This window comes from Citrus sinensis, chromosome 9, assembly GCF_022201045.2.
Source record: "Citrus sinensis cultivar Valencia sweet orange chromosome 9, DVS_A1.0, whole genome shotgun sequence".
NCBI lineage: Eukaryota > Viridiplantae > Streptophyta > Magnoliopsida > Sapindales > Rutaceae > Citrus > Citrus sinensis.
In genome coordinates, this window is record NC_068564.1 from 19,253,843 (window position 1) to 19,325,931 (window position 72,089).

General features: G+C 32.8%; 2 protein-coding genes, 2 long non-coding RNA genes and 1 other non-coding gene across 9 annotated transcripts; 3 read left to right on the forward strand and 2 right to left on the reverse strand.

Moving 5' to 3' along the window:
- Positions 1-15,753: 15,753 nt before the first annotated feature.
- Positions 15,754-18,849, reverse strand: LOC127899637 (uncharacterized). Its single transcript, XR_008051516.1, has 3 exons — positions 18,714-18,849; positions 18,520-18,611; positions 15,754-15,909 (listed from the first exon to the last, which is right to left on the reverse strand). It is a non-coding gene; the product is annotated as an uncharacterized LOC127899637 (long non-coding RNA).
- Positions 18,850-22,451: 3,602 nt separating this feature from the next.
- LOC112497002 (uncharacterized) lies at positions 22,452-24,941 on the forward strand. 2 transcript variants are annotated; one of them, XR_008051859.1, is made up of 6 exons: positions 22,452-22,633; positions 22,760-22,837; positions 23,007-23,064; positions 23,606-23,667; positions 23,769-23,848; positions 24,692-24,941. It is a non-coding gene; the product is annotated as an uncharacterized LOC112497002 (long non-coding RNA). The 2 variants fall into 2 exon arrangements; XR_008051858.1 differs by having other exon boundaries at positions 22,455-22,662.
- Positions 24,942-43,939: 18,998 nt separating this feature from the next.
- Positions 43,940-44,045, reverse strand: LOC112495683 (small nucleolar RNA R71). Its single transcript, XR_003062012.2, has one exon. It is a non-coding gene; the product is annotated as a small nucleolar RNA R71 (small nucleolar RNA).
- A 15,789-nt stretch (positions 44,046-59,834) lies between these two features.
- LOC127898637 (probable leucine-rich repeat receptor-like protein kinase At1g35710) lies at positions 59,835-62,774 on the forward strand. 4 transcript variants are annotated; one of them, XM_052433112.1, is made up of 2 exons: positions 59,835-60,806; positions 60,951-62,774. In XM_052433112.1, exons 1-2 carry the CDS (start codon positions 59,947-59,949, stop codon positions 62,770-62,772), a joined length of 2,682 nt encoding a protein of 893 aa, XP_052289072.1. In that variant the 5' UTR covers positions 59,835-59,946; the 3' UTR covers positions 62,773-62,774. The 4 variants fall into 4 exon arrangements, with proteins under 4 accessions (XP_052289072.1, XP_052289071.1, XP_052289073.1 ...); XM_052433111.1 differs by having other exon boundaries at positions 59,835-60,662; positions 60,807-62,774; XM_052433113.1 differs by having other exon boundaries at positions 59,835-60,662.
- On the forward strand, positions 62,774-64,135 carry LOC102627219 (MDIS1-interacting receptor like kinase 2-like). The gene is made up of 2 exons (XM_006489718.4): positions 62,774-63,574; positions 63,654-64,135. Exons 1-2 carry the CDS (start codon positions 62,998-63,000, stop codon positions 63,944-63,946), a joined length of 870 nt encoding a protein of 289 aa, XP_006489781.2. The 5' UTR covers positions 62,774-62,997; the 3' UTR covers positions 63,947-64,135.
- Positions 64,136-72,089: the final 7,954 nt, after the last annotated feature.

A 72,089-nucleotide genomic window follows, 5' to 3' on the forward strand; every position in this document is an offset into this window, starting at 1 on the left:
ATTGTCATCAAGTATTTGGAGAATTAAAGAAAGCCCTGATCACTGCTCCAGTAGTTATATCTCTAGACTGGACTTTACCATTTGAATTGATGTGTGATGCTAGTGATCATTCTGTGGGAGCAGTATTAGGGCAAAGAAAGGATAAGGTTTTTCACTCCATATACTATGCAAGTAAAACTCTTACTCAAACTCAAATCAATTACACTACTACAGAGAAAGAGTTGCTCGCAGTAGTATTTGCTTTTGACAAATTCAGAGCCTACTTGGTGGGTACTAAAGTGACTGTATATACAGACCATGCAGCCATCAAATACTTAATTTCTAAGAAGGATGCCAAGCCAAGATTAATCAGATGGATCTTATTGCTTTAAGAATTTGATCTGGAAATTAAAGATAGAAATGGGACTGAAAATTAAGTAGCAGACCACATGTCACGGCTGGAAGCAAACACAAGTACATTGACAAGGAAAGACATCACTGAAACTTTTCCTGATGAACAGCTGTTGGTAGTACAACAAGCACAGATGCTGCAGCCATTAGGATCTCCATGGTATGCAGATTTTGCTAACTATTTAGTAAGTGGGTTGCTACCACCTGAGCTGAAGTTTCAGGAGAAAAAGAAATTTCTTCATGACATTAGAAGTTATCAGTGGGATGACCCACATTTATATAAGCTATACTCATATCAAGTAATACGAAGATGTGCTGCAGAAGAAGAGATTCCCCACATACTGGAGTCATGTCATGCTACAGCATATGGAGGACATTTTTGTGGTCACAGAACAGCTGCTAAAGTTCTGCAATCAGGTTATTACTGGCCCACTATTTTTAAAGATGCTTATGAATTTGTTAAATATTGTGACAGGTGTCAAAGGACAGGGAACATAACTAGAAGACATGAAATGCCATTGACCAACATTCTGGAAGTGGAAGTTTTTTATGTCTGGGGAATAGGTTTCATGGGACCTTTTTCCCCATCCTTTGGGAACTTATATATCCTTGTTGTTGTGGATTATATCTCCAAGTGGGTAAAAGCTGCATCATTACCTACCAATGATGCTAAAGCAGTGGTGTCTTTTCTTCAGAAAAAACATCTTTTCCAGGTTTGGCACTCCTAGAGCCATTATTAGTGATGAGGGTACTCATTTTTGCTACAAAAATCTTTGCTGCAGCTATGGTAAAATATGGAGTCCGACACAAGGTAGCAACAACATATCACCCACAGTCCAATGGTCAAGCTGAAGTGTCCAACAGAGAAATTAAAAAGATCCTAGAAAAAGTGGTGAACCCAATAAGGAAGGATTAGTCTTTGCAGTTACATGACTCTCTATGGGCTTATAGAACAGCATACAAAACTCCACTTGGCATGTCTCCTTACCGAATTGTTTATGGGAAGGCTTGTCATTTGCCACTAGAGCTAGAGCATAAAGCACACTGGGCACTGAAGAAATTAAATTGGAACATTTATGCTATAGCAGAGCAAAGAAAGCTTCAACTTTGTGAGCTTGATGAATTACGGCTATTTTCATATGAAAATGCTAGAATCTATAAAGAAAGGACAAAACACTGGCACGACAAGCATATTCAACACAGGCAGTTCAGCCTTGGTCAACTAGTGCTGCTCCACAATACAAGACTAAGATTATTTTCAGGAAAGCTAAAATCACGATGGTCCGGACCTTTTAGGCTGTTAAAATGTTATCCTCATGGAACTGTTGATCTTTTAGATGAACAAACAGGTCACAGACTTAAAGTTAATGGACATAGGGTTAAGCATTACATACACCCAGTAGTAGATTCTTCAAAAGAGGTTTTACTCCTTAAAGAACCCAGCTATTAAGTAGTGAAAGAAGGTCAGTAAATCAAGCGCTCAATGGGAGGCAACCAATTGTGGTGATAGCCACTTCAAACCAAGTTTGATCATCTTTAGTTTTGTTGACGGTTCTCTCTCTCTTCCATTTTATTTAATCTTGATCTTCAATTCAAGTTACTTAGTTTTATCTTTTCATATTATTGTATTTCTTTTATGTTGCTATCATTTGATCTATTTATTTTTAATTATGTTTTTAGAATTGGTTTTAGTTTTTGTGGTAAGTATGAGTGGCATTAGATTTCCATTTTAGCTAGTGGGGTTGTATGGTGACAGAGTACAGAGGCAAACCACGTGTCATAGGGCATTGGAAGGAAGTATGTAACCGTTGCTAGAGCAAGCAAATGGGTGCTGCAGCACCCAATATTACCGTTATAGTAAATTAAAAATTGGAGCCTCTCACTTACCATTAGAGATAAATCATGACAGATGGCGGCATGGATTTGGATAGCAATTGCGAAAAAAAATCTCTGAAATTCATGCATTAATTTCGTTGGCCTATGTTTTAAGGATATACATATTAAATTCAAAATATTTTCTTCCCTTATTTATCTTTAGTTACCGGATTTATCTTCACTTAAAGTCCACTATAAAAAGGAGTCACTGTGCGTAGTGATCTACGACACTAGTCCCTATCTCTTTCGATTGTAAAAGTTGTGAAGATGGCATTCCATTTTTTCGGGGTCAATTTATCAAGCAACTTGGCATACTCACAATTAATTTCAACAGATAAATTATAAAAAGCATTTATAACGCGAGGGTCTAATGGAACAAGTGTGTTTCTTACCCAAATGTTGTGCTGATCAGGGCTTACCAAATTGGCGTAATATTCCTTGACTACTGGTAGCACAGGATCTCGAGGGTGGTTGCAAAATTCTAACCATCCACACTTTGTTGCAGCATTGTGTATTGTTTGCACAATTCCGGTGAGTCGTTCTGGAAATTGAAACCCTTTTTCTTCCAGAATCTTACGCGGCTCGATGAATTCTTCACATTTTTCTTCCGCGTGGTAACTCTGGAAGCGTGAAGGATCTTTGAGGCAGCTGGCTGTTTTCTTATACCTTGGCATTGCTATAGCAGTAGCAATTTGAGGCTAATTTCCCTGAGAGTAAAATGAGAAGAAAATGTTAAGAATTATGAGTGTTGTACTTGTGCGTGTAGTTAATAAGATAGATTTAAAACCTATTGCTAAGGTGTGGGTGAAATTTATGAAATCTAGGCTTATGCCAACCACTCACACTATTACGGTTTCACAAGAGAGGTTGGTCTTGTTATATGTCATTGTTCGAGGGCTTCCCATAGATGTGGGTAGCATCATCGAAAAAGAAATCAGGGACTGTGCAGTTAAGAATCACAAAACTACTACTTTACTATTTCCTTCGCTTATCACCAGCATTTGTGTAGTATCCGGTGTTTGTCTTGACGCGAGAGATGACCATGTAAAGAATGATGGTGCCTTTACGGCACGTACCATTGAGAGAGTTGCTGGTGAGAGTGCTGGAACAACACCTGAACCAGCTGCTGTAATAAGAGCAAGACGAGCTATTGGTTTAGAACAAACAACTCAGGCGTTCAGCACCAGTATAACTTAATGTGCTGAAGCTCAGTAGAGGGAAAACCATCGGTTTTGGAGTTATCTACAGCACCTGGATAGCCAACTACACTAATTTGCTCCGTACATGAAACACACTCACCCGAACTTCCCTGATTCATTGCTCCAGTAGTACAATTTTGACACCAGCACCACAGGTGCTCCAGCAGCAGCTAGTGAAGACGCCACTGCCACTGATAAACCAGAAGAAGAAGCTACAACCGAACCACAAGCAGAGGTAGAATCAGAAGATGCTGAAACATCTGATCAACCGGAGGAAGAAGGTGGCAAGTCTGCAACTGATAGCTCACCCACAGAGGTAGAGGACAACTCTGAGAAAGAACGTGAGGCACCTTCCATTCCAACTCATTCCAAAACTAGGAAAAGGCACATTATTCAAGAAGAGGAAGATGAAGACCCTGAAGATGAACCTTTTATTCAAGTCCTTGCGAGCAAAAGCAAGGGAAGGCCAAAATAGCAATACCTCCATCCTCTGAAGATGAAATGGAGCAAATCGATGCAGAGCTGGCTGTTGCAGCAACCAGAGTTACGGCTACACCTGCAGAAGCCAAGCAGCTACTTGATATCATTGCTGCCATCACAGCTGAGGGCCAGGCAGCTGATGCATCAACTCCAATTCCTCCACAGCAGGCTCCTAACCAACCTGTTCGTACCAGTCTGTGACAATCCAACAAAAGAAAAGGCAGTACGTCTAAAAGCACTACTACAACAGCCTCGCCTCAACCAAAACGGACCAGGTCAGTGTCAATTACGCAACCTACCCCAGCCGCAACTCCTCTCGCCAGCCCAGTGACGAAAAAGACAAAGACATTGCCAGCCACTTCCCCACAAGTTTCACCAAAGGATAAGCTGTGCAGGGCATCCAAGAAGTGCTGATATCATCCCGTCATTTACAGTAGTCCCAACCACAGGGGAGTATCCCTTGCCAGTTAATTTATTGTTCTAAAAAAAAATTTTCTTTCAATATGTTTTTCAAATTGTGTGGTATTTTCTAATGTCTTCTCTGTCCTTGTCCACTTGTATGCCTTTGTTATGTATGCTTGTGAGGACACAACAACTCTCAAGTTTGAGGGAGTTGTGTTTCCGAATGTTTGTGTTTATGTGTATGCTTGTGTTGTGTGTTGTGTGAAGCTCTGCTATCTAATATTTGTGTATGGAATTGAAAACCTAATAAAGATACATTGGGTGTTATTCAAGATTTATGAGAATGCTCAAGTTGCTGAATAATTAGATCTGAGTATGTACCCCCATATGCAGAATTGTGTTCAAAGGTAGCAAGAGTTATGAACAATGCTGTAGCATATATATAAATATATATATATATAATCCTCTGTCTAAGGCATTGAGTAGCCAGGACTGTTCATGAGCCTCATGTTCAGCCTTGAGTAAAATATATCTCTAGATAAGACTATATTACAGATATTGCTATAGCAACTCTGATTTGTGCATGGTTTGAGTAATTGAGTGTCATCATTACAATTGATTGACATTCACATGAAAAATAAATGTTGTAGTGAGGAGGTTGAATACTCTCCAGTTTTCCAATCTTAAAATCATCACAGTTTGAGTACGTGAAATTTATGCTACCCCATATATGAATGAAGTTTTATCATTGCTGAAATTCATGCAGTCTCTTGGTGATGTTATAGCATCTCTGGAATGTAATCAAAGTAGAACACACACACACAATGGACAGAAAGAAGCTTAAGTTTAGAACTGATTTACTATGGTCACGTTGTATGATTGGGATTGTGATCTGAAGGTGGAAGAATCCTTACAAATTTGATAAAAGAGCTAAAGTTATTTTGCATGATTGTTTGTGTGAAGTGTTAGTATGTTGTCATTACTTGAGGACAAGTAATAGTTTAAGTTTGGGGGTGTAATAACTCTAGGAAATGAGAGTTATTACATCAAGTTTAGACTTAAATCAAGATCACTTAGAGAACAAATAAGGTGTTTTTATTACATTTTTGTTACATTTTGCATAAACATTTATTTTAGTTGAGTGTTGATAAGTTTTGTTTGAATCAAAGTAATTGGTGCTAAAAACAGGTGTATAATTGTAGGTTTTCAGAAAGTCTTAATTCACGAGGGGATGGTGAGACAATGGATAAGCAAGAGGAGGAAAGAAGATAGCTGCAAAAGAAATAAAACACAATCGGGAATAGTGCAGTGTTGTAGCGGATGTTAGAGCAACCAGTGCTATAACAATCTGGGAGCAATGTGGGAGAAAATTTTGGCGCGGGTCAACTACAGAATTACGATTTGCATGTTTCCTAATTTAACTCATGCATGCCTATGGACTTTTGTTTTACCCTAGTTTGCAGTATAAAAGAGTGACGAGCACCACATAGAAAGGCGGCAAGGGAATTATCATAAAAATCATTAGAGAGAAAAAGAGAAAAAGATCGGAAGTGAAGAGTGGTGTTTCGGCAACATTGAAGAATCTTGCAGAATTATTCGGATTTGTCTTTCACTGTGCTCAACTTATATTTATCTTCTTCCTTTGACTGTTCTAATGGATCCCTTGAACAACATATCTATGTTTGTTTTTCTTATTCAGAATATGAACTAGATTTGCTTGTAGTTGAGTGACAAACAATCCAATGGGTTCTTGACTGTTCTTATGTGTTGTTTTGTCATTGTTGTAACATTATACTCTAGTAGTTATTATTAATATAATTGTTATTTCGGTTGACCACCCATTTAATAGTTCCAGTTAAGATAAAGTAGTAAAAGGGCATGTCTTAGTGGAAATTATTAGAGTATTACTTGATCTTAAGTTAAGTTTCCTGGATTAAGTTACCTTGAATCCCATAAGGGCAATACTTGAAGTTAAGATTTGTGACACATTAAACATAGGTGTTCACCTTGTAGGGTGGAGAGATAAAAAGGATCATAAAGTCATATCATGAGTAGATTAACAACTGGTCATTGCTAATGTATTCAAGGGTATGAGAGTTCCAATATGTGACAGCTGAGGATGCAGATTAATTTTGCCCAGTGCTGCAGCACTTGCCGTAATAATTGGAGTCAACTTGATGAAAAACAGTCAGCCCATAAGGAGAGTTTGATCATTCAACTACTATAGTCTCACTTGAATCTTAGACATATTTAGTTTAGTTTATTTCATTGCGGTTTTGCTTACTTTATTCTATCACAATCATTAATTACGATAGAACACATTCTATGTTTGTTAACTTCTTATTTAAATTAGTTTGCACTATTGTGATTGCTACAACATTTCAAGTAACATTAATCCTTGTGAAGATGATCTTGAATACTCATTTCTTTATTACTTGTTGTGTGCACTTGCACATTGACACAAAAATAACCAAACACCTCCACTCAATGGAGATAATTATAACACTTGGTGTAGGTCAATGTGTATAGCATAGGGCAAATAATAAATTGGGATTTGTTGATGGGACAATTCCAGCTCCTCCTTCAACTTCTCCGAATCATGAACAGTGGGTTTGAGCCAATGACATGGTTACCTCATGGCTTATTCGTTCAATAGTTCCAAAACTTGCATCAAGAATCATATATTCAGACATAGCTCAGACAATTTGGATGGACTTGGAAGAACATTTTTCCTAACCCAATAACACAAAAATCTATGAGGTAAAAAAGAAAATTTTAGATTGTAAACAAAGAGATCTTTCCATCACTACTTATTTTACTCATTTAAAAATTTTATGGGATGAATTGGCATCATATATAACCATTCCAAGTTGTTCATGTGGAGCTGCTAAGACAATGACACATTTGTTGCAACAAGATTGTGGAATGCAATTCTTGCAGGGTCTCAGTGATAACTACTTAGCCATTCGAAGTCAAATTTTGTTAAATGAGCCTTTGCCAAAAGTGAATAAAATTTATTCATTATTACTACAAGAAGAGAGATAGCGACTAATCTCTGTTTTGACACTTACCTCAAATGAAGGAGGGTAGTAGTTGTCTGGTGGAAGGAAACTAAATGAAGGAGGGTAGTAATTGTCTAGTGGTGTTGATGGCAATTATTATGTCTATTTTAAAAATCATCATTGCATGTCAAAAGTCATCATTACATGTCATCATTGCATTTTTTTCATGTGCTATGTAATTATTATGCTTGTCTACTGATAATGATAATAATGTCCAACCTTACCTAGAGATTTCTTTATCTTTGTCGCTTAGCCGACCAACCCGTAATCGACGTCCACCTGGATATCTAAATGATTACATTTGTAACATTACCATTCCAACAGATTGTCCATCTCCAACGTTTTCTTATGGTAGAGGTATATCTCATCCTTTAGTTAATATCATTTTTTATAATCATTTGTCTGACAAGCATAAAGTTTTTCTTACATCCATTGACTCAAAAGTAGATCCTACAATATTTTATCAAGCTTTTAAAGCTTTAGAATAGAGGGAAGTCATGTTTGCAGAAATATTGGCTCTTGAGAGGAATAACACTTGGACTGTCACTATTTTACCACATGGTAAACAACCTATCGGATGCAAATGGTTTATAAGATTAAGTATCAATAAGATGGAACCATTGAGCGATATAAAGCATGTCTAGTTGCTAAAGGATTCACAGAAATAAAGGGAATTGATTACAATGAAACATTTGCCCCAGTGGCAAAAAATATCACTGTTCGTTGTTTGTTTGCCATAGTAACTATCAAAGGTTGGTTAACTTGATGTCAATAATGCTTTTCCTCATGGTGAACTTGATGATGAGGTCTACATGTAAATACCACTAGGACATTGTCAACAAGGAGAGAAAGGAAAATATGTTTGTCGTCTTAATAAATCATTATATGGGCTTAAACAAGCAAGTCGCAATTGGTTTGCTAAATTAAGATATTTTTTAATCTCCCAAGGACACACTCAATCAAAGGCGGAATATACATTTTTTTTCTAAGCAAACAATAAATAGTTCTCTTTTTGTCTTGATTTATGTTGATGACATTCTGGTGGCAGGTGATGATTCAACTGAAATTGAAATTTTGAAGAAAATGCTTTATAATCACTTTAGTATCAAAGATCTTGGGCCACCTAAGTATTTTCTCGTGATTGAAGTTGCTTGATCATCAAGAGAAATCTTTTTCTATCAACGAAAACACTTTCTTGACAGCTTGGAAGATATGGGAATGTTAGATTGTCATACTTCTGCAATATCAATGGAGTAAAATGTTAAACTTCATGCTAAAGAAGGAAATTTATTGCCAGATCCATCAATTTACCGTCATCTCATAGGTCGTCTGCTCTATTTAACAATTACACGACTGGATATCATTTTTATTGTTAATCTTTTCAATCAATTTATACAGGCACTACAACAGTCTCACTTTGAAGTCTGCTTACGTGTTTTACGTTATTTAAAAGGAACTCATAGAAAGGCATCTTGATGGCATCTTCAAGTCCCCTCCAGTTGATTGTCTATGCAGACTCTAATTGGGCAAGTTGTCCTGATACTCGTTGATCTACAAGTGGCTTGTGCACTTTTCTTAGATATACTCTTATCTCTTGGAAGACCAAGAAACAAAGTGTTATCTCTCGTTCCACAATTGAAGTAGCGTATAGATCTATAGCCCAAGCTACTTGTAAATTACAATGGTTGTAATTCCTGTTTGCAGATTTTGGTCTCAATTTTTCTTCACCAGCTCTCTTATATTGTGATAATAAAGCGGCACTCCATATTGCAACAAATCATGTTTTTCATGAGTGGAACAAACATATTGAATTAGATTGTCATTTTATCCGAGAAAAAATTCAGGTTGGATTAATCAAAACTGCTCATGTGTCCACCATCTAACAAATTGCCGACATTTTCTTATATAGGAGACAAACCTTGACAATGTAGGATCTTAAAGAAGCCTTGACTTCTAAGATAGTGAGTGGTTGACAATCAGAGGAAGATCTGAGAAACAAGAAAGCTAGAAAGGTAAAAAGAATAAGAGATCAAAGTCCAAGAACAAAGTTTTGAAGTGTTTTCACTGCCACAAAGAGGATCACTTAAAAAAGGACTGCCTTGAGAGAAAGAATAAGCCTAAGGATGCCATGAACAGAAATGGAAATATTGTTGTTGTTTCTAAAGAATCAGATGAAGGGCATGACTCTGGTAGTGTTCTTGTAGCCTCTAATATCTAAACTGAAGGTAAATGGGTTCTTGACTCTGGCTGCACCTATCATATGTGTCCACATAGACATTTATTCATTAGCTATTAGCCATTTGATGGTGGTAAAGTCTTGATAGGTAATAATGCAACTTACAAGGTTACTGATATCGGCTCTGTGAGGTTGAAAATCTCTGATGGTTTAATTAGAGAATTAGACAGTGTAAGACATGTTCTAGAGCTTAAGAGAAATTTAATTTCTCTAAGCATGTTAGATAAGGCAGGTTGCAGCATTAGAGTTGAATCGAGTTCCTTAAAAGTCATTAAAAGGTCTATGGTGCTAATGAATGGTGAGATGCAAAATGGTCTATATATACTGCAAGGTACAACCATATCTAGAGATGCTAATGTTGTAGAAAATCAAGATCAAGACAAAACGTTATTGTGGCATTGCAGGTTGGGTCACATGAGTGAGAAGGGGCTGAAAGGACTTGAGAAATAGGGAGCTTTACGAGGTGATAAGATAAGTGTTGTGGGGTTCTGTGAGGACTATATCTGAGGGAAGTCCCCAAGAACCAGGTTTAAACCTGCAGTGCACAACACAAAGGGCACTTTGGATTATATTCACTCTGATCTGTGGGGACCATCATAGATAGAATCTTTAGGTGGAGTTTACTATTTCCTGTCTATGATTGACGACTTTTCTAAGATGGTTTGGGTGTATCATTTGAGAAGTAAAGAGCATTTTTTGGTAGATTTAAGGCTTGGAAAACACTGATTGAAACTCAAACTAGTAGAAAAAGTCAGAGGGCTTAAAACTGATAATGACCTAGAATTTTGTAATAAACAGTTTAATGATCTGTGTGAGAAGAATGGGATCCTTAGACATAAAATTGTGAAGCACACACCCTAAAAAAATGAATTGGCTAAGAGAATGAATATGACACTGATGGAGAGTGTTAGATGTGTGTTGTTTCATTCCAAATTGCCAGAAACATTATGGGCTGAAGCTTTGTGCACAGCCTGCTACCTAATAAACACGAACCCTTCAACTACACTAGATTTCAAAACACCTTATAAGATCTGGTCAGGAAGGTTGGCTGACTACTCAAAGTTGAGAGTATTCGGTTGCCATGCTTATGCTCATACTAAACAAAGAAAACTCGAGCCAAGAGCATTGAAATGTGCCTTTATCGGGTATCCAGATGGGACTAAAGGTTACAAGCTTTGGTGTACTGATCTTAAGCCTCTTAAGTGCATAATAAGCAGAGATGTGGTTTTCAATAAGTCAGAAATGTTAAAGGAGCAGGTTGCTGCACATGCTAAAATACAGAAAATACCAAGGGCTGGGGTATCTCATTTTGAGGTAGAGCTAATTAAGTCTGAGGATGAACAAAACATAAATTGCAATGAAGAAAATAAAGTTACAGATGAGGGCTTACAAGAGATAGACAAAAAAGACAGGTAAAGGCACCAAACAGATTAAGATATGTTGATTTAATAGCATACATTACTAGAAAAATGGTCTTTACTGACATTTGTCTTGTAACACTTTATTAATAAGTATCAATAATTACATGTGATTGGGGCATTTTTCGTATTTAACAGATAAGTATCACAAATTTTTAATACTATAGAGTCTGTAAATTAAGTATCAGAGATATGTGACATTAAAGTATCAGTAATTAAAAAAATAAAATTTTAATTTTGTCTCCAGTCGAACCGCAGACTTCTGAACTTTGTCTTAAACCACTAGACCACAAGTTGTATTTAATTTTTAAAAATTAAATTAAATTATCTAGAAACTATGTCTTAATGAGGTATACATGGAAGAGTCAACCTACCATGCAGCGCTGTTTCTGATACAGCGAATGCATGCAACCGGTACAACCGGTTTTTAACCGGATAATATAATGAAAAATACATTTTTATTTGTTTTAAGTGTGAAAAATTTATGAAAAATTTTGAAAAAAAAAGATAAAATTGTAATTAAATGAGGAAAAATATTGTAATAATTTTAAATTTAAAAATAGTATAAAAAATATAAATATATTATAAAATGGTTATATTCCTACTTATTTTGTCACATTCCAATATTTATAATGCATATTTCAAGTTTACTTTTCAAATTCCTATTTTTCGTGGTTATTTATCTAAATTTTGGTACGTTATTTCAACTCGTTTTCCCACTAGTTTTTGGTTTCATATATCCACTATTTTCATTAACTTCCAACTTTTTAGGGGTATATTTCAAGTTTATTTTTATATCTCTGTAATGTATTAAACTTTATCTATTTTTTGGTAAATTGTTCCAATTTATTTTTCTACCACTTTTTGGTTCTATATTCCTACTATTTTTATTAAATTTCAATATTTTGGGTAAATATATCGAGTTTAGTTTTTAGATCCTTACTTCTCATTTGAATTTATTAAATTCTTGGTAAATTATTTCAACTTTTGGGTTAATTTTTGTTGCTCTTGTTCCTACCACTTTTTAGTTCTATATTCTTACTCTTTTTATTGAATTCCAAAATTTTGTTTGGATATTTCAAGTTCAATTTCTAGATCCCTACTTTCCGTTGGAATTTATCAAATTTTTAGTAAGTTGTTTCAACTCATTTTTCCATCAGTTATTAGTTCTATATTTCCAGTTCCTTCATTAAATTTCCAATTTTCAAGTTTATTTTTTAATCTCAATATTCTATTAGACTTTATCTAATTATTGCTAAGTTGTTCCAACTTATTTTTCCACTACTTTTGGTTCAATATTCCTAATATTTTTATTGAATTTCAATATTTTGGGTAAATGTATCAAATTTGCTTTCTAGATCCCTACTTCGCATTTAAATTTATCAAATTATTGTTAAGTTATTTCAATTTTTGGGTTAACTTCTTCCACTCTTATTTTCACGACTTTTTGGTTCTATGTTCCAACTATTTTCATTGAATTCTAACATTTTGCTTGGATATTTCAAGTTCATTTTCTAGATCTCGACTACTTGTTAAACTTTATCAGATTCTTGTTAACTTCTTCAAACTTTTAGGTTATGCACTTCAACTCTTGTTTCCACTATTTTTTTGTTCTATATTTCTACTCTTTTTAGTTAATTCTAATATTTTTTGTGAATGTTTCGAATTTATTTTTTTATCCCTACTTGTTGTTGGATTTATCAGATTTTTGGTAATTCTTTCCGAGTTTAGGGTTAAGCTCTTCAACTCTTTTTTCCACCATTTTTTGGTTTTATATTCCTACTCTTTTCATTGAATTCCAATATTTTACATAGATGTTTCAAGTTCATTTTTTAAATCATATTTATTGTTGAAGTTTATCAAGTTATTGGTAAGTACTTACAACTTTTGGGTTAAACTCTTCAATTGTTGTTTCCACCATTTTTTTGTATTATATATATATTTTTTTATTGAATTCCAATATTTTAGGTAAATATATCAAGTTCAATTTTTAGATCTCCATTTTTCGTTAAAATTTATCAAATTCTTTGTAAGTTCTTCCAACCTTTGGTTAACCTCTTCAACTTTTATTTCCATCAAATTTTGGTTCGATATTTCTACTCTTTTTATTGAATTTCAACATCTGGGTGAATGTTTCAAGTTTATTTTTTAGATCTCTATTTTTCATTAGAATTTATCAAACTCTTGTTGAGTTGTTCCAACTTCTGGGTTATGTTTTTCCACTCCTTTTTCTCCATTTATTTGTTCTATATTCCTATTCTTTTTATTGAATTCCAACATTTGGGTAAATATATCAAGTTATGTTTTCAGATCCCTATTTTCTATTAAAATTTATCAAATTCTTTGTAAGTTGTTCTAATTTTTGGGCCAACGCTTTCAACTTATTTTCTTACCAAATTTTGGTCCTATATTTCTACTCTTTTTATTGAATTCTAATATTTGAGTAAATGTTTCAAGTTTATTTTTTAGTTCTCTACTTTTCATTAGAATTTATTAAATTCTTGTCAAGTTGTTTCAATTTCTGTGTTAAGCACTTCCACTCATTTCCTACAATATATTTGTTTTATATTCCTACTCTTTTAATTGAATTCCAACATTTAGGTGAATGTTTCAAGTTTATCTTTCAGATCTCTACTTTTCATTGGAATTTATCAAACTCTTATCAAGTTATTCCAACTTTTAAGTTATGCTCTTCCACTCATTTTTCCACCATTTTTTGGTTCTATATTTCCACTCTTTGTATTGAATTCCAATATTTTGATTAGATGTTTCAAGTTTAGTTTTTGTATTCCTACTTTCTTTTAATCAATTTCAACTTTATTTTCAAGATTTGTTGGTTACATATTCTTACTCTTTTAATTGTATTCCAATATTTTGGCTAATGATCCAAGTTTACTTCGTAAATTCATGCTTTCCGTTATAATTTTTCAACTTTTTAGTAAATTATTCCCACTTTTAGGTTAAGTTATTCATATTCTTTTACACCTTACAATGATTTTATGTCCCTATTATTTTCATTATATTCCAACACTATAGATACATGTTCCATATCCTTTTTTTCAACTAATAATAATATTACTTTTTTAAAATAACAACAATATCAGTAAGGCCAATTATATATAACCCCTTATTATTTTAACAAATATCAATTTACTATACAATACTGAAATTTTTTTATTGCAACCCTTTATCATTTTCAACGTTTTGGGTCCTTAATTTTAAGTCCTTTTTTTTAAATTTTCGTTACTTCATGAGTTCTTTTGAACTTGAATGTATATATACTTAAGATTTTAATCTTTATATATATTTATTATCATTTAATCATTTTAATTAATAGTATTTAGTTATATTTAAAAAAATTATGCATTTATTTCCATCTTTCTCTTTACTTTTCAAACTAAATGCTTTAATTTTTCATAACTCCAACGGTATATAAATAAACAACAATTGAGAATGATTGCAATTGTAAATGAAATTATTGTGCCTTATTAAGTTATCCGGTGCACTAAAAAGTTAACCAAATCAAAATTTTCATCCATTTGTTTATAAGAATTTTTTACAAGCTTCTGGGAAAATAATTTTTTTATCCATTCGTTTAAAATTTTTGTCATTCTATTTCTTTTCAAATAATTAATTTCTTCAACTTCAACCAAAATTCATTTTAACAGCTTTGCATGCAATTGTTATACTCCTCAAACATTTTATTTTTCAAATTGTTATGATCAAATAAATTATATATTTATTATACGATTATTCAATGAACCATGAAAATTAATATGTTATATCAAAGTTTCAAAGGTTGGAAAAAATGCTTTGTTTGTACTTGAAAGAGAAAAAAAGATTAAAAAATCGTTATTCATTATTTTGAGAGATTATTTTAATCATTAATTTGATTATCCATACTTGATCTTTTGACCTCTACATAAACATTTGTTCATTTATCATTTCTCATTTTCCTATGAAAAATTTATAATTTGAAAAATAAAATTCTATTTCAAATAAAAAATGTCTAAATTCAAGTTTTAGATCATGATAATTTTAAATAAAAAATTAGAAAATTCTAATTCTTTTGAACCACTTTCTCCATTTTAATTATTTACGTTTAAAATAACCTTATTAATTTATTTTCATCTTTCTCTTTACTTTTAAAAGAATTTCCTTAATTTGTTATAACTTAAACAATAATACCATTTAAGGATGCAGCCAATTGCTATGCTTCTCAAAAAATTTTATCTTTTAAAAAGTTAAGGCAAACGTAAGTTATAACTTTCAAAATATTTTAAATTAATAAAATTGATGCTAACTTATTTGTATTAAAACATCATTTTTTTCTATCATTTCAACTTGATTAGATTTCTTTTTTTTATTAACGTAATTTTGTTTATACTTACTTTTGATGTTTCGATATGTTACACCAAAGTATATTTTTTTATCTCAAAAATAAATTATATTAAGTCAATTATTCAATTACGGAATCAGTTCTTCAATTTTTCTGGCTTGACTAAAATCATTTTTAGAAGTTTTTTACAGCTTAATTTGGTACTAAGAGAATACCACTTTTTTTTGTAACATCACTTTAATTGTTGAATTTGGCATATCTTGATTGGAATGGTAGGTACTCTTGATTTGTTGCCATTCCTTTGCAAATAAAATAATAAATACCCTATTAATTGTTTGCGATGCACTAAAAATTTAGGTAAACTAAAACTTCCATTCATTTAAACAGATGTAATAAGACAATTAGAATTTTTCACACGCTTGTGACCAAATAGCTTTATAAAATTAAATTAATTTACAGCTTCCACAAACTAAGACTCCAGCTGCTGCTCATTTTAGATTTCAAGTATCTACACATAAAAAAAATAAAACAAAACAAATGACATTAGAAAACACAATGCAACCACAAAGTAAACAACAATATTTAGAATTTCAAAGGCATGATCCAAATTCTTAGGTAGGATCAAATAAATTTGGTTTTCAACAGAAAAACTCAGACTTTTAATCTAAAATAAACACAAAATATATTTTCATTGAACATATATTTTTTAAGGGATTTATTAACAGCAATATTCAATATAAAAAAATTACTCTCGACTTGCAAAATTGTTCGATGCAACTTTTATGTCTACTTTCATTTAACGACCAAGTGACCTTTGGAATAAAGATAAAGATAACAATACATCAAGAATTACCAAGATCAAAATTTCATTTACCCACAAATTCATTTTAACTAGTAACAAGTGATATAAAATTAAACAATATGGCATGTAGATATCATATAAAAAATAACAAGTAAATGTTTCTTTATTTTAAAATAACAACTCAAATCATATTGCATGTTACAACTATAATCCAAGGAATTAAGACAAGCAACAAAATCCAATAAACAATAAAGCAAATAAAATTAAATCTAACAATCTAACAACTACAATTTCAACTGAAACATTAGAGACTATGCAAGTTTTAGATCATTAAAATATCTCCTATAGCTAAAAGAAAAATGCTAATCAATTACATTGGCAAAAATACTCAATTAAAATTGAATCTTCTTCGCAATGCTGAAACACTAGTTGAAGTTCCCATTAGTAATATCACTGAAATATAATCAAAACTTTAGACATTACAGAATTAGTTAAAAATATACAAAAAAGGAGTAGATTACTTTACAATTCCTAAGATATTGTAATACCACAAATATAAAAAATCAAAATAACAAGAGTTCAATCTCTACTTTTCTACCATTTCCATTCATGCTATGAATTATTGTTTCATATCATATTTTTATTTACTTCTATGATTAAAGAAAACTATAATGAGCAAATCAAAATCCTCCACATGAAATATTAAAGATAGAAACTCAAGAAAAAAAATGGAAAAACAATGAAAAATGGGAGAGGCTGCAACAAATAACTGAACAGGGATAACATTCATATCAGGAAAAACAAATGTTTATGCAAAACAATTTAAGAAATATTAAGGAGCCACAAAACAAAGTCATCACAGCTAATTCAAATAATCGAAACCATATCTCAATCCATAAACAATGACACAAGAGGTTACATAAAATTAGAGGAAAAAAGACAGTGCTACCAGTTCAAGCACTAGAGAGTGGAGACTGAAATAGAAATTGAAATGCGGAGACGCAAATTAATTTGGCATCACTTCCAAATTATCCATCACCATGTAAGTCACCACGCATTAGCCATCCTCACTTTTTTGGTTTTTAAGAATCCTTACCAAGCTTTCACAGCTTGAGCAAATTGTCATTTTTTCATTCTAAGACAATAAATAAGATGAAGATAAAACCTTCTGCCTGCAACATTTTGTCCTTATTGAAAAGGGGCTTACTTGCTCCTCTAACCTACAATTTTTTCAAAGTAATAAGATTTTAGAAAATACCCATAAAAAATACAGAGCAATGACTCAAACACCTATACTTAATCGATCAAAATACAGATCAAGGATATACAAAAAGAAAAGATCAATGTGCCATAAAAAGATATTCCCAATATTTTGAATTAATTAGAGACTAAGAACTATGGACAACAAGCATAAACCTGGCAGTAATGACGTTTGATAAGCATGTCCAGGGCATTACCCAAGTGATATTAGCAAAAGTAAATCTTGATAAAACATTTCCAAAGACAAAGAGTCAAATACAATGGCAACCCTCACCACCCATGAATTCTTACATACAAATTAAAATTAAATCTCAGCTTTTTAATATTAGAAATTAGTAACCAGTCTCACCTGAATTCTATAGTATTTCCTACTTTAGATCAATTTGTAGTATGTTGTACGTTTATGCTTGGCCTTAATGATTATCATGGTCAGTAAAGAATAAGTGAAATAAAATAATTGAACTTAAAAGCACTTGTTAGAAAGAAATGGGTGCCAAATTACTAAATTACTAATACACACTTAAAGATCCATGATCATGCTTATTCTATATATATATATATATATAAAATCAAAATGTGTGTGTGTGTGTGTGTTTTTAATAACACATCATCATTGATAAAACAAACCTCAACAACCAAGTCTATAACACATCATCACTGATGAAAGAAGCCTCAACAATCAAGCCTACATAAACAAGAATTTATGAAGATATAAATAGTATAGAATTACAACTAAGCCTATATAACCCAAACAAATCACTTTTGACTATGTGGTTGATAAAATAAGAATTTAGGCATTAAATCATTTGTAAATTAAGATGCAAAATATCAAGTGCACAATCAATTTACTTCTTCTAATCATACTGCATAGGAATAAAACTTTGTATCATTTAGAGTACCAAAATTCCATCTTGAAGATGCAATTAAAGTGAACAACTCAAAACAAATTAAATGAAACTCTAAACTAATTAAACAAGCATTAAATCAATATCTAACCATGGTGTCAAAATCAAAGCGAAGAATTTTAATTCTTTAAGTGAGTAATAGAGGAAATACCTAAATTTCGAGAATCAAAGTCGATGAAAGCTGAAAGGCTTCTGTTTGTTCTTCATTCTTCAAGAATTAAAGACGAAATTAAAAAATGAGAGCTGTAAATTGAGAAGAAGTGCCGAATCACTAATTAGAAGTTATTATTAAAAGGAAATTGATGAGATCTTTGTTCTTTATTGTTAGAAAAGAAAGAAAGCAACCTTCACCCTTTGATTCAACTCGCTAGTCTAGGGTTTGTGTGCAGAGAGAGTTCATGGAGGAAAGTGACAAGACTGTGAGGGCTGGTGAGCTGGTGGCTGATATACAGGACGAGGATGGGGACGGGGACGGCGACGGAAACGGCGACTGCGATCTAGTGTCGTTGGAACGAAGACGGCGCGACTACTAGGATGGTTGCTGGTTTGTGATGCTTGAGCACGGTTGAGGCGAGGGGCTAGGGTTTTCAACAATATGAAGTACTAAAGTGTTTATATTTTCGGGGTAAAAAAGAAAAGCTATATAAGGTTTTCAATTTTATATAGGAAAAAATTTCAAAAAAATTAAAATTTAATAAATCATTCTTTCATATTGGCGGTAGTTTTACCGCCTAAATCAAACCTTATTACATTTCATTCTAAATGTTTATTATAGTAATACAAATAAAAAATATCAAAAAATTATTAATACAAATAAATTTAATAAATTATCCTTATACAATTGGATACATAATTTATATTCTATCTGATGACTTGTTTTTATGTTTATATTTCAATGATACTTGATTTTATAATCTACCAATATTGTAATAATTTTGTAACACTAATAAATGAATTGAACAACATTTAGTATACAAATAATATAACGAAATATAATATTGTACATTACTCAAATAATTTGATTTAATTTAAAAACGTTTCTAAATTATTCAATATTAGTAGTATTTAGATTGTAATTACCCAAGGTTATGACAAAAAGTATATTAATATCTCATAATTTAGTGAAACTGTTATATAAATCTTGTTTTGAATAATTATGTTCATATGGAATATCGGTGGGTCACTTTAGCTAAAGGACATAATTGTCCAAAAAGAGAAATATATGATTATTTTTTAAAATAATAAGGGTCTTCAAGACAATTTCACAAAACACGGGCTCGTTGTTATCTCTTTTTCTAATATTTACAATGCGATGTGAATAAGAATTGTAATTATAATTAACAATATTACTCAGCTCCAAGGGGACGGTTGGATGGTTTTTTCATTTATTGCTACCGAGTAAAACTCATGAGAGATTGTAAGAGTTAAAAAGTTATATTTGTCCTCTCCCAACCATACCCCTAAATTAATAATATTAAATTAAATATTACTAAAAAAAAATAATGTCATAACTGAATTTAGTTTAATTGAATTAATATTGACCAAGTGCTAGCCATGATAGTTATTAACAACTTTTTTTTAATACTGATTACACATCAAATTATCATAAATGAGGGATATCTCTACTCTACTTGCATTTCGCAAGAGAAAAAGACTTGCAAATAACTCCACATGATCATGTATAATATTTAATTGAGAGAGTTTGAGTCCACGAGAACTCAAATCCCTACCCTCACAATCCTGCTTAACTGTGAGGGTAGAGATTCACCGCTAGGCTAAAGGCCCATTGGAGTTATTAACAACATTAAAAAAGGAAAAGGCTTAGTGTATGAATTATGATATCATTAATCACAATAACACTAATAAAAATAGATTAAAAATTAACAATACGTACTTAATTGTCCATTACAAGTATTTGTAGAAATTATTGTGACTTAAAAATAGTGAATAAATAAAATCATAAAAGTAATACATAATATAATGAATAAAGTAATTAATTTCTCATTAATTTCTATGAATTAATTTACACAAGAGATTGTTTTTGAGTATTATTTAAAAATATCAAACATTAGATTTTTTATACTTGGCTAATATAGAAATATTATAGGTCTAAATATTTATACTACATTGTATTATCTAAAAATTGATAAAATATTATGATAATTTTTTTTATGTAAAACATTCTTAACTTTATAATGTAATATTAAAAATTAATTGATCAATTTATTAATTTATATTTAAATATTATTCTAATTAGTATAGAAGTCTCATATATTTTACGTGTTTTCATGTTATTCAGAGAAAAAAAAAAAGAAAGTAGTATATTTTCAAGTTCAATTGAGGGGTTCTTTGGTAGTGTTCTACTTTGAACTAATTATTTTGATATTTATTTGAAACGAGGGTAGCTGTATGATAATTACCTTTAATATTTACCTGTTTCATAATTGATATCGGTGGCCGGTTACATCCGCAATAATAAAAAAATAATAAAGGTAGCTGCATGACATACAGAGCTGTATTACAGGCCGACCCTACATGGAAACCTAAAATCTAAAAATTTTGACGAGCCAAAAATGTATCCCCACCGCCATTTTCTTCTTTGAGCCGAAGCTCTCTTCTCTCTCTCTCTCTTCCCCCCCCCCCCTCTCTCTCTACCTCTCTCTCTAATAACGATCTACCTCACAAGCCGCTGTTGTAAACCTTCAAAGCCACCATCCTTAAGCTAAAATACCCCTAGAAAGACGCCTAGAAAGTGTTGTGAAGAACTTGGCCAAAGTTAGGGTTCGAAAGTCAGATTAAAAAAATTAGGGCTTTTTTTGCTTGGGGTATTTTATTGTTTTTAATGTTGAGATCATAGAGAATGAGTTTGTCGCCGTCAACGAAACCAATATCAGTTATAGAATCCACAGAGGCTGATATACAAAGAACCTGTGACTTAGAAAAGGTTTTTTTTTATCTTTATCTATAATTACCTTTTTTTATATATATGAAACCCTGATTTTGATTTCCTTTGGGGTTGATGTTTTTGGTTGAAGCTGGGCTTTGTGAAAGCAAAGAAGAAGCAGCAAAGAAAGAAGAGGTTCTCGGTCGAATTAATCAGGCAAGAATTTTTTTTAAAAAAATTATGAGTGATTTTGAAACTAAGATGACTTCTTGTGATATGTTTGTTATCAGTTGGTTCATTCTTCATTTTGTAATTTGGTTATGAATTGAGCTTGTTTGAGTTGTATTGGTTATCTTTGAGATTTTATTTTGTTAGAGAATTTAGTGATTTTGTAATCAGGAAGTTTTGTGGGTGTGTTTGGATTTTGGTGTTCTAGGGTTTGCGAACTTGAATGAGGTTGTGATTTGGTGAAATTCAAATTGATGTCAATTTTGAGCTTGAACTATTGATTCTATTGATGGGTTTGTTCTATACTTGTCGAAATTATTCGTATTCTTTGAATGCATGAGTATGCCCTGTGGACAACCTTAAATTATTTGAAGGATTTCTCAATAGTTTATGTAATGATGATGGAGTTCAAAGACAATGATAATATCAAGTTTAAGTCACGATTCTCATTATGAGTATTTTTCCTTTTTATTCATTTTGTGGTTTATGTTAAATTATTTGTGTTCTAAGTGCCAACGTGTGTGTTGTGTACGGAGTTTAGGCACTGGTGATAAGCTCTGGAGCCTTCTGTTTATAGTAGAAGAAGTACTGCTGCTAAAAGGAAGAGTAAAGGCAAGGAAGTATCCATGTATGTGGCTAGCTCTCTTGCAGCTACTATCAAGACTGCTGGTGCCAGGTATGAATTGTGAAATTTTTTTCACTTTTTATTTTCCTAATCAACATTTGAATTTGCTTTTTGCACAAGTTTTGACGTACGTTAAGTTTTGACTAGCTAGGTTCGTATTAAGTTAATCCCATTATACAATTTTTTACTATACCCAACACAAATTAAAACACAAGTCAAACTTAAATGAAAGCAAAATCAAACAGATAAATTGTTAATTAGCTAAATAGCCAAGGAGCCGACCATAGCTTAGTAATTATATAAAGCAATTGGGTTTCTATCTTTTGATGAGTCACCTGGACGTTTCATATTCATGCAATAAATAGCCATAGTTTCTATAGATGTTAAAAAGCCTTTGCTGCAAGAAACCCCTTCAGCTTCAAGTTCCAGTCCCATTATTAGCCCTCTTTCCTTTCCTTTTTCCTATAAAAGTTCTTCTCTTTAAAGTTGCTTTTTGCACAAGTGCTTTTTCATTTGCTCTCATCAGAGGTGAGAAACTTTGTTTGCTCTCATCAGAGGTGAGAAACTTTGTAGATGATGCTTCAATGGGTCCAAGTTTCATTATGAAATTATTTCATTTCAGTTATTTATTTTCTTTACATTATGTCATCGCAGGCTGCTGGTCTAATAAATTAAAAATGAGAAATTCCCTTCTTTCTTCAGTGCCTTCCCAGCTTTACTACTTTGGCAATGGTACTTTCAATTATTTTTCTATGAAGCTTGAGGAGAGCCTAACACAAAATATTTATTTTTGCTTGGAGTTAATTTTTTACTGGGTTTTTAATTAATGGACGGACACATTGTGTGTTGATTTGATATTTAATTTTGTTCTTTTTTTGATTTTTTCTTTTTAAATTTTCAGGAAACAATGAAGTTTAGATGCCATATTTGGCCAATTCCATGCAAGTTGATAGCCTAGTGTATGCTTTCTTTCTATCCTTCAAACATTAATACACCATTTTAAGTACTTAAAATGAATACAAGATATTTATAGATGCTGCAACGTGCAGGCAAATGGCAAAAGCAAATTTTTTTTTTATTTTTGGGTGTTTATGGACTATGGTGTTTGCTGGAATAATCAAAAGCATTTTTTTTTTTCAAAGATCTGAGAAGTACTTGCTTGTTTGATCAAATTCAACCAGCCATTTATCAACATCAATATTTAAGAAGAAGGAAAAAAAAAATTATCGTGCCCTCTACTTTTGTCTTGGCTTTTTATCAAACATCACAGCATGTCCTGTTTGCGGTGGTCTTGGCCTGCATTGTATGTTCTTTTCTAACTTTATTGGTTGCCTCTTATGGACACGTGTGTAGTAGTGAGTGTGTGTGTGTGAGTGAGTGAATATGTGATCATCAATTTCAATAAAACATGCATGATATATGATAATTTTTCAGCTTATTGAATAATTATTTCGTAGTCTTGACTTCCTTTCCCTATTTTTTGTTCCTTTTTCTTCTCAGGAAAACATACACATTATCATAGATTCCTCTGCCATTTGCAGACTGAGACAGCCCAACACGAGGTTAAAGCATTAACTTGTGATTTTTATTTATGAATATAGTGATTTTTTTGTTAAAAAGGTATCAAGATTAATGATATAAGGCCTTTGTTTGTAAAGTCTAGGTTTGTGAATTCAAAAGGGGTGGAACTATATGAATTAAAGATTGCCTTAGAAAGATAGAGAATATGCAGAGCTTTAAAAGGTACATCTCTTAATTGCCTTGAACTCTATATTTATTGTGAATATTTTGGATTAGTAGCTCCATCAATATAATGGCTGAAATGTTTTATTATTCTAGTAGAGTAATTTGGAATGAGTTGACACTAATTGCATTATGCAGAAAGTGTGTAATTATCAAGAGTTTATTATTCTAGTAGAGTAATTTGTAATGAGTTGACACTAATTGCATTATGCGGAAATTGTGTAATTACAAGAGTTAAATGCTTTACTCTCACACTTAGGCTTGGTGGCTAAAAGACATAATTGCAAGCTTTTTTTATAAAAAAAAACATACTATGTTGTATTAGATATTAAATTTTATTATGAATTTTTTTTAGCTGGAAAAACATTGTTTTTTATATAATGAGAAATAAACACACTTTCTTGAAACTAGATGTTATACTGAAAATTTGAATGCTATAATTTGCTCTCCTACTCTCTCTTATTCATATATCTAAGAGAATGAATTCATCATCACCTTTTTTTTTTAATTTATATCTATAGTTAAATATATTCTACCTTATTTCTAATCAAATGAGCTACAACATTCTTATTCTCTAATTTTCCTTTAAGATAATTGAGTTTATCTGTTCATAGCTTATGAATATTTTTGTTTTCGAGCAAAATATGTTTATTTCTATTAACTTTTGTCTCTGTATTGCTTGTTAATTTATTTTGCAACTGTTGGAATTTGGCAACCAACTTCTTTTCATTTTTCTTTTATTTATTTGCATATATGATTAATATGTTTAAAGTGTTTCTTCTTCAACTTATATCCCTAACCCATCAAATTCATCGAATGAAGAAGCTGTCCGTGATAATGCAGGATCGCAGTACTTATGTTCATGGAGCGAAAAATAATAATCCTTCTAAATTTAGCTTTTAGATTTGGTAAATTTAGCCCTTAAATTCAGCTACGAGTAGAAGGAATTTGATTGGATAATAACAGTTAAGATTATTCAATTATAAGAATAAGATGTCTTCTAATAAGACGTCTTGTGTATTGAAGTATTTGGATTGTGTAATATCTATTGATAATTTTTATATGTTATGAAAGGTTTTGCAATATAAATTGATTTTTGTTCTTATTTCTCACAGCCTTTTAATTCTATCAACAAATCAAAGGCAACATGTCATTTTATATAATTATTATTTTTAAATAATAAATAAAGTAGTGATACTATAGTAACAGTAATCACAAATACTAATATAGTATTGTAATATTTTGATACCATGGTGTTATGATTTTAGTGATACGATAGTAATAGTAATTACTGACACCATTTACAAGTGTCACTATTTTTCTGACTGCCAAATTACTGACACAATTAACAAGTGTCACTAAAAGTACACAATTAGCAAGTGTCACTAAAAATAATTACTGACACTATTCTAATGTCAGTAAAACCCATTTTTCTAGTAGTGAGATGCTCTGATAGGAGCACAAGAAATTAATCAAGAGGAGCCTAAAACCTATAAGGAAGCTGTTGCAAGTAAATATTGAACACAATAGATCAAGGCTATGGAGGATGAAATGGAATCTCTTCACAAGATGGGTACTTGGGAATTAATTTAGAAACTAGAAGAGAGAAAGATTGTGGGCTGCAAATGGATTTTCAAGATAAAAAAATGAATCCCTGATGTTGAACCAAAGAGATTCAAAGAAAGATTAGTTGCAAAGGGTTTCACTCAAAGGGAAGGGGTTGATTACATAAAAATCTTCTCATCAGTAGTTAGACACACATCCATAAGAATCATACTGTCACTGGTAGCTGCATATGATATGCATCTTGAATAGTTAGATGTTAAAACAACCTTTCTATATGGTGAACTCTAAAAGGAGATTGTAATGTCATAGCCTGAGGGTTTTGTTGATGCTAATCATCGTGATTGGGTTTGTTTGTTGAAGAAATCTCTTTATGGTCTCAAGCAATTGCCTAGACAATAATATCCAAAATTTGACAGTTATATGCAGAAGCTAGACTTCAAAAAATGCAGCTATGATTGTTGTGTTTATTTCAGTAAAGCTAAAGGAGAGGAAGTGATATGTCTCATCCTATATGTTGATGATATGCTTATGGTATGTAAGGATATGAAGCGGATAGATCTATTAAAGCAATAGTTGAAGGGTAAATTTGTTATGAAAGATCTTGGTCTAGTTAAAAGGATTTTGGGGGTAAAACTGATAAGGAACAAAACAACAAAGACTTTGTTTCTTTCTCAAGAAAAATATGTCATTAAGGTCTTAGAGAAATTTGTGATGATAAATTACAAACCAGTAAGTACACCAATGGCAGCTCATTCAGATTATCATGTCAACAATGTCCCAGCACTGACTTAGAATAATCTGAAATGTCAAAAGTTCCATATACCAGCTCAGTAGACTGCCTAATGTATGCAATGGTGTTAACAAGACCTGATCTGTCATATGCTGTTAGAAGATCTCTTACTGGTTTTTTATTTACTCTAAATAATTGAACAATCAATTGGAAAGCCTCACTACAAAGTGTAGTAGCCTTATCAACAATAGAGGCCGAGTATACAGCTATTGCAGAGGCCTTCAAAGAAGCTATATGGTTAAAGGCATGATAAATGAATTGGGATATGAATAAGCTTCAATAACAGTTCTATGTGACAGTCAAAGTGCAATCAACCTGAAAAGACTAAGCACATAGATGTTAAGCTCTATTTGATTAGGCTAAAAGTCTCTAAGGGCACTGTCAAGCTTGTAAAGGTACATACTAGTGATAACTTTACTGATATGTTGACAAAACCAGTCCCCATTGCTAAGTTTGAGCACTGCTTAGACTTAGTTGGTATCTATAGAAGGTGAAGATACAAATACGTGAGAAGAAGAAGCTGTAGGGATGCAGAGATTCAGGTTCAAGGTGGAGATTGTTGAAATGTGAACCTGAATTGTAAATTCTAGAAGATACGACCATGTCGGTTATAAAATAGATTGAGAGATGACAAGTCCTCAGGGAAATTGTGCTGCTCATACGACATTAATCCTCTGTCATACAAGAAGCATAAGTAATGTACGTGACCATCACATGTAATTACGAATTCATGTTAACATTAAATGGTAGCTCCTAGTGTCTTTTTCAATTATATGGTTGTTAATGACAGTTACTTTCGGCGGCAATTTTCTGGGTTTGTTTCAACAAACCCAGAACATGAGCTGGCATGCAGCACCCCATTCTGGATTCTTCCAAAGCAATATATAAGGCACCTAAGGCTTAGCTTAGAAGGTTAAAGTTCTTTGTAACACTCTCTTTAAGCTTGTAATCTGTTGAGCATCAATAAGAAAACTATGGCTTCTGTTTCTCAAGAGGATGTAGGCTTTTAAGCCGAACCTCTATAATTCTTTGGCCTAGTATCTTTCTTTCTTCTTTACATCTGTCAAATCGCATTTTAGTTTGTTTTCTGTTTTGGTTTATAATACATTCTTGAATCAACAATATCAATATATGGAAATTTTCTTGGGGTCTAGAATTAGGATTAATCAATTCTAATTCACTACATTAATAGATGTAACACAAACTTACAATAACATATTCAAGTCAAGCTATAAATAAATCTTAAACAGTGTTAGTTATTGCACCCAAAACAACTTGCAATGAGAACATAGTAATAAAAAGTATCATGTAAATACTTCAAAAAAAAAAACGAAAGGCTGTTTTCAATCTAATTTTGTTATATTCTTGAAAAAATAAAAAGTTATCACACATTTTGTATTCATCTAAATATTGATTAAAATGTTAGAAATAAAAAATTTAAGTTTAAAAGCATGGGACTAATGTAGTATACAATGAGTGTTCTACGGGTGTTCAAAGTAATGATATAAAATTAATTATAACAAAATTTTCTTTAATAATAATTCATATAATGGGTACTCTTATGATAAAATTTTTACTATAATTAGAGTGTTTGGAGTGCAAATATTCCCACATATAATATTTTCAATTATTTAATTTGGAGTAGAGATATTTCCACCATTATTTATAATAATGCCCGAGCTTGAAATACATCCAATCAATGCCAAATTTACCCCTAGAATAAAGAATTTCTTCATTATTTGCATTATCATTTATTCATGCCCCGTTACGTTTTCTAAATTGGAAAAAGAAGCCACGCAGGACCATGTCACTCGAAACTAAGCTTTACAACTCAAATAATTATTTAGTAGCTCTAGTTCTAATCCTTGGACGATAAAATGTGCCTTTATGAAATTACTGCGACACAAAGAAATGATACCATAACATTTAAAGAACGAGCAAGAATTTGAGAGATGTACTTAAGAAAGAGTTGGACAAAATAAAATACCGCAATGGATGGTTAGAAATCGACTTCAAGAGCAAGACGACATCTTTAGACTCTGATTTTCAATATGAGTTGAAAATTATATTTAATTAAGGTCCCAAATAGATCTTGTTAGCAAAGGGCAATTACCCATTGCCATAGTGATAGGTCCCAGTCAGAGATAGCCAATGATCACGCGTAACACAAGTGATATTTTTCTGCTTATGGCGAGAAAGGACCAAATAATTGTTGTTTAGAATTCTCAATACTTCTATTCATATTCTGGAGCTTATTTATAATAACAAGATTTTGATTTTCAACCTACAACCACGGTTGAAATCAATAAAACAAATATTAAAATAATGACTTAACTAATATTTCGTAAAAGATAATCAAAAGCAACTTGATAAGGTTATCCCAAAAGCAACTTGATAAGGTCATCCCAAAATCACTGCTCCAGTACTCATCTTTACAATTTCCACACGTGAAACTGCACATGCATGTGTCATGCAGGGCTTGCATGGGAGTCAACTTATGCTCTCACGTAATATACTTATGGTTTGGCTTTGGGATTCTTCCAGATCTTCGTGGCTCATGCACTTGCTTTCTATCATTGCCTCCGCCACGAAGAATACCCTTGTCCTCAAGGGTCTGATGAGGGAATTGCTAGCGCGGCATTGTGGCATCCTCCCATGTTGCGTCTTCAGCCGGCATTTTTTTCCAACGGACTAGATTCTGCTCGATCACTTTACCTCCTCTCTTCGCCCAACGTGTGTCAAGGATAGCTTCATGGTCCATGATCACCAAGCCTTCATCATCCACAGGTGGTAAATCAACGCCGTGGCTAAGGAAATCACCCACGGCTTTCTTAAGCAAAGAGACGTGAAACACCAGGTGAATTCGAGCATTCTCTGGTAATTGTAGTTCGTAGGCAACGGCTCCAACTTTGCGAAGAACTAAATACGGCCCAAAGTACCTGCAAGCTAATTTCTGATGTGCCCTTCTGAACACTAAAGTCTGCCGATAAGGCTACAACTTTAATAACACCATATCTCCTTGTTTGAACTCAACGTCGCGGCGACCTTTGTCAGCTGTTTGCTTCATCCTATTAGCTGTTGTGGCTAAGTTTTTCTTTAATTGTAAGAGCAGTTCATCACGTGAATGTAAGGCTTGATCAACCTCATGCACCGGCGAGGAACCAAGTTGATACATGGGCACGGCTGGAGGTGGTCTTCCATACAAAGCTTGGAATGGAGTCATTCCGGTGGAGACGTGGAATGTGGTGTTGCACCAAAATTCTGCCCACAGCAAAAACGAATGCCACTTTCGCGGCCACTGGTGAACAAAACATCTCAAGTACTGCTCCAAGCATCGATTAATTACCTCCATTTGGTCGTCGGTTTGCGGGTGGTACGCCGAGCTCATTTTGAGTTTGGTGCCTGATAAATTAAAGAACTCTTGCCAAAATTTGCCGATGAATATGGGGTCACGATCGCTGATGATTGACTTGGGCATACAGTGCAGCTTCACTACTCCTTCACTTTTTTCTCGAACTGGCCGTGGTGAACCAATGGTTTCGTTGGTGCCGTGGCTAGTGGTGCCTTTGGATGCATTGAAAGCTTCTGCTAATTTGCTGATAGTGTCTTCTAATCGCTGAAGCTTGTCATTGATCCCAATCTCCATGCGTTTCATTCGGTTCTCTATGCTTTCCAGATCAGCTTCAATTCGCTCAATACGTTTTTTGTTGGTCATCATTGTTAACCCGCTCTAATAACAATTGATAGGTCCTAGTCAGAGACAGCCAATGATCACGCGTAACACAAGTGATATTTTTCTGCTTATGGCGAGAAAGGACCAAATAATTGTTGTTTAGAATTCTCAATACTTTTATTCATATTCTGGAGCTTATTTATAATAACAAGACTTTGATTTTCAACCTACAATCATTGCTGAAATCAATAAAACAAATATTAAAATAATGACTTAACTAATATTTCGTAAAAGATAATCAAAAGTAACTTGATAAGGTTATCCCAAAAGCAACTTGATAAGGTCATCCCAAAATCACGGCTCCAGTACTCATCTTTACAATTTCCACACGTGAAACTGCACATGCATGTGTCATACATGGCTTGCATGGGAGTCAACTTATGCTCTCACGTAATATACTTATGGTTTGGCTTTGGGATTCTTCCAGATCTTCGTGGCTCATGCACTAGCTTTCTATCACATAGCTTCACAATTTTCTTTAAGTTTCGATTTTTAAACAAATTTTTTTACTAAATAATTGACATTGTTGGACTCTATTGAACTCTATTTTAGCGAAAAATTCTTGTAGACTCGAATCTTAATTAAAGGTCAATTTGAGTTTGCGGTGGCTAACTAAATAAACTATTTATGTTGTGAATATAAAATTAATTGTTGATTAAAAACGTTCGGTAAACTATATTGTTGTAATTTTTGTGAATTTGAAAAAATAGAGTATATGTGTTTGATAAAATTTTATTACAAACATATTATTTTATTATATAATGATCAAAATATACATAAACCCAAATTGCCTTCTAATTTGTAAAGTTTAATATATTTTTTAACCTTGGTTATGAATTCTATTTCAAAAGCCATAGTTAGCTTTCACGTGAAAATTGTTTATAGTTTAAAAAAAATTTACGTAATCATATACAAGTTTTATTGATTCTTATGATAAATAATAAAAGTAAAATACAAAAATACGAACTTATTATATCAAAACTTTCATACCGATGCACACATTTAGACCATAAGGTATAGTAGTTCCAGTAACATGATATTTTAAGGTTATGATATATTTAATAGGATTTTTCTTTATAAAAAAGAACGTAATCATTTTTTTACTAAAACGTTGAGATTGTAATAAGAACTTAAAAAAACTGGAGTAGCTTATTTAATAAATTGTTTATAAAAAACAACCTCTAACTTGTTTTTAAAAATTGTTTGTCAAAATTAAAAAAAAAACTTTTTTAAAAATTTGCCAGGCATCATTTTTGTCAAAATTACGAAATAAATAATTTTTAATATTTTAATTTCAATCTCAAACAGAACCTAAGAATAAAACAATTTTTTGAGGTTAAAATTATTATAAGTACAACAATAAAAATAATAAGTGGGGTGTTATTACCAAAAAAAGAAAAAGTGATCACCCCTATTTTGGAGCAAAAATTCAAATAGCCCCTCCTTTCCTTTTACAACATGCAGAGCTCAGTTAATTATGACGGTGCCAGCAGAGAGATTAATTCAAATCGGCAATGTCGATAGAGAAGAGGATGGATGCCTACAGAGAGCAGAAGAAGAGACTGAGGTGTTAGGTTCAGAGGCGATGAATGTTCATTCTCATTAGGGGTTTTTTTTTTCCTTCTTTTCCTTTTTATTTTCAAAGGTAGGGCACAACAAACAAAAAAGAAAAAATAATAATATTAGAAATTTAATTGAAAAAGGGAGAGGAAATGAAGTTACAAATAGAGGGCTTCATTTCCCTCCTCTGCATCCAGTTTTTTAGAGAAGCATTTCCTGCATTTAGAGAGTTGAGAGTATTAAGAGTTTAATAAACCCTTGAGTGATTAGTGATTTGAGAGATTGAGTGTATTGGTGTTCTAAGTAGTGAGCCAAAATAATACAATACTTGTAATCCTCATTTTACTAGTGAAATATTTTTTTTATGTCTTCGCCTGTGGACGTAACCTACAAGCTGAACCACGTAATTTCTAGTGTCCTCTGTGATTCTATTGTCTCATTATTTTTCAATTTCACTTTAATTGCATGTCTGCTTCACCAATCAATTTTTCAATAGTAATATCAGAGCTATTGGTTGTATTTTTAGAGTTGGGTACTGTTTAAGTAAACGACACTAATCACGTATACGGTGCTGTTGGTGTGTGGATTCTAATGCTATGGGTATCAATGTGCAAGTGTACACAACAAGTAATTAAAAATTGAGTATTCAAAATCGTCTCCATAGGGATTGATGTTATCGAATTTGCTACAGCAATTCTGACAGTGCAATTTAGATTAAATTAAAATAAAATAATTAATAAAACTAATAAATTGACTAAATTAAAAATGCAACAAAGGAAATCTTAAATCAAATATGAAGATGCAATCAATAAGAAATGAGTAGTTGAATGATTAAATTCAATTAATGGTTTTGACTATTTTTCTAATTAAGAACCTGTTGCTACAACATTTACTACAACGCTAGGCAGAATCCCTCATTCATCCTCAACTGTCGCATTTTGGATATCTGATATCTATATGCAACTTAACAGTGATCAATTATTATGCTAACATTAGATATAGTATTATGTGTTCTAGCCTTGAAATTTAAGCTTCCCGATCACCTACAATTATACATACAATCTAAGCACACAATTTATTCTAAAACAATGCCATTTATTAAAAATAAACTAAAATGGATATTCATGCAAAATATAACTAAAATGCAATAAAAGCATGTCATTTATTCTCTAAATAATCTTGATTTAAGTCTCAAAGTATCATGATAACTTTCATTTCATAGAGTTATCAGCTATTCACGAGAAACAGTAAGAGCGATCTAAGAATTTTATGGCGCAAAACAGGGAATAGTGGTGTGAGTGGAGTAATCATGTGGTTTTGTACATGTCTAAGAAAATTATGTCACAAAGGCAATAAGAGCCTAAGGAGTTTGGGTTTTAAGTAGGACCGTTGTGACCTCTCCAGTCTTTCCTGGGAACTTTCCTTATGTGTATTTTCACGCATACTCACAACTATTCAAGGTGGTAAATTTGCTTGTGTGCGGTATTTATCAAAAAAATAGTGGTAAAGTATGAAATTGAGAAGTTCAACGGGAACAATTTCTCATTGCAGAAAATAAAGATGAAGGCTATATTGAGGAAAAATAATTGCTTAACAGCAATTGAAGAAAGGCCCATAGAGATAATTGATGATGACAAATGGAATGAGATGGACGGTAATGCCATTGCTGATCTACACTTGGCACTTGCAAATGGGGTGTTATCCAGTGCGGTGGAGAAAAAGACAATAAAGAAAATATGAGATAGTCTCACAAGAATGTACCAGGTCAAATCACTACACAATAAGATCTTCTAGAAGATGAGACTTTACACTCTTTGAATGACAGAAACCACATCGGCGACCGATTAGATCAACACTCTGAAAACTCTATTTTTACAACTTACGGGTTATAAAATAGTGGAAAATGAACATGCAGAACTTCTACTTCAAAGTCTACCAGATTCGTATGATCAACTCATCATCAATCTAATGACCAACAACCAAGCTGAAAGTCTGGTCTTTGACGATGTTGTAACCTCTATATTAAATAAAAAGAGCAAACAGAAAAATAAGAAAGATAGACAAGCAAGTTTGCAGCAAGCAGAAGCATTATTGGTGACAAGAGGAAGGTCGACGAAATGTGGCCCCAGTGGGAGTTACAACCATGGTTGATCAAAGTCAAGAAGTAAGAAGAATTACAAATACTACAACTGTGGCAAGAAAGGGCATGTCAAGAAAGAGTCTTGGAGTAACCAGAAGAGAAAAGAGGGTAAAGATCCAAAGTCATCAAATGCTCAGGGGTGTGTAGTAAATACCTCAGACAATGAGAAAATTCTCTACAGCAAGGCAACAACTATTACAGAAGGCAAAAAACAGTTATTTAATGTATGGCTTATAGACTTAAAAGCTACTTGGCACATGACCCCTCGGAGAGAATGGTTCTATAAATATGAACCTATCTCAAGAGGATCTGTATACATGGGTGATGATCATGCCTTGGAGATCGTTGGTATAGGTATTGTCAAAATAAAAATATTTGTTGGTATAATTCGTACAATTAAGGAGGTACGACATGTTAAAGGCCTGAAGAAGAAGCTGTTGTTTTTAAGACAAATAGATAGTCTTGGCTACAAAACTTATGTAGAAAATGAAATCATAAAGATAGTCAAATGTGAGCTTGTATTAATGAAGGCAAAAAAGATCGGTGCTAATCTATTCATGCTTAAAGGAAAAACGCTACAGAAAGCTGATGTGTGTGTCGATGTGGCATCAAATCTCTAAATGGTCTCAAACAAGTGCCAAGGTATTTGAGACCATATAGAGATAATAAACACCAGTAAGAGTTTAATAAACATCTCGGCGGTTGTTTGAGACTATAGAGAGATTTGTTCAACCTGCAAACCAAGTCCTCTTTGCCTGTTTTATCAAAACTTTCTGGTTGGAGTATATAAATCTCTTCTTCAAGTTTTCCATAAAGAAATACAGTTTTCATATCTAACTGTTCTAGATGTATGTCAAATGTAGCATACATCGCCAAGACCACTCTGACATATCGTAAGTCGAACCACTAAGGAAAATATCTCGTTGAAGTCAATACTTTCTTTCTGAGCATATCTTTTGACCACCAATCTTGCACAATACTGCTCCACTTGATTATCGCCATCACGTTCGATCTTATAGACCCATTTGTTTTCGATGATTTTTCTTTCGTGTGGTAGTAGTACAAGTTCCCATGTCTTGTTCTTGTATAGAACTTTAATTTCTTCTTGCATTGCTGGCATCTACAAAGCAACATCTGAGCTGTTTAAAGCTTCATGAGAAGTTTATGGCTCTTCATCTTCTGTTATAAGACATTATGCAACATTGATCTCCAGAATATGCTCTAAGTGCCACGCTGGCTGTCATCTCTCAAGAGTTGATTGACGAACTTTTAAGGCCTTGGACTTGACTGGTTTTTGTTCCTCATGCTCTGGTACTGTTTTAGAAGAATCTGAATCTTCTTTTCCTGAATTATTTTTCACATACACCGGTACAGTTTCTAACTTTTCTTTTAAAGTGCTATCGTCTATATTTTTCCTTTACAGTTGATCTTATACAAAGATAACATCCATGCTGATAACGATCTTGTGGGCAGTGGGGTCCCACAAATGATATCTTTTTACTCTATCAGCATACCCCAAGAAGATACACCTCCTGCATTGTGGATCCAGCTTTGATGGGCATTGTAAATCACGTACAAAAGACATCCAAATGCATGTATATGAGAGTAATCAACTGACTTTCCAGTCCACAACTCTATCAGAGTCTTCAACTTAATTGTTATAGATGGCGACCGATTTACTATATAACAAGCATTTTTTGCTGCTTCTGCCCAGAATAAATTGGGTAGACCAATCGTCCTTAACATACCTCTTATTCTTTCTGTAAAAGTTTTGATCATTTGCTTAGCCATTTCATTTTTTTGAAGAGTATATGCGACTGTGAATTGTCTATGAATACCTTCTTACTTATTGAAAGTAAAAAAACTCGCCATCTGTATACTCTCTACTTCTATCTGTCCTCAAGCACTTTATTCTCTTTCCAGATTCAAGTTCTACCCGTGCTTTGTACTATTTGAATATTGGAAACACATCTGCCTTTTTCTTGATTGGATACACCCAACATCTCCTAGAATAATCATTAATAGAACTCACTATGTACTTTACACCTCCCATGGATATGTCTGTTGATTCCCAAACATTAGAATGAAGCAAGTCTAGAATGCATTTACTTCTAGCAACAGATCTGTTAAACTTCAATCTATGCTGCTTACTTGTAACATAATGCTCGCAAAATAGTAAGTTTACTGATTTGAGCCCAGGAAGCAATATTCGCTCAGAGATAATTTTCAAACCTTGCTCTGACATGTGGCTAAGTTTGAGGTGCCACAACATCGCTGATTCTTCTCTATTAGACGTAACCCACATATCAGCTTCTTGTAGTGTTTCTCCTTTAAGCACAAACAGATTAGCACTGATTTTTTCTGTCTTCATCAGTACAAGAGAGCCTTTGATTATCTTCATAATCCCATTTGCAACATGAGTTTTGCACCCAAGATTATCTATTTGTCCTAAATACAATAGATTCTTCTTTAGACCTTTGAAATGTTGTACCTCCTCAATTGTGCAAACTGTACCATCAAACATTTTTATTTTAACAGCACCAATACTAGTAATCTCCAAGGCATGATCATCCCCCATGTATACAGATCCTCCTGAGATAGGTTCATATTTGTAGAATCATTCTCTCCGAGAGGTCATGTGCCAAGTAGCTCTTGCGTCTATAAGCCAGACGTTAAATAGTCATTTTCTGCCTTCTGAAAATGTTGTTGCCTCGCTGTAGAGAATTTCACCATCATCTGAGGTACTTGCTACACACCTCTAAGCATTTGATGACTCATGATCTTTACCCTCTCTTCTCTTCTGATTATTCCAACACTCTTTCTTAACGTGCCCTTTATTGCTACAATTGTAACATTTAACATTCTTCTTACTTCTTGACTTTGATCTACCATGGTTGTCACTCCTACTAGGGCCACGTTCCATTGATCTCCCTCTTGTTATTGATAGCACTTCTGCTTGCTGCGAACTTGCTTGTGTATCTTCCTTATTTTTCCGCCTGCTTTCGTCATTTAACATGGAGGTTGCAACATCGTTGAAAACTAGATTGTCCACTGGGTTGTTATTTGTCAGATTGATGATAAGTTGATCATACGAATCTGGTAAACTTTAAAGTAGAAGCTCCACACGTTCATTTTCCTCTATTTTATAACCCAACATTGTGAATTGTGAAAATAAAGTCTTCAAGGTGTTGATGTGGTTGGTCATCAATGTAGATTCTGCTATTCGAAGTGTATAGAGTCTCCTCTTTAAGAAGATTTTGTTTTGCAGTGACTTGGCCTAGTACAATTTTGTGAGAGTATACCATAGTTCCTTAGTTGTCTTTTTCTCCGCCACACTAGATAACACTCCATCTGCAAGTGCTAAGTATAGATCAGTAATTGTGTTGCCGTCCATCTCATTCCACTTGTCACCATCAGTCATCTCTAAGGGCTTTTCTCCAATTGTTGCCAAGTAATTATTTTTACTAGTGATGTGAAGTATACAAGTATTGCATTATTTTGTCTCACTACCCAAAAACTCAATACGCCCAATACTCTCACTCACTAGACTCACAAGAATTTTATATTTTTAAGTTCTCTAAATAACTCAAGCTCTCTGCTTTCTCTCTCACAAATTTTGGATTGCTTCTCTCATATCTTAGATGTAGAAACCTAAATGGGGAGCTTCCTTTAAATAGCCAAAATTGGCTATTATTTTAATATTTTTTTTATTCTTCTCGTGGCTTCTTCAAAGCCGTGTTCCATCCTTTTTTTTTCCTTCCATTTTGGCGTGCCAACCACCATTTGTCAAGATCAACTTCTGCATCATCTTCTTCATTCTTCTTTCTTCTTTTCTTCCTTGGCGGCACCATTCCCATCAACATTTGCCGCTTCAACTCTTCTAGATGTGGCTTCTAGATGTTGCAACCACTTATTTTGACACCTCTAAGTGTTTTTCAAAATTAATTATTTCATGCTCAAGTTTCAAAACTCATCAAAATTCTCCAGTCAGTAATGTAAACTATCAACTTTTTTTTCCCTTTTTTTTTGAATCAATTGCTCGCTCCTCCCATAGAGAGGCCTTTCTTTTTCTATTTTAGCCCAAGAAATATTTTAGTGATTGATAATAAAATTGAGACCTAATAAGAGTTTGACATTTTTTTTCATATGTTCTCTCTTCAGTATCACCATCACCCTCACTGCCTATCTTCATCACCGTCGCCTATCTTCATCACCGTCGCCGCCACCACCACCTATTGTCATCAACATCAATCTATCACCACAACACATCATGGGTTTTGTTTCAGGCTTTTGTAAAATTTTGTGAATAAGTTGTTGGTTTTGTAATTGTTGATTCTATTGATTTTGATTTTATTTGATGATCCAAGATTTTGACAAACTCAATTTTTGGATTTATTTTATGAGTTAATATTTAATTCAGATTTTAAATCATTTCAAGGAAGTGATGGAGATGTGAGAGAAAAACAAAATAAAAAATTTATGTTTAATTATTAAGGATACTTTTGAAAAGAAATAGAATTAACGAAAAAATGAGGCTAGTCATAATTTGGGTTGGAAAATTTGCTCGTGCCTATGGTCGGTATAGACCTATTGAGATTAAAGATCAGTTGGTGCGTTTGGCAGGGATGTAGATTGAAAATTTGTTGCTGCAATCAATCATTACAATTCCAATTCTTAGTCAATCCTCTTCACAATTATATTATATTATATTATTATATACTAATAAATTTTTACTGATTACCGTGTCGTTCCAAGGTTTTGTGTTTTGGAACTGATCTATAATGGTTTCATTGTCAATACAAGAATATATAATATTTTCATGCATATAACTAAAAAGAAACGGAGGAAGATAACAAGGAAAAAAAATAGAAAAACTTATTCTTTTTATAGTTTCAGTTTTTTTAATTATTATCTTGTTTTTGTTAAATTTCTTGTCTTTATTTATGTATGGTTAATTCATGTTTATAGAATCAAAATGACTAATAAATTTATTTTTTTAAAAAAAAATTGAAACTCTTCAAAATTATCTAAATAATTTTAATAATTTTAATATTGAACTGAGGCACTATCACAAATTCAAACCAGTTATGAACTAATGTCCTACCTGGTCCTACACTGGCTCTGCAGTGCATGGAAGCTGTTATGATTTTATCAAAGTGAATATTATGACTAAATAGTATTGTAGTTGCTTTGATACGGAAGGTCTATTTTTCTATTTACTAAATGGACATAATCTATCGAGAGGCAAATGCCCTGTAAACAAGTTGGCCAGCCATGGTCCTAAAATTTCAGAGAGCAATTTTCCCATTAATTTTGATCACAAAATTAATTCTGTGTATGTCGTCGGATGATCTTTTAAGCTCTTTTGGAAAGACATATACAAATCTTTGTGGAAAAAGAGAAAATTAAGATTTTTTTACTTTATGAGCAGCCGAGCTATTTCTCACACTTCTCAGTCAACCATGGCTGAACTTCTTTTCTTCCTTGTCTTTCCAATCTTGTTTGTCGCCATATAAAAACTATTCTGTACAATATCGACATAAAAATTTTACGTCCCATTAATTATCGACTAACATGAATTCACCGGCAAGATCTTAAAAATGAAAAAAATAAAGAAAATTTGAAAGGAGAAATAATGGGCAGAAAAGAATTTATTGGATAGAAAAAGTTGAAATATGGAAGAACTAAATGCGCAGAAAAGAATTTATTGGATAGAAAAAGTTGAAATATGGAAAACAGGGCTGTTAAAAGGAAAAGTTTAATAGTTATTATAATATTTGGAAAACTCAATTTTAACCACTCATGCTTACTTTGGCCGGATGTTATTAGATTCTTAAATGCCAATGATACACAAAAAGAGAGAAAATAAGAAGAGGATACAAAATCTGTACGTGTGATGCGTTGCTAGACATTAAAAATATAAAATTGTTATCTTTAAAATACAATTTATAAGGAGTAATATTCTAGGATATAACGCTGTAAATTAATAAGGCCTCAATTGACGGATGATTAACCAACAAATAAATGAACCTATTATCTTTTCCTAGCAGCAAGTCCACTTTAGAGGTGTTAAGACGCATTGACTTGTTGACGTCGCGTTGATTCTAAGTTTCTAACTCGTTTGCTCTTGTGTGTAGTTATTATAAATTTGGCTTTCCGTCCGTTTCTTTGTACATCATTCTTAGATGTTTATTTCTACCTGCCTTGTCCATCTAATCTTTAATAATTCTTGTTGTTCTCATCTTTACTTGTTCTGTACTGTTTCTACAATTATCAAGTCTCAGCTGATTTCCATTACGGGTTGGTGTCACCAAAGTTGAAAAATAATTCAGTAATTTTCTCACTCGTTTTTCTGATTCTATTTCCTATTTTAGATTTTCCACTCATTGTTTCTTGCGATTCTACGGAAGAAGCCCATGCTCTTTTCAAATGGAAAACCAGCCTTCAAAATCAAAATGGTTCTCTCCTGCCTTCATGAACTCTTAATAATCCCACCAAAATAAGCCCATGTGCTTGGTTTGGGATTCATTGCAACCAAAATAAGCCCATGCTCTTTTCAAATGGAAAACCCGCCTTCAAAATCAAAATGGTTCTCTCCTGCCTTCATGAACTCTTAATAATCCCACCAAAATAAGCCTATGTGCTTGGTTTGGAAGAGTCAATAGTATTAACCTTACAAGTGCAGGTTTAAAAGGTACGCTTCATGATTTCTCGTTCTCATTGTGTCCTCATCTTGCGTACCTTAGGATTAATCAATTCTTTAGAATCATCCCTCCTCAAATTGGTAACCTTTCTATGCTCAAGTTCCTTGGTTTATCCTTTAATCAGTTTTATGGAAGAATACCATAAAAAATTGGCCACCTAACTCATCTTAAGTTGCTTTCCTTTTCCAAGAATCAACTAAGTGGCTTGATTCCTCATGAAATAGGTAGATTAAGTTCTTTTAATGGACTTAGTTTATACTCAAACTTTTTGAAAGGTTCAATCCCTCCCTCTTTGGGTAACTTGACCAGCTTAAGCTACATTGGTATTAGTAACAATTTACTTTCTGGTTCAATTCCAAATGAAGTGGAAAGCTTGAAATCTCTTTCCGATCTACGATTGTACAACAATACACTCAAAGGTTCAATCCCTTCTTCTTTGGGTAACTTAACCAACTTGGTGAACTTGCATCTACATATAAATGCCCTTTCTGGTTTAATTCCAGATGAAATAAGAAACTTGGAATTTCTTTCCGATCTAATCTACAAGTATCCTACAATACACTTAGTGGCACAATTCTTTTTTCTTTGGGTAACTTGACTAACTTAGTTACCTTATATATTGGATAAATGCACTTTCTGATTTGATTCCTAATGAAATAGGAAACTTGAAATCTCTTTCAGATCTACGATTGGACTACAATACACTTAGCGGCTCAATTCCTTATTCTTTTGGTAACTTGACCAAGTTGGTGACCTTGTATCTAGATACGAATGCCCTTTCTGGTTCAATTCCGGATGAAATAAGAAACTTGAAATCTCTTTTTAATCTTCAATTGGACAATAATACACTCAGTGGCTCAATTCCTCTTTCTTTGGGTAACTTGACAAACTTGACTACCTTATATTTCTCGATGAATGCACTTTCTGGTTCAATTCCAAATGAAATAACAAACTTAAGATCTCTTTCCGATCTACAATTGTCAGAGAATACACTCAATGGCTCAATTCCTCTCGCTTTGGGTAATTTAACTAAGTTGGTTGTCTTATATTTGAGCATTAATAAACTCAGCGGCTCAATCTCTCTTTCTTATGCTAGCTTGACCAGCTTGACTAACTTATATCTTTATGAAAATTCACTTTGTGATTCAATTCAAAAGGAAATAGGAGACATGAAGTCTCTTTCTATTCTAGATTTAAGCTCAAATAAACTCAATGGCTCAATTCTTCTTTCCTTGGCTAACTTAACCAACTCATTAAAAGTTCTTTATCTTTCTTCTAATCATATTGTTGGTGAGATTCCACTAGGACATGGCAAGTTTAGTTCTCTGATCCAACTAATTTTGACCAATAATGAACTTTCTGGACAATTATCTCCAGAACTTGGATCTCTTATTCAACTTGAGTACTGATAACTTTATGAAATGAGAGTTATTATAGCAATTCCAGACGTAAATCAAGCTCACTTAGAGAGTAAATGATGTGTTTTTATTGCATTTTTGTTACGTTTTGCATAAACATTCATTTTAGTTTAGTCTTAATAAGTTTTGCTTGATTTAAAGTAATTTGTGCTCAAATCATGTGCATAATTATAGGTTTCCAAAAGCCTATAATTCATGAAAGGGATGCTGAGGCAATACGCTTGGAAAAAGAAGGAAGAATATGGCCACAAAAGAAGTGAAACAAAATCTGGAGCAGTGTTGTGCTGTAGTCGTTGCTAGAGCAAGCATTGCTGTAGCAATCCTGGAACAGCGATAGAGAAAACTTAGTGTAGGATATCTACAGAATTGCGATCTGCAATTTCCTAATCTGACTCATATGCGCCCTACGCTTTTGTTTGCCCTAGTTTTCAGTTATAAAAAGGGGGCACGCATCACATAAAACGGCGGCAAGGAATTTAACATAAGAGAATTTGAGAGGAAAAATAGGGAAGAATCATAATTCAAAGGAAACGAGTCTGCACTATTGAAGAATTCAGCAGAATCACTTGGATTCAATTTGTTATCTTCTCTTACTTGTTCCCTTCCTTACTCTTTAACTGAACCGATGTATTTCATGATCAATATTTTTCTGTTTGTTTCTCTTTTTCAAAGTATGAACTAAATTCATTTGTAATTGAGTGACGAACAATCTTAATGGGTTTTTGACTGTTCTTATAAGTTGCTGCATGATTGCTATAAAATTTTACTTTAATAGCTCGTATTATAATCATTATTTCGATTGATCATCCATTTAATGGTTCAAGTTAAGAGAGAGCCGCAAAAGGGCATGTCTTAATGGATATTATTAGAGTAATACTTGATCTTAATTTAAGTTTCCTGAATTAAGTTTTCTTGAATTCAAAAGGGCCATACTTGACTGAGGATTTGTGAATAACTAGACGTAAGAATTCACCTTGTAGGGTAGAGAGAGTGGATGTTCATAATATCATACTTTAGGTAGAATAGCAACTGGTCATTGTTATGATACTTAAGGGTATGAGAAGTCCAACAAGCAACAGTGAGGATGCTAATTAATTATGCCCAGTGTTGTAGGAATTGATGTAGCAACTGGTGTTAATTCGATAGAAAATAATCAACCCATAAAGAGAGTTTGATCACTCACCTACCTTATTCTCATTAGATTTTTTTAGACAATTTGTCTAATCTACTTCTTTACTGCATTTACTTGTTTATTGTTTTACCATTATTAATTTTAGTAGCAATCAACTTCGACTAGGTTTCTTTTAAAATAAAAATAATCTGCACTATCGCAATTGCTGTAGCATTTCTAGTAACATTAGTCCATGTGAAGATGATCTTGAATATTCATCACTTTATTACTTGTTGTGTACACTTGCACATTGACATCAATAGCAATTGAGTAAAAATCAACCAACAAGTTTTTGGCGCCGTTGTCGGGGACTGATTGTTTATTTTCGAAGTGTGAAGTCAATCTTAACAGTGCCAACTTGATCTAATTTATTCTATTTATTGACAGATCAACACTTGCATGCGCAAAAACATATCTGTTGTATTTCAATTTGATCCTGAAATTGAAAGGACTGTAAGGAGATTGCGAAGAGAACAAAGAAATTCAAAAACTATTTCAGACATGGATAATCTACAGGATGTGGGAAACTTAGATCCTCATAGGCCACTACAACCTGACAACATTCAAGAGAGGCAAAACGAGCATGTTAATCAGAGACAGCCAGGCAACAACAATATCATTTACAAGGCAGATGATAGAGATAGGGCTATCAGAGATTATGTTGTGTTAACTCCTCAAGTTGTACATCCTGGAATAGTCAGACCTGAAGTGGAAGCTGCAAACTTTGAACTTAAACCAGTGATGTTTCAAATGTTGCAAACAGTGGGTCAATTAAATGGACTACCAACTGAAGATCCTCACTTCCATCTTAAATTGTTTTTGGAAGTGAGTGATGCTTTTAAAATTCCTGGAGCAACACAGGATGCTTTAAGACTAAGGCTTTTTCCTTATTCCTTAAGAGATCGAGCTAGAGCATGGTTGAACTCATTACCCTCTGATTCCATAATTACATGGAATGACTTAGCTGATAAATTCTTAATGAAATATTTTTCACCAACCAAGAATGCAAAATTGCAGAATAAGATCACTTCTTTTTATCAACTTGAAGATGAGAGTTTGTATGAGGCTTGAGAGAGATTTAAAGAGTTGCTAACAATGTGTCCTCATCATGGAATTCCATATTGCATACAGTTGGAAACCTTCTACAATGAGTTGAATCCCAGTACGAGATTGATGGTTGATGCTTCAGCAAATGGATCACTATTATTTAAATCTTATACTGAAGCCTATGAAATTTTAGAGAGAATTGCCAACAATAATTATCAGTGGCCATAAACGAGATAAACAGCAGCAAAAGGAGCAGCGAGAGTACATAATATAGATGCAATTACAGCATTATCAGCACAAGTAACTTCATTGACTAACATAATGAAATGACTTCTACTCCAGCAGCAGTAAAGCAAGTTGCTGAACTATCTTGCATGTATTATGGTGAAGAGCATGTATTTGACAACTGTCCTGGAAATCCAACATCAATAAACTATGTGGGTAATTTCAACCGACAGTCTTAAAACAACCCATACTCAAATACTTATAAATCTAGATGGAAGCAACACCCAAATTTCTCATGGAGCAATCAAAATCGAAATACTCTAGCATTGAGTGGACAGAACAGAATTATTCAACCACCTGGTTTTCATCAACAGAATCAAGGGCAAAAACACACCAGCCATGATCCACTTACTTAATTGGAAATATTGATTAAGGAATACATTGCAAAGAACGAAGCAATCGTGCAAAGTCAAGTTGTATCTCTGAGAAACCTGGAAAACCAAATGAGTCAGTTTGCCACAACAATGAGTAGCAGATCTCAGGGAAGCTTGCCCAACAACACAGAAGATCCAAGAAGAGAGAGAAAGGAACACTGCAAGGTAATCAACTTAAGGTCTGGAAAGAATGTTGATATCCTTGTTGATGTGACTAAAAAAATGTTGGAACTTAATTCCTCACAAGAACCACCTCAAGATGAGAGCATGTTATAGCAACCCAGCCATCAAGATACTGGCATTAGCGGTCAAGCTGTAGCAACTTTGGAAGGGAATCAACCAATAGACGCTGAAGAAGAAATTGCAACACCAATGGTAACAACTTACAATAAATAAAATGAGCAGAGATTGGTACCACTTGAGGCTACCCAGTAATTTAGGCATCCGCCTCATTTCCCGCAGAGATTCCAGAAAAAATACAAGACAAGCAGTTTAGTAAATTCTTAGAAGTGCTGAAGCAATTACACATCAACATACCTTTTGTGGAAGCATTAGAGCAAATGGCTAATTATGTGAAATTTCTAAAAGACATCTTGGCAAGAAAAAGAAAGTTAGGAGAATTTGAAAATGTTGCTTTAACACAGGAAAGCAGTCATATGCTCCAAAGTAAGATCCCTCAAAAATTGAAGGATCCAAGAAGCTCCACAATACCATGTTCCATCGGAACTAGGTACAATGGCAAATCACTTTGTGATTTGGGAGCTAGTATTAATCTTATGCCATTATCTGTATTTAAGCAGTTGGGAGTAGGAAAATGCAGGCTAACAACAGCCACTCTGCAATTAACTGACAGATCACATGCATATCCTGAAGGAAAAATTGAGGATGTACTGGTGAAGGTTGACAAATTTATCTTTCCAGTAGACGTCATTATATTAGACTTTGAGGCTGATAAAGAGGTACCCATTATACTTGGAAGACCTTTCATAGCAACCGGGAAGACTCTGATAGATGTGTAAAAAGGAGAGCTAACAATGAAGATGAATAACTAACAAGTCACATTCAATGTATTAAAGGCCATGAAGAACCCTAATGTGGCAAAAGATTGCAATTTTTCGAGTGTTGTGGATTTTGTTGTAGCAGACAGAGTCGATAGATGTTGCAGTAATGAGGTCATCAGAGTTTCCATTTTAGAGAGCTTTGAAGAAGAAGATATTGCAGCAAACCAGATAGATTGAATGGGAGGAAGGCAATCTAACAGATATAGCAGATTTGTTGAACATCTAAATCTTTCAGACAGAGAAGTAAAGAAAACTTTACCATCTATTGAATCACCTTCTACTCTTTAATTAAAATTTTTGCCCTCACATTTGAAGTATGCTTATCTTAGTCAAAATAACACACTCTCTGTAATCATTTCATCTACTTTGGATACAGGTCAAGAACAGAGCCTGGTAAATGTGCTTGGGAAATACAGAAAAGCAATTGGATGGACTATGGCAGACATTAAAGAGATCGGCCCATCCATATGCATGCATAAAATTCTTTTAAAAGATTGCTACAGCAACTCAGTAGAGCAACAGAGAAGGTTAAACTCTATTATGAAGGAAGTTGTAAAGAAAGAAATCATCAAATGATTGGATGTTGGGATCATATACCCGATATCAGACAGTTCATGGGTGAGCCCAGTTCAATGTGTTCCAAAGAAGGGAGGAATAACAGTGATAGCAAATGAGAAGAACGAGCTTATTCCTACAAGAACAGTGACTGGATGAAGGGTATGCATGAATTACATGAAGCCTAACAAAGCCACTCGGAAGGATCACTTCCCACTTCCATTCATAAATCAAATGTTAGACATACTTGCTAGAAAACAATACTATTGTTTCTGATATGGGTATTCAGGTTACAACCAAATTGCTATAGCCCTAGAGAACCAGGAAAAGATTACATTTACCTGTCCTTATGGAACTTTTGCCTTCAGATGGATGCCCTTTAGTTTGTGCAATGTTCCAGTAACGTTTCAGAGATGTTTGATGTTAATTTTTTTAGATATGGTGGAGCAAACATTAGAAGTCTTTATGGATGATTTCTCAGTCTTTGGAGAGATATATACTGATTGTTTACACAACTTGAAAGAAGTTCTTAAAAGATGTGAGATGACTAACTTAGTACTCAATTGGGAAAAATGCCACTTCATGGTGCAAGAAGGCATAGTGTTGGGTCATAAGGTGTCCAAGAATGGCATAGAGGTAGATAAAGCAAAGATAGAAGTGATAGATAAATTGCCATCTCCCACTTTAATCAAGGGGAGTAGAATTTTTTTGGGTTATGCTGGATTTTACAGAAGATCCATAAAAGACTTTTCCAAAGTAGCTAAACCACTATACTTACTGCTAGAACATGACAAGCCTTTTCATTTTGATAAAGACTATTTTCAAGCCTTTGGAGAATTAAAGAAAGCTTTGATCACTGCACTAGTGTTTATATCACCATATTGGACTCTACCATTTGAATTGATGTGTGATGCCAGTGACCATTATATTGGGACAATGTTGGGGCAGAGGAATGATAAGATTTTCCACTCTATATATTATGCCAGCAAAACTCTTACCCAACCTCAGATTAATTACACCATTTTAGAGAAAGAGTTGCTAGCAGTAGTATTTACTTTTGATAAGTTTAGGCTTACTTGGTGGGTACTAAAGTGACAGTGTACACAAATCATGCAGCCATCAAGTACCTAATCTCAAAGAAAGATACTAAACCGAGATTAATAAGATGGATCTTATTGCTTCAGGAGTTTGATTTGGAAATTAAAGATAGAAAGGGGACTGAAGATCAAATAGTAGACCATTTGTCTAGGCTAGAAGCAAACACAAGCACATTGACAAAAAAAGACATCATTGAAACATTTCCTGATGAACAACTGCTAGTAATACAGCAGACACAGATGCTGCAGCAATCAGGATCACCATGGTATGCAGATTTTTCTAACTACTTAGTAAGTGGATTTCTATAACCTAAATTGAAGTTTCAGTAGAAAAAGAAATTTCTTCATGATGTTAGAAGTTACTAGTGGGATGAGCCACATTTGTATAAGTTATGCTCAGATCAAGTAATACGAAGACATGCTTCAGAGAAAGAAATTCCTCATATACTAGAATACTATCATGCTGCAGCATATGAAAGACATTTTGGTGGTCATAGAACAATTGCTAAGGTTTTGCAATCAAGTTATTACTGGCCTTCTATTTTTAAAGATACTTATGAGTTTGCTAAATGTTGTGACAGGTGTCAAAGGACAGGAAACATAACTCAAAGATATGAAATGCCATTGATGAACATTCTGGAAGTGGAAATTTTTTATGTATGGGGAATAAACTTCATGGGTCCCTTTCCACCATCCTTTGGGAATTTATATATCCTGATTGTTGTGGATTATGTCTCCAAATGGGTAGAAGCTGCAACATCACCTATCAACGATGCTAAAGCAGTAGTGAACTTCCTTCAGAAAAGCATCTTTTCCAAGTTTGGCACTCCACAAGCAATTATTAGTGATGAGGGTACTCATTTTTGCAACAAAGTATTTGCTGCATCTATGGTAAAATATGGAGTTATGCATAAAGTAGCAACATCATATCACCCACAATCCAATGGCAAGACATAAGTGTCTAATAGAGAGATTTAGAAGATTTTAGAAAAAGTAGTGAACCCATCAAGAAAGGATTGGTCATTGCGCCTACATGACTCCCTATGGGCTTACAGAACATACAAGACACCATTAGGCATGTCTCCTTATCGAATTGTGTATGTAAAAGCTTGCCACTTGCCACTCGAGCTAGAGTACAAAGCATACTGGACACTAAAGCAATTAAACTGGGATATACATTATGCAGCAGAGCAAAGGAAACTTTAACTATGTGAGCTTGATGAATTACGGCTATTCTCATATGAAAATGCAAGAATCTATAAAGAGAGAACAAAACACTGGCATGACAAACATATCCAACACAGAAAATTAAGCCCTGGTCAACTAGTGTTGCTCTATAATACGAGGTTAAGAATATTTTCAAGAAAACTGAAATCTCGATGGTCTGGACCCTCAAAACTGCTCAGAATTTACCCTTATGGGGCTGTTGATCTCTCAGATGAAAAGATAGGCCAAGAATTCAAAGTCAATGGGCACAGAATTAAGCATTACATGCATTCAGCTACAGATTGTTCAAAGGAGGTCTTACTCCTTAAAGAACTAGGTTTATAAGCACTCAAGTAAGGTCAGGCTGACGGACCTTAAAACAAGCACTCAATAGAAGGCAACGCATTGCGGAGGCAGTCATTTCAAATGAGATGAATCCTCCTTGGTTCTGTTAAATACTTTCCATTTTACTTTATTTATTTTATTTTATTATTATTATTATTTACTGTTATTTATTTTTATTTCCCTTATTTAGGATTGTTTAATTTTTATTTTCTTTTATATTGTTTTTTTTAAAGGGAAGAAATGTGTGTGACAGATGGATTCAATACTAACAATTGGAGCTGTAATGTTAACATATTGCAGAGGCAAGCTACGTGTTAGCAGCTATTTGATGAGAGTTTGTAACCATTGCTAGAGCATACAATTGGGTGTTGCAGCAATCAATATTACTGTTACAGTAACTTCATCACAGAGCCTTCCACTTTACCGTTGGAGAAAATATAGGACAGATGGTTGGATGGATTTGGATAGAAATTGAAGAAGAATATCTCTTAATTTAATGCATTAATTTCTCTTACCTATTTTTATGGGATATGTTTAATAAATTTAAAAATTCTTCCCTAATTTATCTCTTTTACTGGATTTGTTTTCATTTAATCCCACCTATATAAAGGAGTCACTGTGCATATTGACCTCTAACACTATTTACTTTCCCCTTCGCAGTTAAGACTCTAGTCCTCCATAACCTTTTCTTCTCGTTTTACTCTTGGGCATATTACCATCGAATTCTTACTGCTATAGCAATGCCAAGGTACAAAAGGACAGCCACGCAAAAGAAAAGGGTGCATCTTGGGCTAATGAAGAAGGGTGTGTGATTAATATGATAGATTTGACACCCATTGTTAAGGTGGGGGTGAAATTTTTAAGCTTCTAGACCAACCATGCAGAAAGTGTCTCAATTGTTAAAGATTTAGTCCGGCATAGGAATTGTTTATTTTTCTTTCCAAGTAATAGTCAATCCCATATTTTTCATTTCCCAACTTTTGTCCATATGAGGAGGGACAAGGTTTCTAAACTTCATGTATCTTTTTCATTTTATGAATAAAGTCATCCTCATCTCATACAATTGTGGTTTAATTATTATCATATTAAAGTGGTTACAATGTAGAATTATCTATAAAGTACAAAATCTTTGAATGGCGCCTTATGTATTCATGATTAATTGGCAGAAGAACATTCTCTGCTAATTTAAACTCTTACAATTATAAATACGAATATATCATTATTAGTTAATGAACAATAATAATAAAGAAAAAGGATTTTGTCTTACGTGAACTAGAATGTACATGATTAATTGGCAGAAGAACATTCTCTGCTAATTTAAACTCTTACAATTATAAATACGAATATATCATTATTAGTTAATGAACAATAATAATAAAGAAAAAGGATTTTGTCTTACGTGAACTAGAATGTACACGTACTAAAATATTCTTCAATAAATTCTGAAGTTCACAATTACCAATAGAGGATCCAAGCTTAACGTTTGTATTTCTGAAGGAATCAGGCCAAATTTATTCAATCAAACCCCAAGATCAGTTGATCATTGGCCAATGTATCAAACCTAATCAAGATCACTAGCAAACGAGTCTAAAGAATCAGAAGAAAGTAAAGCAAGTTCAAAGCATTTTTTTTTTTTAATTAGATGAAACATGCCAAAGCAAGGGATTTTACTAAGAAAGAAAAGAATGTTGGGAAAATATGCTCTTTAAAAGTATATGTGTTTATTTAATTGTAATAAATAATTTTTCTGATTAATAAAATAAATGAGGTATTTTATTCAAATATCTTAATTGCATTAATATTTTGATTAAAGTTCATTTAATCATATCATATGTATTTATGTGATCGCCATGTGGATTCACAGAAGACATAAATACAAGTTATATTATGATTAAATAAACTTAGTTCACAGTTGATAAATAAAGTTGGACACTTTATTTAGGTATAGATTGTAATGAATTCATTGAATGATTTGTTTTAATCATGTATGAATTTATTGATGTAGTACGACTACATTGAACATGATCACATATGAGATTTAATTAACTTTATAATAACTGTCAGACTTATTAAATCTCATAGGCATTGATTTTACTGTAATCTTAATCTTGAGTTAATTATGATTTCATGATTATAATTGTTATTTCATTTGAGTTACCAATGGGCACGACACATACTTGTAGTCAAGATTACCCGATATCTTGATATGAGCAATTATGAGTATTGGAGTTATAGATTAACAATATAGAATTTGTACAACACATCTCTTGATGGGTTTTCGGCACTTGATCATAGAATTTTCTGGTCAGAGTGTGTCAATATATTTAGTATATTGAAAATGATCATTAGAGAAAACCAGTGAATATCAAGGAATAAGATGTAATTAAATTGATTGGACAGTTGAGATGTTGTATACTTATATTTAATTGTTCAGTTTAATACTTCAATTTAATTTTAATATTTTCTTTGAATACCATTGTTTGATTGGCAAAACAAAAAAAAAAATGAAAACAATAAAGTAACAATAGAAACGCCAAGATATAAATTCAACTAATAGTCATCGGCACTAAAAAATGTATCAGAAAGTAACAATTGCATTGTGTCATAATACTAGTGATACTATAGCAATACTAATTACTGACAATAAAGTATTAGTATCAATTCATTCTATCATGTCATATTCGTGGTGTAAAACAAACTATTGACATGTAATTATTATTAGTAAACACTATCGCTATAGTGTCATAATATTTGTAATATTATAGTGAGACGAGCCACTAACACGCAATAATTATTAGTAACTATTAATAGCATAGTGTCATAAAACTTGTAATACAGTAGTAATAGTAATCATTGACACCACTAAAAAGTGTCACTATTTTTTTGTCTTCTAGATTCCTAACACAATTAACAAGTGTCACTAAAAGTAATTACTAATACTATTTTAATGTCAATAAAGACCATTTTTCTAGTAATGGCTTCAATATATTTTGAAGTCACATTTCTTTAGTTATATGTTTGGTAGTCTTTAACAAAACCAGGCCTTTGGCCACTCAACATATGCTAATCAAGATGAGTCAGAGGATTGTCAAGGGCTTGAAACAAATCATCAGCCACCCTTCCCTTCCATAAAGGTAGATTATTTGGAGTATGATTAGCATCTAAAAAATTGTCCATCACAACCTCTTGCACTATTGGTTGTATCCACCAGACTATACAAAGAATCATCCTCTTTAGATGAATTAGAATTTTAAGCTTGGGAGCATGTAATTGAAAGTAGATCCACAATATAATAACTTTGAATTTAGGATATTGCCCCCCTCCAACAAGCGTATATTCATGACTATCTATTATGAACTTCCTTAATCTTGTAAATTTGAGGTAAATTAAATGAGAAAATGAACAAAATTCTCCTATTATTTGTTGAAATTATATAACATTTTCTCCCTTATGTTTCGAAATCCATTAAAATTATTTTGCCGTTAAAAAGTCATTAATTTAGAACAATAAATTATTTTGGCGAAAACCATCACCTATAATGCAGGAGCATTTACATTATATGACTAAGAATCAATAACAGAAGATGTAGAAGTGTACCTAAATCCATAACACTTAATTGCGTTTTAGGGATGTGTGGATCGTCTTCATATCAATACATTATCCCAAAGAACCCTTTTAATTTTCCCTCTCTACTCTCTCTGATGATGGGATGTCGTAAGAGAATATGATTGTTTCATGTGACTTGGGGACCATAACCATTTATATAGATAATGTTTCATGCTACCTTTAGGTATTTTTATTTTTGCCCATCATAGAAATATAAATTATCCTAAGTATTTATATGTTAAAGGCCTATATCTTATTAGATACATTAAAGCTCAGATTACTAAAAACCTTAGCAGATTACTTTTAATTGGGCTTAACCTTACATGACAGTCCGCAACACATAATTATTTACTATAAGCCCAACATTAGATTAAGGATCTAACAACATTGGATTAAAGATCCAACAGTTAATTTTCTATAAAATGCATGCATGCTTAACTCAACCCAAAAGTTAACTCAAGAGTTTAAGGGCTGTTTAAGTCCTATATACTTAAGTGACGTATAGCCTATAATTATCTTTTGAAGCATAAGCATAGAGTATATGTTAAACACTGGCTTACAAAAATTATTGCAATTAAATTTATTTCAAAAAATATTTTCAATTTGCCTGCTTAGATGAGAATCCACAATCTAGACCAATGGTGCAAAGAATATTAGCCAATTATTATGAATATAATTTTGCGAACTCTAGTTCATTAAGAGTTTGTTTTTATTCTTTTACAATCTTTTCTTTTGCTTTAAATCAATAAATTATTATCTACCGAAAATAATGAAAATGGTATTAACATTTTACTCATTTTATTAGTTGCATTTTTTTTTTCATTTTCTAGTTATGAAATTTTGATACTTATTTTAAAAGTTTAACTTTTAATTTAGTCTAGTGTACTTTAAGATCCTGAGTTCCCCTTTGACTGTATATCTCAATTTAATTAGATCCAAAGTTTGTTAAATGTTTACTATTTATATATTTATCATCTTCATCAAAGTTATCACTATAACAATTTGGTCATGTTTGGGAGTTAGGATTAAGTATGGGATTATATTAATTTTAGGATTAAATATTTTATCATATGTTTGGCTACTTTGCTTGGATTGGATTAGGGAGGATTAAATTTAAATATAGCTCTTAAATCATGGGATTAACAATCCCAATTTATAAGTGAGTTTAGATGGGATTAGAATCGGAGAAAAAAATTTATACATATTTCTTTCATATATAACATTATTTTTTATTTGTAACCTAAAATTTAATTAATTAATTAATTCATGATTTACTTGAATTTATTTTTGTTTTACTTTTATAGTCTAATTAAATTGGTAATTTACTCCAATAAAATTAACTATTTAATAATTTGTTACAATAATTGATTGTATTAAATTTAATGATCACTAATTTAATATTATAAATAATCATGGAAATTAATAATACAAGTAAATAATTGATTTTATATATACATTATTTGCTAACTTTTTGATAAAATAAAATATATCTAAAAAATCTTATAAAAATTAATTAAATAATTTATTAGTTTTATTAATTTATAATTATTTATTATAATTATAACTACCCAATAACTAATTTACTACATATTTAATGCTCTTGTTAATTACCTTTAAATTAATTTTAATTATTAGTCTTTAATATTCATAAATATTTTTTATTTAAATATGATTTAACATTATCCAATCCGATATTGTACTAAACATAATACAAAATATAATATAATACATCTTAATCTAGTCCAATCTTAATAATCAGATCAATCCAATTATGTGCCAAACGTAACCAAAGGGTATAGGAAGGTACTTAACTGTTGCTCTGATTTTTCTATTTACTAACACAGAGAAACAAGTGCCCAGCAAACAATTTTGTTAGTCAGGAGTCAGGACCCAGAAAAGCAGAGGTCAATTTTGCCCATTAATCTTTGTGGAAAAACTGAGACTTGCCTCTTTTGACCTCCTTAACTGATCAAAGACGCCATCCTTTTTTCATTTTTTCCTTCGTCAATCGTCGTGCATTACATTTTTAGGATTGATATGTTGGCATTTTGTAATATCGTGATGGTTCATATTCTTTGTAGATTTCCGTTGAAGCTAAACGAAGCATATAAATTCGATTGCTGATTTGACAAAACAATACTATTGCCACCCTCTTCATCAAGGTGCACATTATTATGACAAATGGGTATTGAAAAGCACAGTTTGTTGCTTTGATTTGGAATTGATCGACTTTTCTATTTGCTGACACCGACATTATCTTCGGAGAGATAATGCCCAGTAAACAAGTTGGTTAGTCGCTCAAGATCCAAAAAGCGAAAGGTCAATTTTGTCCATTAATCTTTGTGAAAAAGCTTTTGAGTGTTGCCTCTTTTGACCTCCTTAACTGATTAAAGATGCCATCCTTTTTTTCTTTTTTTCCTTCGTCAATCGGCGTGCATTACGCTTTTAGGATTGATATGTTGGCATTTCTAATATCGTGACGGTTCATATTCTTTGTAGATTTCCATTGAAGCTAAACGAAGCATATAAATTCAATTGCTGATTTGACAAAACAATACTATTGCCACCCTCTTCATCAAGGTGCACATTATTATGACATATGGGTATTGAAAAGCACAGTTTGTTGCTTTGATTTGGAATTTATCGACTTTTCTATTTGCTGACACCGGCATTATCTTTGGAGAGATAATGCCCAGTAAACAAATTGGTTAGTCGCTCAAGATCCAAAAAGTCAAAGGTCAATTTTGTTGATTAATCTTTGTGGTAAAACTTTTGAGTGTTGACTTCATTGACCTCCTTAACTGATGGGTAGAACTACAAAATCCACCATTTTCATTTTCTGGATAATTGATTGAAGACGCAATCTCTAATTGTGGTTTTGGTTTCTCAAAATTAAGGTTAAACGTAACAAAAATATGTCATTGATTTATAATTTTTTAATCCAACTATGAAAAGAAATACATTGATTCACCAACCAATTTTTTAAATAACAAACAAATTAAAAAAATTGAATAAGAAAATAAGTACTGTTTTATCTTTTTTTAATAATTTTTAGATTTATTTTACAGTATGCAAATCTTTTTCATTATTTATAATTTTTCGATACAAATATATAGTCTGTCAAGGTTTATGTAATTTACGTCACAAGTTTGTTTGTTGTTTTATGTGCATAACTTGTCAATCAGTTAATCTTTACATAACCTAAATTGGAGTTATTATCTAATAAGAGATCTTTTAAGTTAGGGATGGCAAAAAAATCGGGGTCTAACCCGCATCCACAAATATTCGAAAGATCCAGATCCGAATTTGAAAAAATATGTATCTGTATTTTAAAAAATGCAAATGCAGAACCTCAAATCTAAGATCCGTTTGGATCTGGATGCAAGTGAATCCAGAAGATCGGATATCCAAATCTGCATTATTTTTAATTAGATTTCAATTAAAAAATATATATGTTAAATTATTTATTTAATATGTATAAGCATAATTAACTCTATAATTTTCCTTGACTTTCAAAAATATGTTAAGAAACTACTAATACGACTAATAATAATAATAATAATAATAGAATATTGTAATGAATTGGTTTGCCTTACATTTTTTTTCTATGTTTGATTTATATTGTGAAATTTTTATTTGTGGATTTATAGTATTGTTGTATGTTATTTATGTTGAATTGATATTAAATTGTTGATTATTGGATTATAATTGGATCTTGTTTGATATTATTAAGTAAATTGTTGAATTTAAAATTATATTTGAATTTACTACTATGCAGATTTGGAAATCCGAAAAATCTGCCCGCAATCCATGCAGATTTATCTGCATCTGAATCCATATATTTTTTTGCTTATCTAAATATCAAAACTTCAATACAGATCCGGATCTGGATTTTACCATCCCTACTTTAAGTTATTAAGTTAAGAGATAAAATAAAAAATAAGTAAAATACACACTCTAATTCAGTGTATTTTGTCACTGCATAAACCTGTTATGGCTTATGTATTTTACGTCATAAGTTTGTTTGTTGTTTTATGTTCATAACTTGACAGTCACTTAATTTTTCACAAAATCTAAATTAGAGTCATTATCTAATAAGAGATTCTTTAAATTATTAAGTTAAGAGATAAACTAAAAGATACGTAAAACACACACTCTAATGCAGTATATTTTATCATTCGAGTTTTTTTTTCCTCATATTTTACCTTAGCTTAATAACTTACTCTTTGTGATGGAAAAATTAATTTATTTTGCTCTTTCCATGAAGGATAATTTTGTTCTTAAAGTTTGAGATATTTTTTCAGTTAGTCCATAAGAATATTTTACTCATTTTGTTTGGTGCTTTTTTTGTTCTAGTTATGAAATTTCATAGCCATTTTAAAAGTTTAACTTTTAATTTAGTCTGGTGTACTTTAAGATCATGAGTTTGCCTTTGACAATATATCTCAATTTAATTAGATCCAAAGTTTTCTAAATATTTACTATTTATATATTTATCATCTTCATCAAAGTGCATATTAATTATTATAACGAAAGGGTATAGGAAGGCACAGTGTGTTGCTTTAATTTTTCTATTTACTAACAGACATATCTTATGAGAAACAAATAAATGCCCAGCAAACAATTTCGCTTGTCAGGATCCATCCAAAAAATCAGAGGTCAATTTTACCCATTAACCTTTGTGGAAAAACCATTCAGAGTCGACTCTATTGACCTTCTTAACTGATTGAAGACGCAATCCTTTCTTTTCTTTCTTTCTTTTTTTCCCCCCTTTGTCAATTGTCGTGCATTAAATTTTCATAATTGATATGTTGGCATTTTGTAACACCTTGACGGTTCATATTATCTATTGTATTATCGTATTATATACACATGCTGCCATGCAAATTGATTTTTTTAACCTCATGGTGGATAAGTAGTTTGCATATGCGGCTTCCATTAATCTCGCTTTACTTCATGCGTTCACTAATTAATTGATTTCATTTTTTTTAATTTATGAAATTTCATACTCAGTTTAAAAGCCAAATTTTTAATTTAGTCTGTTGTAATACAATATAAGATCATGGGTTGGCCTCGAACTATCTCAATTTGGATCCAAATTTATATATTTATTATATCGAAGCAGTTGTATGTTTATCAAAGTGCATATTATTATGACAAATAGGTATTGAAAGGCACAGTGTTGTTTTGATCTGGAATTTATAGACTTTTCTACTTACTAACACAGACATAATCTTTGGAGAGATAATGCCCGGTTAACAAGTTGGTTAGTCGCTCTGGATCGAAAAAGCTGAAGGTCAATTTTGTCCATTAATTTTTCTGGAAAAAATTTTTGGCGGTTGACTTCGTTGATCTCCTTAAGCGATGGGGAGAATTACAAAATCCAACCATTTCATTTTCTGGATAACTGATTTAAGACGAAGTTTCTCATTGTGGATTTGATTTCACAAAATTAAGCTTAAGCGGAACAAAACTTGTCCGTTGTAAGTGAGATAAATATTTCCATCCTTGTTACATCCCCAACCATCGTACATCATTGACTTTTCCAAAAGAATAAGCTATAAAGTAATGGTTACTTGACTTTTCAGATTCTTGAGCCCCATCAGCAAGAGCAAGAAGTTATTGAGCCTCATCTAACATGCAGAGTAACTTTCCCTTTATTTAGAACAGAAATTGAATTGAACATAGAGTAAAGATTTAACAATAAAATCAGCTACTAATTACCCATGAGTAAATTCAAAATCAGGTACTTAAACTAACTGGTCTGTCTGAACAGCTGAACCAGCTTCAAATAAAAATCTAACAAATTAAAATATATTCTTATGAACATTACACCGAAAATTTTAGATTAATAAATATAAGAGGATCATGTGCTGTGATCATACAATTTGAACATTAAGCTTTCCGAATCCGCAAAGCAAAAATTTTAAACTTGAATTAGGAAAAAAAAATTTAAAAATTATGCAATAATAAAACCAAAAAAGAAAGATTAAGAGATTTGATGTTTTACCTTCTTTCAACTGTATGAGAAAGGAGTAGAGACAAATTGTCAATGTAATTATTATTGGCGACGTCATTGACCGATACGTCGTCGGATAGAATTCTTATAAGTAAGTTAATTGATTTGTACCTTCAAACCTTACCAAGATTTTTTTTTCCTTAAATATCACGTAGTTTGAATCGTATAGAGAAGCTTGCCGATTCAACCATGCCTCTGAACTCGATGAGATATCCAAGTTTTAGGGTTCAAACACTTCATGTTGTGGCCTGGATGGATAAACTCAATGCCTCAATCCCACTTTCTTTAACTAATGTGACCAACTTAACTATCTGACATTTTGTTAAAAATTCACTTTTTGATTCAATTTTTTATGAAATAGAATTTTTTTTCAGTAATAATGGATATTCTAAATTTCATCTTAAATGATATGTCATTCTTTAAGTGGATGATAAATACGACATCATTTTAGATAAATTTTTAAAATAAAACTCTCTTTTTTTTTCTTTCACATGTCGCTCACTTGTTGGAATAGAATTAATTTTAACATAACTAGTATTTAATTTCTTTGTCAATCTTAGTGCATTGCTATTTTACATAAACTAATGTTGACATCTTGGTAGATTGGACAGAAATGTACTATTTAGTCTCCATTAATTAGTTCGGATACATAAAGTGTAAATGGCAACACATATGGACCAACCAATGTAGCTAGCCTACTTTAGAGGTCTTAACACAGAGAAATTCTAGAATACATTTGATGTACTACAACCAATTGATGCATGCATGACATGTGTAATTGAATTTAATACAACCACCATTTACATGATAGATTTTCAAAATAAATACACACATGTCATAACATCATTTGCTTGTTGTATAGTTGACATGGTACCTTTGATGTATTCTAGAATTTCTCCTTAACACATGCTGCCATGCATTGACTTTTCGACTTCCCCGTGGATAACTCATTCGTCGTGCATTATAGAAGAAGCATACATACATACATACATACATACATACATACATACATACGTACATACATATATATACATAAATTTTTTAATTCATGTGTTTAAAATTCGGGGAAAATCTAGAAAAAATTAAAAGCATGAGTTTTAAAGATTTTTCGGAATTTTCTAAACTTTAAAATCCCCTACAAAAAAACTAACATATATACATACACACAAAGATTTAATAAGGCCTCAATTGACACATGACTAACAAAATTAATGAAAACCATTTTTTTCCCTAACAACAACTAGTCTACCTTAGAGTGGTTGACTCATTAATTTGTTGCCTCACGTCATTGATTCTATAAATTTGCCTTTCAGTGTGTTTCTTTATACATCCATCATTCCTAGATGTTTATTTCTATCTGCCTTGTCTAGCTAATCTTAGTTTCTTGTTGTTCTCATCTTTCACTTTTCTCTATTGTTTCTATGATTATCGAGCCTCGGTTGATCTTCCATTACGCAATGATGTCACCAAACTTGAAAAATAATTTAGTAATTTTCTCACTCATTTTTTTTATCCTATTTTGTGCTTCAAATTTTCCACCGGTTGTTTCTTTTTATTATATGGAAGAAGCCCACGCACTTCTCAAATGGAAAACTAGCCTTCAAAATCATAATAATGGATCTCTCCTATCTTCATGGACTCTTAACAATGTCACCAAAACAAGCCCATGTGCTTGGGTTGGAATTCATTGCAACCGTGGTGGAAGAGTCAATAGTATTAACCTCACAAGTATAGGTTTAAAAGGTATGCTTCATGATTTCTCATTCTCATCATTTCCTCATATGGCGTATCTTGATCTTTGGCGCAATCAACTCTATGGAAACATCCCACCTCAAATTGGTAACATTTCAAGACTTAAGTACCTTGATTTATCATATAATTCGTTTTCTGGTACCATACCACCACAAATTGGCCACCTAAGTTATCTCAAGACCCTTCACTTGTTCGAGAATAAATTAAATGGCTCAATTCCTTATGAAGTAGGTAGGTTATGTTCTCTAAACTACCTTGCTTTGTACTCAAATTATTTAGAAGATTTAATCCCTCCATCTTTGGGAAATTTGAGCAACTTAGCTACCTTTTATCTTTATGACAATTCACTTTCTGGCTCAATTCCAGGTGAAATAGGAAACTTGAGGTCTCTTTCCGATCTAGAATTGAGCAATAATAAACTCAGTGGCTCAATCCCTCCATCTTTGGGCAATTTGAGCAACTTAGCTACCTTGTATCTTTATGAAAATTCACTTTCTGGCTCAATTCCATGTGAAATAGGAAACTTGAGGTCTCTTTCCGATCTAGAATTGAGCAATAATAAACTCAGTGGCTCAATCCCTCCATCTTTGGGCAATTTGAGCAACTTAGCTACCTTGTATCTTTATGACAATTCACTTTCTGGCTCAATTCCAAGTGAAATAGGAAACTTGAGGTCTCTTTCTAATCTAGCATTGAACAATAATAAACTCAGTGGCTCAATCCCTCCATCTTTGGGCAATTTGAGCAATTTAGCTACCTTGTATCTTTATAACAATTCACTTTCTGGCTCAATTCCAGGTGAAATAGGAAACTTGAGCTCTCTTTCTAATCTAGCATTGAACAATAATAAACTCAGTGGCTCAATCCCTCCATCTTTGGACAATTTGAGCAACTTAGCTACCTTGTATCTTTATAACAATTCACTTTCTGGCTCAATTCCAAGTGAATTTGGAAACTTGAGGTCTCTTTCCAAACTTAGTTTAGGGTACAATAAACTCAGTGGCTCAATCCCTCCATCTTTGGGCAATTTGAGCAACTTAGCTACCTTGTATCTTTATGAAAATTCACTTTCTGGCTCAATTCTAGGTGAAATTGGAAACTTGAGGTCTCTTTCCGATCTAGAATTGAGCAATAATAAACTCAGTGGCTCAATCCCTCCATCTTTGGGCAATTTGAGCAACTTAGCTACCTTGTATCTTCATGAAAATTCACTTTTTGGCTCAATTCCATGTGAAATAGGAAACTTGAGGTCTCTTTCCGATCTAGAATTGAGCAATAATAAACTCAGTGGCTCAATCCCTCCATCTTTGGGCAATTTGAGCAACTTAGCTACCTTGTATCTTTATGACAATTCACTTTCTGGCTCAATTCCAAGTGAAATAGGAAACTTGAGGTCTCTTTCTAATCTAGCATTGTACAATAATAAACTCAGTGGCTCAATCCCTCCATCTTTGGGCAATTTGAGCAACTTAGCTGCCTTGTATCTTTATGAAAATTCACTTTCTGGCTCAATTCCAAGTGAATTTGGAAACTTAAGGTCTCTTTCCACACTTACTTTAGGGTACAATAAACTCAGTGGCATAATCCCTCATTCTTTAGGTAACCTAACCAAATTGGCTACATTGTATATTCATAACAATTTACTTTCTGGCTCAATTCCAAGTGAAATAGGAAACTTGAGGTCTCTTTTCAATTTAGAATTAAACAATAATACACTCCGTGGCTCAATCCCTCTATCTTTCAGAAATTTGACAAGCCTAATAAGATTACGTCTCGATAGAAACTATCTAAGCAGCAATATATCTGAATCTTTTTATATTTATCCAAACTTAACTTTCATAGACCTTAGCCACAATAACTTTTATGGTGAAATCTCATCTGATTGGGGAAGATGTCCAAAGTTAGGCACTTTAGATTTTTCTGTAAATAATATTACTGGCAATATACCTCCTGAAATTGGACACTCATCTCAATTAGGAGTTCTTGATCTTTCATCAAATCATATTGTTGGCGAGATTCCAACAGAACTTGGCAAGTTTAATTTTTTGATCAAGCTCATTTTGGCTCAGAATCAGCTTTCTGGACAGCTATCTCCAAAACTTGGGTCACTCGCTCAACTCGAGCACCTTGACTTGTCTTCCAATAGATTAAACAATTCGATCCCAAAAAGTTTTGGCAACTTGGTCAAATTGCATTACTTAAATTTGAGCAATAATCAGTTCTGTCGGGGAATTCCAATTAAATTGGAGGAGTTAATTCATCTTTCAGAGTTGGATTTAAGTTATAACTTTCTCAGAGAAGCAATACCATCTCAAATCTGCATTTTACAAAGTTTGGAGAACTTGAATCTTTCCCACAATAGCCTCTCAGGTCTCATTCCAAGTTGCTTCGAAAAAATGCGTGGCTTGCTACGCATTGACATATCCTACAATGAGTTACAAGGTCCAATTCCTAACAGCACAACATTCAGAGATGCTCCAATAGAAGCACTATAAGGGAACAAAGGATTATGTGGAGACGTCAAAGGACTTCCATCTTGCAAAGCATTAAAGTCAAACAAACAAGCTTTGAGAAAGATCTGGGTTGTTGTGGTATTCCCTCTCTTAGGGATTGTTGCTCTTTTAATTTCTTTGATTGGACTGTTCTTCAAGTTTCAACGAAGAAAGAATGACTTACAAACACAACAGAGTAGCCCTGGAAATACTCGAAGTTTGCTTTCAATGTTAAATTTTGAAGGAAAAATTGTCTATGAAGAAATTATTAGAGCAACAAATGACTTTGATGATGAGCACTGCATTGGAAAGGGTGGACAAGGAAGTGTTTACAAAGCTGAGCTAGCTTCTGGAGAAATCGTTGCAGTCAAGAAATTCCATTCGCCACTCCCAGGTGAGATGACATTTCAGCAAGAATTCTTGAATGAAGTCAAGGCATTGACCGAAATACGGCATCGTAACATTGTGAAATTTTATGGCTTTTGTTCACATGTCCGGCACTTGTTTATAATTTATGAATACTTTGAAATGGGTAGCTTGGCCATGATCCTAAGCAATAATGCAGCAGCAAAGGATTTGGGATGGACAAGGAGAATGAATGTGATAAAAGGTATATCTGATGCATTGTCTTACATGCACAATGATTGTTTCCCACCAATTGTTCATCGAGATATATCAAGCAAAAATGTGCTGTTAGATTTCGATAATGAAGCTCATGTTTCGGATTTTGGAATTGCCAAGTTTCTCAAGCCAGACTCATCCAATTGGACAGAACTTGCAGGCACATATGGATATGTTGCACCAGGTATGTAAATTATTATTCAAGCTTGTACTGTGTAAAGATGATAATAATAAAATAATAATTCTTTTTTTCCCCTTTTCAGAGCTTGCATACACAATGAAAGTTACTGAAAAGTGCGATGTGTACAGCTTTGGAGTGTTGGCATTGGAAGTGATAAAGGGGAAGCATCCAAGAGATTTTATTTCCTCAATGTCCTCTTCATCTTTGAACTTGAACATAGCACTCGATGAAATGTTAGACCCTCGGCTTCCAACTCCATCGTGCATTGTTCAAGACAAATTGATATCAATCGTGGAAGTCGCCATTTCATGCTTAGATGAGAATCCTGAATCTAGACCAACCATGCCGAAAGTGTCTCAATTGTTGAAGATCTAGTCAATTGAAGATTTAGTCATGCTTGTGAATAGCCTATTTTTCTAAGTAATCGGTCTGGTCCTTTGAAATCGTTTTCTAGATTTTACCATATCACAAGGGGTAATGCTTGTAAGTCATGTTGACTAGAGGTATCTTTTTCATTTTATGAATAAAATCTTTCCTCACCTCACACGGTTAGAGGTTTAATTATCCAATAGTGTTTGTGATATGTCACTCCAACATCGTTGCCTATTTTCAAACTTTCACCCTCAATTTCTCTTCCCAGTTCAGTTAAAGCCTATCAACATACTGTCACCTACATGATGAGGTGCTCCATTACAAGAAGCAAAGCTTCTCTTGAAAAGAATTTCAAGTACACATTAGCAAATATGTTACAATGTCTTCAAATTTTTTATTGTACGTCCTAAATAGGCTGATAATGTTCCTAACTTAACCATTGAATGGTACACATTGGGACGTTTAACAAAAAACTTAGGAAGTATAACAAAAAGAAAAACATAAATAAGAAATGAAGAAAAATGTGATTGTCGTAGTCATGCAATAGAACTGGAATGCAAGAAAATACCAATTAAGAAAACAAAACACTCTAAATGTTTTCATTTCGTATCCTAGATGCTCTATACATTATTGAAAACCCACTATTATGCCCCCCTCTGTCTGTTAACTTAGCACTTACAATAACGTCCTCGATATTCATCTTCCACAGCTAAATAATTTAATAAAGCATTAGACACCATTCAGATATGTATCTCTGTAAGAAACATATATTTGAAAGTTCTTAAGGAGCTCACAGAACTACCTAAATGGAATTTTCCCTCCCAAAAAAGTGAGGTTAGTCAAAACTTGGGTTGGGGGAGATGAACATGTAAGTTAGAACCACCTGAGTGTTGACTGGAACCATGTCAGTCATGGCAAGCAATGCAACGCGAGCTCGCTCTTAACATATCCAGGTGGACAACTGGGCCTACCAGTTGCTGCTACAAAGGTGGCTTGGGGAAAAGAATTACTGATGAACCATCACATTGTTGTTATCCAAGGCATGTACCAATGTTACATCCGTGTGTTCTCCAGAAAACGAAATTGACTGAACCCAATCATTTTAAGTTCTCTTGCTATGTTGTTCAAAATTCACTTATGTTCTTACTGCAGCTAGTATATTCCTAAGTAACAGCTTTGATGAATAAGATTTGTAGGGGATTTACCTAGTCTGTGCCTGCTAGATGAAAAGTTTGAATATTATAAAAATTTAAAAGAAAAAACCATGTCGCTAGCTGCATTTTGATAACATATGTATAGACTCTGACTCCCTGGCATATCAAGAAGAATCGCCCAATTGAAAGGAAGGAAAGTTTTTGAAATGTAGACTTACAACATGTTCTCAGTTTCTTTGAGATAAATCACTAAAAAAATTGGCAAAGGTCACATATTTAAACATTTTTAATAAGTTGTGCATAAACCATTCATTTATTACAGCAAGCAAATTTAATCTAGTAGGAAATTATAATTCATTGGTTAAAGCGATATTGCTTTTTTACCGATACTGCCGAAAGCATGCTCAGATCTTTTCATTCCTTGCTTCCATCACTCCCTTCCCCTGATTAAGTAAGTTATTTCGAAAAAGAAACCCCGTTGATTGAAAAGCATATGTCAACAAGGCCATATATACGAACATTTACTCAAACCAAACAATTTCTACTCAAAAAAGGCCAGTTACTACATTTACGAGCAGCTGCCGAGGTGGATTCAGATCCTCAACTGTGATAAGACAGACCACAGATTGTGAACAGACTTCAAATGCCCATGTCACCCTCCCTCAGAGTTATCTTTTAAAAGCCAACCTCCTTCCTTGCTGATTATCTGCAAGTTCAGGCAAGATGACTGCCTCAAATTTATCTTAGACTCCTCTGTTTGTTTTAGCTTGTTAATGTGCTTTGTCAGACTTTGCAAGAACAGCATGTGCTTGATGGTACGTTCTAGAAGTGCATCTATGCTACATTATTGAACCATATCAAGGGAAAGAAGAATAGTATCAGCATTAAAACATAAACTACTATTGACAAAATACAGATAAAGTTAAAATCATTAGTGAGAAAAAAAAAATGCAATTACCTTTGCGCTGTTTGGTAAAATTTCTCGCAACTCTTTTACGCCCTCTTGAATCATCTAACGATCTTTGGGCCTTGCTCTAGGGTTCTCACCAAGTTTAAGCCTTTTGCGATTTGATTTAGTTTGTTTCATCATTTTTCTCGTATTATGCAGTCGAGACAGTAGCATTGTGCATTTGACCCTATTCTACCAGGAACTGATAGGGAACCCATATGTGGAACTATTTTGGGAACAATTTTCTCCATCATTCTTGCTATAGCCGGAATGAAAAGAATCGGATACCTCAGCCCCTGCCTTTGCCAAGGACTCAATAAGGCCAAATAGCTCCACATGCACTAAGTTAGATATATTAACCTTGCCAGACGGGGGAGAAATAGTGGGAATAGAGGAGCAACTGATCTGTGTCAACATTGTCCTGCAAGAGATATTATCATCTAAGTTCTACTTCGAGACAGTGTTAGCCCTAGAGATCACATCTTCTAATTAAAAATGCATGGTATATCCTAGAGAATGAAGTGCATGAAAACCTGCACTCACATCAGGAGCATTCATAGACATTGAACTAGTTTCACCCATATGTTATCCATCAGCAAGCGAATTATTCTAGTTTGCGTTGAGGAGCTTATTCTTAAATCCACACCAAAAAATCAAACAAGTAATCCACTGAAGGTGGTTCCATGCTTCCTGTTCAAAATCTAGCGAAAACTAGATTTTGGAGTCACACATTTCCATAGTCAGATGTTTGGTAGTCGTTAACAAAACCAGGCATTTGCCCACTCTATGTATGCTGATCAAGTTGAGTCAGAGGGTTGTTAAAAGTTTGAAACAAATCATCATCCACCCTTCCCTTTCATGAAGCTAGATTATTTGGAGTATGATTAGCATATAAAAAACTATGTCCTTCATCACAGCCTCATAAAGGCATGAAACTGGTGGTTGTATCCACTAGACTGTACAAAGAAACCTCCTCTTCAGATGAATTAGCATTTTAATCGCAGAAGCATGGAGTTGAAAATAGACTTGTCTGATTACTAATCGCACCATGTAGGTCACCCTTAACAAAATATTTTGTAGGAAGCAAACCTCTGACCAAGCACATAATGGAAGTGATAAATGTCAACGAAAATTACCAGCACCAAATACACAACATAAAGAGAAATCATGCATTTGGTACAGAGCAGATAAATGAATAAGTTTGAAAACGAACGGAGAGAAAGTTCAAGCTTTAAAATACATAAATTTTGGCAACGATGGACTGAATTCTTAATATAAAGCATTCACCAAACTAACATAATTCCCCAATTTCCAATCATAGAAAACACTAACAATCCAATAGAAAGCGAACGCTAAACAAACTCAGGGTAATAATAAGAAAGTGAATTGCAAGCACCCATCACAAATTGGAAGATGTTAAAAGCTAATGCTCCTATGAAACACAAAAATCTGAAGACAGTCTGTGTAGAAAATCAAATATAAAAGAGATGAAATGAGAAATAAAAAAACTAACCACTTTAAGAAGAAGACTCGTTAGCTGAAGTTTTCTTAATGCTAGTTGAGTTTCTGACCAACTATGTCACTGACTACTGACAGCACTGCAGCAGTTATTTTCTACATTGGGTAATAAATATTCAAGCTTTCCTGAACTTTCTCAGCCACCGAACAGAAAAAGTATACACAAAAAAAGAAAAATCCATAATAGAGATTAAACAAAACAACAAAACAAATAAGAAAGAAGGGACATTTGTTCCAGAAGGGCATTGCTGAAGCTGCGTCAATTACTATTGCAATACTTTCTTTGCAACTGTTCCCATTTTCTTTGCACGAACGGTAATAAAATGTCTTCCATAAAATAAAGACTTGCCCCCATTAGTGTTTGAGGTCTCACATAACTAAGGACAAGTGATAGATTCTTAAATAAATATGAAAAATATGTAGCAGAAAATGAAACAAATGGCCAACAACAAAAAGATGCATAAGATAATAGGTAGCTAGAATGACTGAGGACATCCAATTGTAGATATTTAGGAACAGTAGATAAAAGAAAAAAAAAGTTCTCCATTTGAATCGAAAAATATCCTCAAAATCACTTTTGTAAAAAGAGCCATATGGGAAAGAAAAGACCCCATTTTCCATTTCATGTGAACCAAATGATGAAAAACATAATAAAATCTTTAGCAGGCGCAGCATCATCCTGAATACAGCTTGAATTTGGAAACAATAAACAAGTAATGGTTACTTGACATTTCAGATTCTTGAGCCCCATCAGCAAAAGCAAGAAGTTCTTGGGCCTCATCTAAATATATAATATGCACAGTAAATTTCTTTTCTATGTAGAACAGAAGTTGAATACTGCCTAAGCTGAACAACTGAAAGAAGAGTGAAGATTTAACAATAATAGGGCAAACAGATGTTCTGAATGGAGGAGCCAGTGATAGGCTGATAGTTGCCCCTTGTTAATGATTAAGTCCAAAATCAGCTACTTAAACTAACTGGTATACCTAAACATCTAGACCAGCTTCAAATTAAAATCTAACAAGATAAGTTCCTATAAAATTTTCTAGAAAATAGCCATTTAACGTATCGATTCTGCAGTCAAAGTGCCACCATAATTGTGACAAAAATGAGAACTAAAATTTTCAAGAAACTTTGAATAGTTTTTCTATCATCATTTTAAGTGAGGCCCTATTTAGTAGCTCCTAAACTATAGTTGTTATGAAAAAAAAAAAAAAAGATGTAACTATGTATAATAAATATAATTTTTAAATAATAATTTTGAAAATTAGTAAAGATATAATTAATTTTTATCATAGATGTAAAATTAAATTAATTTAGCTTCCACATTAAAATAGTTAATGTTTACTAAATATTTTAGTTTTGTAATTTTTACCCAACCTCAATCCAAACTGCGCCAAAAATTTAAGAAACAACCACATCTCCACGTAAATATGCAAAAAATGAGCGCCAAACCTCGCAATACCACTTTGGTTGGTTCTGAGCAGCTTAACCTTGCTACACCCAATCAACATCCTTCCACCCGTTCACAGTGCCATCATAGATTCATAATGGAATACAATAATTGTTAATTGTTTTAGGAAATTTTGAATTCAAAGAAATGAGCAAAAGAATTTCTCTTAAAACACCAAATGCGTTACCTTTTGGACAACAGAATCAACATTATCTTTTAGCTTAATACCAAAATGAATTGCCAAAAAGTGGCCATTTGAAACCACCACATCATGATAATAGTAAATTATGTGTAATTGTAACTCCCACAGATGTGTGTTTGTAATGCTGTGATGATATGAACAGTCTGTATTCAATGCTTGAAATCGTTTTCTTTATTTAGAATCACATGAGTTCATTTACAAATCATTAAACTAGACATCCTAAGTTTTCCATTGATAGGTTTTGTGTGGAAATCCTCTGAGTATGCAAATTGTTATGGTTTTTCGAATTTGGGTTACTAGTGCTGGAAAATTCCAATTTTCAGCAGCGATTCTCACTTCTAGAAATTTTTCCGTAAGGTTACACATCCTTACAAATTATGGCAATTTTTTTATCAACAGATCTATGTCTCGTATGATTACATATTTAATTTCGTAATTTATTCATTATGGTTAAATTATAAAAAAAAAATATCATAACATGCGGCTGCTGCAGATCTGGAAAATGTTCTCCCGAATTGCAGAAACCTGAAACATGTAACAGATTGGGCTAATTTATGAATATTACATGCCATGTTAGAATTTTATAATGAAAATTAAATCTTTCTTCTGTCTTTAAAAACTGGAATCGCAATTTTTGGGCATTTAAAATAAAAGATATGAATTTTTGAAATTCTGTTTTCAAATCTGGAATTTTCTGGACGGGTTAGATGTTCTCGGAAATAAAACGCTTTTAAAATAGTTTCAGGCGTCCAAAAATTACGAATTTTAATTACATGCTTTCTGAATGTGTCTTCTGTAATTAGAAAAAAGAAACATATTATTTAGAGTATTAAAGAATATGTTATGAATTTCCTAAGTGGTAAAGGTCTGTTTTGGTCAATGCTAGACAGTTTTGTTACTTTGGTGAAAGGTCAATATTCTGACTCGATTTTCACTTGTACTGATTTTTGAGAAATTTTGTATGCAATGCTATGCATGTCCACAGTACCTCTGTAAATTTTCATTGTTTTCCGACATGTGTATAGGTTATTAAAAATCAGCATGTGCAGGATACTCATGTTTAAGTCTAGAATATGTATAAGTTTTGAGATAGTATAAGAGCCTATGATTTAAGGATGATTGGGATTATGTTTAAGGTTAGAGATAATATTGATAAGGATATTTTTATGATGATTATAGGATGCGGGTGAGCTTGTTGGTTTGTTCTTGAGGTATTGAGTTGATTGTTGCGGATTGAAGTAAGTAGATTCATCCGTAATGTGCTTCATAATAAATGCAATTTATGTTATAAGAATTATGTTTAAATGAAAATTTTTACAAAACTGATTTCTAAAATATTTAAATGAATTTTCTAAAATAAAAACACTTTTAAATAATGATTGTTTATAGTACCCTGAACGAGGAATAATGCCGGGTATAGTATCCTGAATGATAAATGATGATGACTACGAGGTATGAGCTACCAAATGTTTATGTTTTAATGTTTTTATGAATGTTTTAATGTTTTTTAATGCTTTTACATGAATCCACTCTTTATACTAAATGAAAATGTTATTTTAAGATGTTATAAAATGTTTAAAGGTATAATGACAAAGGTTTTCAAACATTGTGCATGGATTTGCTTACTGAGTTGATGGTTCACCCCTCGTCTCCAATATTTTACAGATTGATTAGAGATGTGGCTTGGGTTCTTAGATGAAGAATTTTAAGATAAGGAAAGTCTCCAATATTTTGGAGTTGCTTTAAAGATTAAGTTTGATTAGACTTTTTATTTTGGATTAGAGACTTTTCTTTGGAGACTTTATCTCAGATGTTTTATGTAAGGATTCAGTTGGAGTATGAATAATGATTGTCTACTTTGAAGTTTATTAATAAGAATAAATTATATGAGGTTTCATTCCAATTTTACCCTTGTACTTTCATGGGTAAATTTTTGGGGTGTTACAGTAATTCTTCATGATTGGCACAAAAGTATTTATTAGACTCATTAAGCTATACTGGCATTTTATCACATAACAATATGAGTTTTTTAATTACTGCTATCTCAGTTTCACATACAAATTACAAGTATTCGATAGAGATATCTGATCTGTGTCGTCAATTATGTATTATATGTGTACAGGTTGTTTGTTACAACATCTCACTCATTTTTTTTTTAAATGGAACGAGTCATTCATTACATTAGTATTAATTTAACATACATAACCCGCATTAAATTTCTTCATCAATCCCCGTGCATTGAATTTTATAGAACTAATGTCGACATTTTGTAATGAACGTCATAGTCTTGGTAGATAATCGTTGAAGCTTAAAGAAGCATATAATTCGAGGACTGATTTAACAGAACAATTATATTATTAACCCCTTTAGTTAGTTAAACAATATAAAATCCAATATTATAAGTCAACAAATTATTGATGTATAATTTTTTCTCCAAACTATAAAAAAGGAATACATTGATTCATCAATCAATTTTATAAATTGCAATCAAATTCAAAAACTTTGAATAAGAAAATAATTTTTAATCTTTTTAAATAGTCCTTAAAATTTTTATTTTACATTACGCAAATCTTTTCCATTATTTATAAGTTTCCCATACAAATATACAACCAGCTGATGTCATGGTTTATGTATTTTACTTCACAAGTTTATGTGTTGTTTTATGTACACAACTTATCAGTCACTCAATCTTTCACATAATCTAAATTTGAGTCATTATTTAATAAGAGATTCCTTTAGTTATTAAGTTAAGAGATAAACTAAAAGATATATAAAACACAAACTCTAATACATTGCATTCAAGTATGTGCTTTTCTTGTAATTTAATTTATTTGTTAACTTAATAATTTAAGAGAATTCTCATTATAACA

Excerpts from the sequence above, each read along its gene's own strand:
- LOC127898637 (XM_025102631.2), top strand. The coding sequence starts at position 59,947 with ATGATTATCGAGCCTCGGTTGATCTTCCATTACGCAATGATGTCACCA.
- LOC102627219 (XM_006489718.4), top strand. The coding sequence starts at position 62,998 with ATGTTAAATTTTGAAGGAAAAATTGTCTATGAAGAAATTATTAGAGCA. Across the intron at positions 63,575-63,653 it reads ATATGGATATGTTGCACCAG|AGCTTGCATACACAATGAAA; the intron begins GTATGTAAATTA and ends TCCCCTTTTCAG.